The sequence below is a fragment of the Salvia hispanica genome, chromosome 4 (assembly GCF_029641045.1).
Source record: "Salvia hispanica isolate PSC_SH4W2 chromosome 4, Shi_PSC_v1, whole genome shotgun sequence".
NCBI classification, from domain to species: Eukaryota; Viridiplantae; Streptophyta; class Magnoliopsida; order Lamiales; family Lamiaceae; genus Salvia; species Salvia hispanica.
This window is the reverse complement of record NC_142695.1, coordinates 18,308,927-18,380,370: the sequence shown is the minus strand read 5'-3', so window position 1 is coordinate 18,380,370 and position 71,444 is coordinate 18,308,927. Positions and strand designations below refer to the sequence as shown.

Sequence of the window (71,444 nt, the reverse complement as noted above, 5' to 3'; positions counted from 1 at the left end):
TAGCCTCAACAGAGAAGTAGTTGGCTGCGTGTCACCTTCAGGAACGGACTGTCCTACTTCAGAGACTTGCTCAGCGGAGCCGCTTACTGCTGTATCTGTTATGCCCACTTCGAGATTACTTGGCATTGGCATTGGCGATGATATCCAACTTAGCGGGTCCTTAATAATATTCTCCCCCTGACCGCTGAGATGGGTATAGAAGTATTCAGTTTCAAGGAAATTGCAATTCATGGTGACAAACATTCGATGGTTTTAGGATCAAAGCACCTATACCCGTTTTGGTTTACCCCGTACCCCACGAAGACACACTTAATTGCACATGGGGAACGTTTGGTTCATTCATGTTTCGGGGTATGAATAAAAACAGAGCACCCAAAGACTCGTGGTTCAAGAGTTAGGGATAGTGGAATTTTGGTGAAGGAGGATAGGGCTTGGAGAGGCGTTTGGTGTTTGAGGATACTTGTGGGTAATCTGTTCAAGAGGTGGGCTGAGGTGGCAATAGCTTCTGGCCAGAAGTGTTTCGGGGCCTTTGATTCAATGAGCATAGAGCGGGTCATTTCTAGGAAGGAACAGATTTTTCTTTCGGCTACACCATTTTGTTCAGGAGTATAGGCACAACTAGTTTGGTGAATCAAACCATTTTCTTGAAAAATTTTTGTCATGGAAAAGTTAACGAATTCCCTCCCATTATCTGATCTTAGGATTTTTATAGAGTGTTGGTACTGGGTTTTGATAAGGTTAAAAAAATGTGAAAAATGTGTATAAACCTCGAATTTTTGTTTCATGAAATATACCCATGTCATGTGAGTGCAGTCATCTACAAAGACTAAGTAGTATCTAAGACCCTGTCCCTAGTAAAGGGTGCGGGCCCCCAAACCTGAGAGTAAATTAAGGAAAACGGGAAATCAACACGAGTATTATTCAAAGGATAAGAAGTTCGGTGGCTCTTGGCCAAAAAACAGGTTTCACAATACTCATCATGTTTAGAAACAAAATCGGGAAATAATAATTTTAAGTAACCGATAGACGGATGTCCCAAGCGCCGATGCCAAAGCCAAGCTTTCCTATCGGTAGACCCGTGAGTTAGCATGGCAGTCCATTTTTGAGCTATCTCATCTACATAGTACAATCCATCACGTTCAATGACACGTCCAATTATTTCCCCGGTTCAGATATCCTGCAGTAGACAGAAATGTGGTTGCATCAATTAGGTGCAATTTAATTCTTTTGTGACATGGCTAATAGACAACAATTTGTTAGGCATCGAAGGAATGTAAAGGCAGTTAGATAATTGAAGAGTAGGTGACATTTTCACTGTCCCCTCTGCGAATTAAGGACATATTAAAGAAATTCGAGTTAAATTTTTTTTAAACGAACGAGGTGAGCTTTCGAACTAAAGTTTAACTGTGAGCTTTCGGTTTAAATATGAATTTCATGCCAAGTCTATCTTATATTAAAATTTGTGCTACGTGTGTGCTTTCTATTTAAGAGATGTCCTTTTGAGTGTGATTGGAATTATTATTTTTAATCCATGATGATGTGATATATGTGCTTAAAGTGGAAGTGATTGTCATGTGTTGCTATGTATAGTTTTTGAGTGAATTGTAAATCGCTCGGCTTTGCCAATATGAGGAAAGGAGGATACAAATATTTTGTCATGCCATATTTTATTTTGAGAAATGTCTATCTGTTTGTCTAGCAAGGGGAGTGTCCCTACTAGACCAACTATAGTATAATCGAATTCGAGTCTAAGTGTGGAGAGTATGTCCACCTAGGCTAGTGTACACAACATGTGGATCGGGAGCCATCCTTCGAGTTGGCTGGTCTAGTGGACTCGAAATGTGGCCACATTTCCAGTCCATGTACAGTTCAGATGTGGTCTATGGGACCTATCTAAAGTGGTTGTTGCCATGCATGGTTAATCAAATTCGGGTCTCAGCGTGGGTAGCGTCCCTACTTTGACTAGTGTACACCAGAGACCGTAAGTCATCGAGCGGGTTGGCCGATTATTGTGACCGTGGGAGGTGGCCACCTTCACGGCACCAGAAATAACAGATATGACAGTTTTTCAAAGAACTCAAGGATTAGTTGAAGGTTTATGATTTTGATTTAATGAGATGGTACTTTATGGAAAAAACTAAAAGCTCAGTCAATTGATCCTATTTTACTAAATGAAATAATTTTAGTGTACTCGGGCCTTTTTAAGACAAAACCCCGAGCTCACTCACTAATGGCTTGACATGACCGTTTTATGAAAATGTATTTGGCTTGTGTTCATTGAGTACTTCAAGTACTCAGCCCTGCATGTGTTTTAAAAATGTGCAGGTTGATCAGTGATGATGATGGGCGGTGTTGAGCAGAGACGGCGTATGTTCTTTGATAGAATAGTGATTTGGATGCATTGTGTCTCCATACACGATGTCATTCGCTCTTGGATGCTTCCGCTAAAACAGTATTTATTTCGAGTTTATGTAATTGATGAGACGATACTCTGATTTTATTCAAGTCATTTCTATGATTTCGAGCCAAGTCCAATTATACAGTTGTCTTCACGCTTCTTACCCGCTTCTTATATCCCACCCTAGTCGCGATAAACCGTTCTTTCTATCCTTAGAAATGGCGGGCGTGACAGGAAGTGGTTCCATTTTAACTATCTCCCACTTTGTTGATTCGTATTTGCCATCAATGGCAGTCAGGAAGGTGTACAATCTCTGTTCTTGGATCCAATTGTTGTGTATTTCTATATCCTCAGGATACTTCATAGGGTTTGTTCGTTTCTGATCTATTGACATCCATAGATCTTGCAGGGTGCTCCATACCTCTTCCAAAGATTGATTTCCTTGTTTCACTATACTGGCTTTGATGTGCAGGTCGTAGATTTGGAGTTTGTCTCTTCCACTCCCGTAGGTGACCGCCAATGCATCCCATATATGTTTGGCAGTCGGCTGCTTCAACACTCGGCTAACCAGCCGTGGTTCGATATTCCATGTAAGCCATGTAAACATGTAATGATCGGCTTGTTGCCATTGCGGGAAGGCTGGATCTGTTCGTGGCGGGGAAGGCGGCACTCCGGTAACGTGAGATACCATTCCCCTACCACTTGTAGCCATCTTCATCAGCACGGCCCATTAGGAGTAATTGTCTTCATTTAACTTGCTTCCTTTGATGTGGAGAGGTTGTGTATCAATTTTGTACACAATTTTTTTTTTCTGGTGGGGGTTTCTGGTTTGGGTATTATCATGGCAAGACTTCTGTTCATGATTTCGGCAATTTGCCAAGCAATTTCATCCGACTGGGATGAACTAATTTTTTAATCGTTTTCTGACATGTTTGGAAGTTTTTCTGCAGGTTTTGGCTAAAGGTCGGGAAGGGTTTAGGGACGATGATGAAACTTTTCTGAGTCGTGCTCTGGTACCATGTTAAATGGTGTAGAAAACATGATTGAAAGGAGAGAAAGGAAAAGAACGATTGTTTTGAATGGGATGATTACTTCATTGTATAAAGGACCCTTTAAATAGGGTATAGGAAGCAATGCACATGCTAAGATCTTAATTACAAAATATTCTGTCAATCATCTAATTTGAATAATTGATTCCAATCAATCTTTTCCTTTTCTAAAAACCAGAGCTTCACTTTATGGAGAGATTACCTCAAGCTCTGTGTCCATCCCGACTTTCACTGCCCTCACCATCCACAACTATTGAGGTAAAATCATCTAGATCTAATACTCCTATAATTAATTCATCCCGACTTTCACTGCCCTCACCATTCCCCACGATTGAGGGAAGTTGTGATGGATTACGGTGAAAGAATCCGAAATTTGTTTATAAAGCTGATGGAAGCTGCTTCGGAATCTCTGGAATTGGATAAACATTATGTGGATGAAGCTTTGAAGATTGATTCCATGGCACAAATATTTGTTGGGAATTACTATCCTCCATGCCCTCAGCCTGATCAAGCAGTTGGCATCCCACCGCATACCGATTCAGGTCACCTCCAACCAATTAATATTTACTTCAACCTTCTTTTCGGCACAGAGATAGACATAAAATATGTTTATCATGTTAAGTAAAGATAATAAAATAAGAGACAAAATAAATTTTTTTAAAAAAATTGTACAGTAATATTTATTATCGCACATGGAATGACGACTAATCTATGGCAGTAGAACTGATTTGATGACATTTCTGATAAATAATGGAGTTGAGGGTCTACAAATTGAGCATGATGGCAAATGGTTCAACGTCCAATCTCCTCCTAATTCCATTTTGGTTAATGTAGATGACCACCTTGAGGTAAATCACTATCACTATTAACATTTTTATTTAAATTAAATTAAAAAGGGAATATCGATCCATTTGATTATGAATCATGATGCTTCAAATAATTGACTAAATGAATATTTCCTTACTTTTCTAAGAAATAGAAAACTTGTTATGGTAAAAGAGCTAAGTTTAATGATTTACTTGCCTATTTCAAACAATATGCTAAAAAGTTTCAAATCTGAATATATATGTACTTTTTGCATGTAAAATTGGACAGATATTTACGAATGGAAGGTTTAAATCTCTAAAGCATAGAGCTGTGGTGAATAAGGAGAGAGAATTTTAATTCGAAAAGGATGGCTCTGCGATCTACCATTCTATGGACTATAAACACTACCGGGAATCGCAACTCACCAAAACCCGTCTCGGTGGTAAATCCTTTTTGGAGCAACAAATCATTATCCAAGACAACTAGATCTTGGCTAATTCATAATGACATTGAATAACAACTTTCCTAAATCTGGAAAGCTTTATAGACTTTGTTTGAAGGATTTGAAATCGTGTGTAATCCGTCTTGTTGTCTACAAATGTTGTGATTGTCTTTGTCGTTTTACTTCTAAATTATTCTCTCTGTTTGGGTTGCACGTATTAATTTACAAATGGCATGCAACTATATTTGGCGTAGTAGTACTATTTATACATATGAAGACGTTAGAGGGCACACAATGTAATCAAATGCAAACTTTAAATATTGTACAAACTTCAAACTATAATTTGGACCGTTAAAAAACATTAAGAGATTACAAAATAATAACAACAGAAAATATTAACACAGTGTCAACAGTTGACACAGTGTTGATATTGTGTTGATACTGTGTTGAAATCAAAATCTTTAAATTTTACACTGTATTGACATTGTGTTGACGTTGTGTTGAAAAGTTTGGAGTTTGTACAATATATGAGTTTGCATTTTATCACTACCCTCGAGAGCACACCGTAGAAAAGCGTAGGTTTATATTATCATGTATGTGAAATGAACTTGCATATGTGTCTCTTTAATAGGGACAAAAAAGGATCTCCTATGTATTCGGAAGGTAGGGATATGATCAAATGAAAACTCTAAATATTGTACAAACTTAAAACTATGATCTGGACTATTGATAAATGTCAACAGATCATAAAAAAAATATCAATAGGAAAATGTCAACAGAATTTCAACAGTAGTCAATGATGGATGCTATGTTGATATTGTGTTGATACTGTGTTAACATAAAAATCTTGAAATTTTATACTGTGTTGATATTGTATTAAAACTGTGTTGAAGCTGTGTTGAGTAATTTTGAATTTGTACAATATATAAGTTTGCATTTTATCACTACCTCGGAAGATATGTGTATATCAATATCTGATAAATATTAATTATAAATTAATACCTATCAAAGAAATTATTTAAAAAATGATAGAAGAATAGAGAAAAAAATCGTAACTTTTGAAGAAAGATAAGAGAAATTTTTCTAGAGAACCGTGAGAATGATAAATCCAGCTAATTGGGAGGTAAATCCTTTTCTGAGCACCAAGTCATAATCCAAAGACAACTAGATCATGGCTAATTCATGTGACATTGAATAGTAAATTATCTGGGATAATTTATAGACTCGTGTTGTTTGGAATATTTGAAGGAGACAAAAATTGTATGTAATCCATCTCTTTGTCTTGAAATGTTGTGATTGTGTTTGTCTTGATACTTTTAAACTATTTTCTCTTTTCAGGTTTGCACGTATTTATATATAAATGGCAAGTTTATTTGAGTTTAACGTGACCTAATGAATTTCTCAACAATGAAAAAATTAATATCTCCTTAAAGACCAACTGAGTTACCTGTCTAGATAAATGCATTCTTATAGAGAATATGTATGAACCAATTTCATATTATTCTAAATTTATAAATATATTCTTTTTTTGGCGGATCTTATATATCATGGTCATATATAGCTTTTCCAATATCCAAGCTAACAATTCAAGAGATTCGGAATTTGTAGGCTAGCTATTCCATATTTATTAGGTCCATATGTCCTCGTTTATTTTATTACCATTCCATTTTAAAAATCATTTATTAATATTATGAAAGTCTCCATTGCGAGCTATACTGCATGATATCAATTAGAGTGAATTTCAAAAATGGTCCCTGGACTATGGGTTTATCTCGTAAATGGTCCCTGGACTTTAAAAATATCACCAGCAGTCCCTGGACTAAGGCTTAATATCAAAAACGGTCCTTTTGCACTGTTTCGAGACGAAAATGCCCTTTTCAGGCTTTGGGCAATTTGGACAATTCAATTTCGTCTACTGTTCACTCATTTAATTTTGCAGGTTGTGTCATAATTGCATCTCTCTCTCTTCACACCTTCTATTTAATATTGACCATATTCTCTCTCCCATGTCTCATTTCCCTTCTTCTTCTTCTTCTTCTTTTCTGCACCATTTAGTGTTAAAAATCTAGACGCGATTCTTCATATTTATGGTCCTGCTTCCCTCCGCAACGTCGAGCTTGCTTGCCTTCATGTCTTCGCTGTCCGTTGAAAATTGGACCGATGGAGGAGGAGGAGGGAATGGTTGTAAGTGGCTCCGGTATGAGTACGAAAATTGTATGTGCCGCCACAGAGCGACTCTCAAAATCGTTGCCGACGCAAGAAAGGCATCATTTGGAATGTTGTATTTCGTATGCGAGAAAAAGGGCACAGTTGGAGGCTGCAATTATTTTCGGTGGTGTCATCCGAAGCGTGTGGATTTTGAAGGCTGCAATTACTTGGTTGGAAACAATGGTCATGAAGACGAAGTTGGAGGAGAAGATGAAATTGGAGGAGAAGACGAAGTTCATTCTGAAGTATATCCAAAGCGGTATGAAGGTGGAAGTAAAGTGAAAGATTATATTCTTGTCTTAGTTGCTGGGTTTTCGTTGGTGGTTTCATTTGTAGCCATTATGGTCAGTTTGATGAAGTAGGATTGAACAAGTACTCCACTGCAATGTTCTGGGGAAAATATTGGTGAAGAAACATTTTGTGAAGAAGAATTGTAATTTGAAGTGCTGTATTTTGGGGAAAAAGTTACTTAATTTGCATAGTTTGACTTTTAATTTGCAGATTGTGATCTTGGGGATGAACATTTCTACGTTTGAAGTTTTAGTTGTTGTGATTTGAATAGTTTAATTGCCGAAATGGGTTTTGTTCGATGGGTATGAAATGGGTTCTGAATTGAATACAATAAACAGGGTAACTTGCGAGGATTAAAATTTGTAGTGTGTGATCAGAACCAAAAATTTATGTAAATTGATTAACAAGATTTATGTATTGTTAAGTATGAAGTTTCTGGTTTTAAAATTGTGATTTGAAGATTTGGCTAATTAACCACGACGAAATGAAAGTTGTTGAAATAATAACATGACTAGTATTCTATACAGCTAAATCAACTGTAAATAATATCAAAATTGCACTTCAGATGCCGTACAAACTAAAATTAGATGTAGTACAACAAACTAATAGTAGATGCAGTACAACAAATTAGATGTAGTACAACAAACAAATATCAGACTAATACATTAGTGTTTCAGAAACTAATATCAGATGCAGTACAAAACTAATATCATAACGGGTGTTAAAGTAATATCATATCAGGTTTTAAATTAATATCATATGTCGTCCCAGAATTGGGCAGTTCAAAATTTGAACTTTTTCAAACTGTCAGACTCACCCGGATTTGCATGTACTGTCGTATATACACATATGGGGTGTTGACACGTAGAGAGAGAGAGAGAGAGAGAGAGAGGAAAACTAGACTGGCTTTCGAGAAACCCTTCCATCTTCCCACCACTTTTTACCACCGTTCATCTCCCTTTCCTCCCTCACACTTACCCTCCAATTTCCCTCTCATTTTCCTCTCACCACTTGCTAACATATGCATAAACTCAGTCTCACTCCTCTCCGTCGTGACTGGTGACCAAGCGAATCGTCGTTGCCCACTCCACCAAAGTTGTATCAGCGACCAGAATTCCGAAGGGGACGAATCAGCGATCGTGATGCCGCCAAAAAAAAGGGGTCGAAAGAAGAATAACGATGAAGGTGCTAGCTGTAGTCGAAAGGCGACGAACAATGATGGTGCTAGCTCGCGTCGAAATACGAGGAAGAATGGTGGTGCTGGCCCAAGCCGTCCGGTAATAATAGACCTTGATGAAGAGAGATGGAAACTTCGTGGTGAAGATATCTCCATCTTCCACCCGGAGCTTGAATATGGTACGCATTTCATCCTTAAAATTCAAAGTGTTCGGCTATGTAGTTGAAAAATGAAAAATTTGTACTTATGTTATGTTGCGGTCGGTTAGTGTTCTGTGAACATTTATCGAATTTATGCATCCCAAAAATTTGTAATTTGGATTTTGTTGTTTTGCATGACTTTGCACAGAGACTAGGCCCGATTGTTTTACAATTGCCCTTCACCACCATGGTGTGTTTCGCGCTGGAGAGTACATTGTGGGATTGTTAAACTACATTGACTACGTGAGCATATTGCAGTTTAACCTGTTCGAATTGGCAAGTATGATGGTCAGAGTTGGGTATCCAAGACATGCTATATGTGAGTCTTACTATTGTCATCCTCATTTCAATGATGGATGCGTGGGTACTCAAATTGGGCATCCTACTGATCCGCTCATGGACGAAGACGATGTCTCTCGATTTATGAAGGTTGCTAGTACCTCGAAATCGAGGCTCGTTCACGTCTACGTGCTTGAGATTACACCTGCGGATGCTCGGGCACGACAGCAGGAGGACCAAATTGAGTTCTTTAAAAAAATTTTGGAAACAAAATCGTCTAGTCGTGTAGTCATTGAAGAAATAGAGGAGCCCCATTTGGGGGTACCGAAACCAGTTAGGAAGAAGGCAAAGGTTATTTCACAAACACCTCCAAACGCTATTCCACAAACACCTCTGTTAGGCTGGTATGAACCTGATCCCGAGTTTGAAAAATATCTCGTCGATAGCTTGGTGAAAGCACGTGAAGGATGGAAGGCGAAAGAAAGTGAAAATGAAATCGTTCACAAAAATCTGATGGATGAATTTGTTGTGGTTCAGGTATCCTAATTCATGCTATAGTTGGTTGTGTTATAACTATAATAACTACCATATCTAAATGTGAACATTACTTTGTAGGATGATGATGGTGGTGTTACTGTTGGACATCCAATTGATGTTGGAAATGATGTTGTTGATGTACAACAGGTATTAAATGTGGAGTTACTTATTGCTATGCATGTATATAGTTGTTAACTGCATGCTTATTGCACTTATTGCTATGCATGTATATAGTTGTTAACCGCATGCTTATTGCACTTACTGCTATGCATGCATATTGGTTTTGATATTAGTTTGCGTGCATATTGGTTTTGATATTATGTTTTGTATTTGAGGAGGGATATGGTTAACAAATTGTTGACTTTGCAGCATACAAAATCAGTTGAACAAGGTTCTGAAGTTCAAGTTCAAACTGCAACTGGTGTACATGCGTCTCATGTTGATGAGGTAATGTTACTGATGTTACTGCCTCCTCTGTCATTAGAATTGACAACATTATGGTAATGTTGATATTAGTTTTCATGCTTATCATATGGATTTTGATATTATGTTGTGTTGGTATGCATGTTGAAGGTTGACAAAGCGTTTGGTGTGGGAGGACTACAAGAGGTGAGGGTGGAGATGAGGTTGGAGCTCAGGGTCAGGTTGATGCTGGAGAAGAGTTTGAAATTGAAAAAACATGTGATGAATCTCAACTTATGGATAATGACCAAACTGATGAAGTACAAATTGCATCTGCTGTTGCTGTTGATGTGTCTCATGTTGATGAGGTACTATCCTTGAAATTAAATTCCTTGGATTGGGATGACTAGCATTTTAGTAGTAGTTTTCATGAATAGCATACAAAATTTGATAATACAGTGTTGCTTTACATGTTGAAGGTTGAGACAGGATTTGGAGGGAGAGGACTCCAAGATCAAGCTGGACCATCGGTTGGAGATGAAGGTCAAAATGCATCTGAGGCTGCCCAACATAATGAGGTATTATTACTGTCCGTGATTGAATTTGTATTATTTTTTATATTAGTTTTGTATTATTTTTGTGTTGGTTTTGAGGATGAGATTGATTAACAAATGCGTTTTGGTTGACTTTGCAGCCAACTGAAGTATGTCAACAACCGGATGAACCACCTCCAGTTGCAAATGTTTGTAATGCACAGAAAGAGGATGATGTTTACAGACCAATTATGGATCGGTTAGATGATTACGTAACATATAGATCACACTCACAAGGGCATTTTGTGCCAGACTTTGTTGAAGCAGCTGCTGGGTTTGAGGATTATCTTGTGCGGGTAACTCAACTTGAAGATATACACCTTATAGGAGAATACACATCCGGTGCTGAGGTTGGGAACAAGGTAGCAGAAACAAGCTTTTCAAATGTGGTTGAGGAGGTGACCACAGAGGAAAACGATGGAGGAGAAACCTCAAATGTTGGTGATGTGAACGCTGGAGGAGCAAGAATTGCACCGGAGGTGTTCGTGAACGTAAACTTGCAACACGGCCAGGTGGAGGACCACGATGACGATGTGGATTTAGGTGACTGCCCTCTGCATAACGAGGGATTTGATATCAATAGTGATGATGACTGCGAAGATTTGGATCAGTTCATTTCTCTAGCTAGCATGTGTCGGGATGAACAAATGTTTACGGATTATTTCGAAGAAATGACCAGGCAACGTGAGGCTGAGAGAGCCGCAGCCGCGGCCGCATCTTCCGCTGCAGCCGCAGCCAATTCTACCTCGAAGAAAACTAAACGCCGCAAATTCTCTCCTGTGGTTGATGCTCACAATAATGAATCCCGACTCATGGCTGAAGATGCTGACATGTTGCATGACATAGCCCATGCCGAGATGAGAGATGTTGATTCAGACGATGAAGCGTCTACGCGTGGTCCTGTGGTGAAACAGCCGTTCAGACTCACTGATCAGTTGCCACATTTTAGCGTTGGAGATATCTTCAGCACCCGAGACTTCTTTAGGGAGGTCCTCCAACAGTATGGCGTGATGTCGAAGAGGCCCGTTCATATAAAAGTTAATGATGATACAAGATTGAGAGCTGTGTGCCGTGGGGCTGATGGTGAATGCCCTTGGTTTGTCTACATGAATAAGGAAAAAAATGGAGACTACGTGGTGCAATCATTGAACAGGGAGCATATTCACATATGTTCAGAGGTACAAGAAAATAAATGGATCACAGCTAAGTGGTTGGGGAAACTGTTCACTGAGAAGATTAAAGCAAATCCGGGTATTCCATTGGTTGCAATCAGACAATGTGTAGATGAGCAGTTTGGTTCTAGACTTAGTCGGATGAAGGCATACAGGGCTAAGGGGCACGCCCTCGCGGGCATATTTGGGAGCATCGACAAGCAATACAAGAAGCTCTTTTACTACAAGAATGAGCTGCTTCGAACGCATCCCGGCTCGACTGTTGAGATACATTATGAGAATCATAGACGTACACCGAGCTCAAGTCCGAGGTTCCTCCGTATTTATATTTGCCTAGGGCCACTAAAGATCGGATGGAAACGGTTCTGTCGACCTATCATCTTCCTTGACGCATGTTTTTTGCGGGGGACGTATAAGGGACAAATATTGACTGCCATCGGGATCGATCACAACAATGGGTGGTGGCCTATAGCTTGGCCTGTTTGTGAGACTGAAAGCTATCAGCAGTGGCAATGGTTCCTAGAGCATCTAGATGAGGACTTGCAGCTATCAGAAAACGGCCCTCGATATGTTTTCATGTCTGATCAGCAGAAGGTAAGTATTGCAATTAAAAATTTTTCCATTTCATATTACGACTTGCTACATAAAAACTATCATTATGTACATGGACAGGGTTTGTCGAAGGTAATTGCTGAAAAGTATCCGCAGAGTGAGCACAGGTTTTGTGTACAGCATATGTACAACAACTTTAAGAAGCGGTTCTCGGGTAAAGAGTTGAAGAAAATGATGTAGCAAATATCTGAAAGCACGACTGTGGAGGTGTTCGAGCAGAAATTGGATGAACTTCGGGTGTACAACCAGGCTGCCTATGAGCATTTGGTGGGTGCGGCACCAAAAGAAAAATGGGTTAAGGCGTTCTTTTCTGCACATGCAAAATGTGATACACAGGTAAACAAGTTTTAAGTGTATAACACATGTTTTAAATATACAACACTGTTTTGGGTTGTCAATCAAGAATTACCATCATCTAATGTTCAAATTATTGTGCAGCTGAATAATATGTGTGAGACGTTTAATGCTAAGATCGTCGAGGCACGTGAAAAACCTATTCTGTCGTTGTTGGAGGAAATTCGAACAAAACAATTGGAGCGCATCCAGATAAGAGGTCAGTGGGTGAAGAACTACAAGTACCCCGTACCACCTGTCATAAAAGAGATCCTAGATAAGGCAGCATCCAACTCTACTTCTTGGAGAGCCCTGTGGAATGGGGAAAATGAGTACCAGGTCTCTGGGCCGGCTGGTCAATATGTGGTGAACGTAGTCAATAGGACATGCACGTGTAGGCTTTGGCAGATCAGTGGGCTTCCTTGCGTGCATGCAGCAGCATCCATACTCAGGTGCAAGCACAATCTTACTGATTTTGTATCATCATTTTACGCTAGGGAGAGCATGGCGGCACTATATGAGCATGTGTTGTACCCTGTCAATGGTATGGAAAACTGGTAAAGGTCTTCAGAGGTTGGTTTTGAGCTGTACCCTCCAAACACCAAAAGGCAACGTGGTCGTCCAAGGAAACTGAGGAGAGAACAGCCTCAGGTAACACACATTTTTTCAGATTAGATGTTTCAAATAATCTGGTTTTCGTCATTCACTATTCATGCAATTTTAATTTGCTGATAGGTACGTCTACACGAGAATGGAGTTGAATCGCTACAGAGAACTGCAGTGCTCTCATGCGGTCGGTGTGGACAAATTGGGCACAATAGGCGGACTTGTCAGAATGACCCTTCAGGACCTAACAGCCAACGCAGTCAAGCAAGTGCTCATGGGAGTCAACAGCCTGACGCGCACAGGGACCGACCGCCTCGCCCTCCTACGGAGACAACTGCTTGCCCGAGCCGTGCTGCTTCCTCATCAACCCATGTTCGGAAAGCTCAAAGATGTGGTCGTCGGAAGGCGGCTGATTGAATTGAATTGGCCTCCAATATGAAACTGTGTTTTTTGTGAATGGCATTGCAAATCTCTAAACTTAACTTACTTGGTTTTTGTTGTAAATCACATACAGTCTGTGTGTCTACCCTTTAATACTTGGGTTGCCACTCTTTTTTGTTTGTTTTTGTCCTTGGATGTGCAGACTGATGATGATTTACGTATGTATTTAGGTAGGATTGCAGTACCCCCCTATGTACTTAAACCATCTACTTGATCCATTATTCTGTGTATTTTGTGGTATCCAATAACTCTCACATCTCTGATGGCTATTACTACGATTGTGTTTTATTTTTGCCATGTACTGCATCTGATATTACTAGTAGTACACACTTTGTTCAGTAAATTTGATATTAGTTGCCATGTACTACATGTGAAATTAGTTTCGTATGACATGTGATATTAACTATATCCAATTTGATATTAGTTTTGTATATTGCATCTGATATTACTATTATTGGGAGTACTATCTTCTGTTGTATGAAATTACTATCTGCGTTTGAAATTATTTTCATATCTGCATTTGAAATTATTTTCATATATGTATTTTCATATCAGATCAGGCGTTAAGACGCATTCGATTCAATGTATCTTCTAACTTCCAACTTCCAACTAACTCATTTAATGATACACTATCAACCTATATAAAAACCTGCAAAACCAAATACATACACCTAAACACAACAAAATGGAGACTACAACAAATCAAAATCCAGTCGTTGGTGAAAAAATATCCGAGGAAAAGTTGAAGAGTATCTTTGCAAGATTAAGGCGACCCCAAAATGCAAACGACACGAAGGCAATACCAACACCATCCAAAACTGAGGTCCGTTTCTCAGCACTGGTCTCAGAAACTGCCGCCAATGTCACAGTTGTCTCAAGCTCAACTATGACAGCGACGTCTAACAATCAACACCCATTCGAATGGGCAATGGAATGGGAAGAATGGGTGGAAGAAGTCGAACAAGATCCATTCGAGTAGATGTCCATCAACATCAATTTAAGTAGGGTAGGATTTCCAACATGATCCACACGATTGTACAAATATCTATATTTGGTGTATGACCACACGTCGGACTGACGATTGAAAAAAATTTTAATGCCCATTTTCATAGTTCTACTTCCGAAGACGGTGCATCAAATAAAATTTCAATGCAGTGTTTCATTCAATCCAACATCAGAAACTTCAAACTTCATAAAATTTGATTGTTAGACCTTAGAAAAAGGAAATTCAAACTAAATTGATGACAATACAATAAAAAAATTTCCCAATAATCACGTACTGCAATCTACTTATCAAACTACTTGCTCAAATTCACGATAATGGATACAAATGAAACAAACAACTGAAACCGAAACCCAGCAAATAAAAAAAATCAACTTCATCCTCTCCTCTCTCCTCCAACCAACCAAACCTTCGCGCGCGCCGATTCTGCCCAACCAAGTCAAAAACCGCATACTTCGGATAACAACCACCATAAAGAAAGGAAGGGAAGATCAAAACCACCATAAAACAAGGGAAGGGAAGAGACCAGACGAAACCAGAGGAAGAAGAAGGGAAGACATAGATAGAGGAGAGAGAGGAGAGAGGCAGGAGAGAAGGTGTGAAGAGAGAGAGATGCAATTATGACACAACCTGCAAAATTAAATGAGTGAACAGTAGACGAAATTGAATTGTCCAAATTGCCCAAAGCCTGAAAAGGGCATTTTCGTCTCGAAACAATGCAAAAGGACCGTTTTTTATATTAAGCCTTAGTCCAGGGACTGCTGGTGATATTTTTAAAGTTCAGGGACCATTTACGAGATAAACCCATAGTTCAGGGACCATTTTTGAAGTTCACTTATCAATTAAAATACCCTATTAGTGTGCAACTCACTACTCAATAGTATATGAAATTAATATATTCAATTTATCTAGTGTGTATTTCGTTAACGTTGTGAAGTTTTCCAAGAAAATTATCATTATTTTTTATGACTAATCAAAGAAATTAACAACGAAGATAAAGTAATGGTATTATATATTTGTATTTGATGATAAATTGATCAAACGCTTCCATTTTCAATCAACTGTACCTGAAAATTACTCCATTAAAACCATCAGATAATGTATAACTCAATAACATCAAGTTATTTGTTTATATGAAAATGTGTTTGTGTTCTAAAATAAGAGAGAAACAGGAACAAGTACTTATTTCACAAAGTTCTTTAAAAGAAAGTGAATTGATTTATTGTGTCTTGGGCCAATCCCAAACAAATAAAAATACAAGTATTGGGCTCTTGCCCACTCAAAAATAAAAATGCATTGCTCGGACCCAATTTTAATTCCTTCGAGCCCAATGGAATTAATTCTTCTTCCTTTAACCAGCTCCTGGCACGATTCTTTTTCGAGCCCAAAGTGAATTAATTCCCTCGGCGGACGGCAGCAGGTAGGGGTGGCTGGGCGGCGAGGCAACAACAGCAACGGCTGCTCGGGGTAGCGAACTACAGTCGACTTGGGCCTAGTATAATAATTGCGACTAATTATTTAATTAATTCATGAACTAATAACTCTCACACAGTAAATTTATCACCTTTCATTTTTACTAATACTATTTTTCTAATATATCTCATACTCCACTAACTCATTCTCACTCATATTTTATTACTTCAATACTCCCTTCGTCCTACTCTAAATGGAACATTTCCAATTCAGCATGGAATTTTATATAGTGTTGGTTTGTGAGAAGAGCGGGAAAAAATAAAGTAAGAGAGAAAAAAAAACTTTTGGACAATAAAATTCCTGTTTACATTAAAAAAAGTACTCCCTCCACCCCAACTAATTTGAGTCAAAACTTTTAGACACGAAGATTAAGAAATTGGTGTAAAAATGTAGGAAAGATATTTAAAGAATAAAGTAAGTAATATTGAAATTTTATTTTTTGTCAAAAAATATGACTCAACTTAATTGGAATATTCTAAAAATGAATACGACTCAACTAAATTGAGACGGATAGAGTAACAATTATGATCCGCTATCAATTACTCCATCCGTCCTGCTTTAGCAGTCTCAGTTGCTTTTGAGCACTCATTTTGTAAAAATGATAATAAATAGTTAAAGTGAAGAAATGGTAAGATAAGAGAGAGAATAATGTAGAGAAGAGTCTTGTCTACATTATTCTCTCTCTTACTTTACCATTTCTTCATTTTAAATATTTATTATCATTTTTATAAATAAGTGCTCAAAAGCTACTGAAACTGCTAAAATGGAACGGAGGAAGTTATTCGTACCGGAAATTTGACAAGTCTATCAACTGATAGCTCAATAATCTCACCTGCTATTGATGAATCCAAAGTAGTAGTTAGATTTTTATTTATGTTAAAATAGGGTAAAGCAAGTTATGTTTGGATTTAATATAGAATTCATAATTCTCATAATTTAATATAGATTCACAGTTCTTGACGTTACAATTCATAATTCTCATTTTTAGTGCCAGAAAGTCTTAAACATTTATATAACCAGTATTTGTTGGTATTAAATAGTGGGTCCTCTTTTATCACTTGTAACATCATAATTCAAAATTAAGGCTAAATCTATATCTTTAGATTTTAAAATGAATGAATGAGATTAAAGCTCACGAATTTTTATAGATAGTAGACAAAATATCAAAGGAGTAAGATTCTCATTTAATTAATCATATTATAATTTTCGCAATTTTTTTATATCAACATAGTGTATTACAAATATCAATACAGTGACATGAGAATCTCAACACAAGTATTCTAATGAGATTGCTTGTATGCATTTATTGATAAAAATCTATTTATCAACATATACGAAAATTAAAATAAAAACGATCAAATTTCATTATTCGAACGTCGTCGAAATATATGTAATTTGGATCTCATTAGAATCCTTATAAAATTATCTTTAGTAAGATATATTTTTTGCGAAAAAACAATTTGAATCGAGAGAGTTACGTAAATTTAAAGTTTTGAAGTGATTTTGAAGAGAGAGAAAGTAGATAGTTTTATTTAAAGTTTATGAATTGGCATTAATACAATTTGAATTTATTTAATTATTATTTAAATTGATATTATACTTCACTTAACATTATTTCAACCACTAGATCTCCCCATCTAACGGTTAGGAATTGGTCTCAATTTTGGATTACTAATTACTCCCTTCATCCGTGAATAGGAGTCCCATTTTTTCATTTTAATCCGTCCACGAATAAGAGTCCCGGTTCACTTTTACCATAAATGGTAATAAGGTCTCACCTTCCACTAACTCATTTCACTCACATTTCATTTAAAACTAATATATACAAGTGGACTACTATTCTACTAACTTTTTTCCACCAACTTTTCTTAACATTTGTTAGAACTCGTGCCTTCAACAAATGGGACTCCTAATGACAGTGGGAGGTAGTAGTTAGCAATTGATCACCACCCAAGTAGTAGGTATATAAAGATAAATTTATGAGGTGTAATACAACCCGAAATAAACGTATAAAAATCTCAAGGAAACAAAATGTTCAAGCTGAACAGAAATGAATAAACTGACCAAGTTGAGCATAAATGAATAAACTGATCAAGTTGAACTGGAAAAAAAAACTAAAATAGGAACCAGTCAAACTGATCAAGCCAAGTCAAGGAGTTCTCTCTCTTTAAGACGAGATACACCTTGAGAATGCTCTCAATTTGGCGTGTCGTTCCCAAAGATTAAACAGATTCATCTTCTTCGTTGCAGCACTGCAGACGAAACAAACTCTAATGAACTAGATGAAGATCGCGAGTAGAGATTCGCTAAAAGACAATGTAGAGAGAGAGAGAGAGCTTATGATATGTGAATGCTTGGTGTGTAGTCGAATGCATGGAATACCTGCCTATTTATAGGCCAAACCCACTGCCCTAGGGAGCTGATGGAGTCAACTGATTTAAATCCGTTGAGCCGTCACAGATAGGAGCTGGAGGCTGACCTTGGATGGAACATATAAGGACACACTGCACGTCATGGTTCTTTTACGAAGTGTGGGCTTCTATTAGCTACATTTGTTTCACCCTGTCATTCTGACTAGGTGGCTTGCCCACTTGGCTCGCTGACTTGGAGTGTTGATAGGCTAGTTTTCATCACTCGAATTTGATCACTTTTCGCACTTATTAGTTGAATATTTGCACGAGAAGATGTTATTTTGGAAGGGAATGGATCGGAAGCTGCTTATTGAATGCACAAAGAGGAAAACATGCAAGAAAGAGGGCAAAATGACAAGATATGGAAGAAAGTGAAAGAAGGCAAAGAAGACCCAAACTGGAAGCTGTTGGACTGCCAGTTTGAACCCGATGGGAAACTCTCACTTGCTACACACGCCCATATCTGTCGTTGGAGAGTAAAAAAGAAGGGGAATATCTTTTATTGGATATATGTATTAAAAAGACTTGAACTAACCACTTAGTCACTTTATCACTTTAGTTTTAGTTTTAGTTTAGTTTTAGTTTATTCTCTCTCTAGGAAACTTTTCTCTCTTCCTTAAGAAGAGAGATTTCAACTTCAAGGCTGCCAAGATCATTGTTCACCATAGGTTGAAGTAGTAGTAATTTAGTAGTAGTGTTTGCTTTTTCTAGTCTGCTTGTTCTTAACTTTGTAGTACTTTTGCACCTTTCTCACTCTTAGTTGTTATCGTTGGACTTGTTTTAAAAGCTTATTTCAAGTAGTAATTTCTCTAAGTGTTTGTGTATTTAACGTGCTTTAAGTTTAGCTCTTGTTTGTTTTTGGTTTTTAGCTCGTTGATTAGCTCTAATGTTTTTTATGTACTTGTCTAGTTAAAACTTCTTTCAAGCTTTTTGAATCAGTTTCTCTAAGTTATTTACTTGATTGTGTTTCAATTGGTGGAGTAAAATGGAAGGGAAAAACGTGTGTGCAAGATGGCTGGTTTATTTCATGATTTTCGTCGTTTAGTCGGTTCCAATTTGCATGCTTTTGCATGATTTATGTTGGTCTCGTTTTTTTAGCATTTCTTCCACCATGTTTAAGTGTTTTCAAGCTTTCTTTATCTTCCTCAATGAGTCTTTAGGTTTCAGCTTTTAATTTAGTATTTTCAATGCATGATTAGGTAGTTTACTTGTTGATCTTGTGTTTCTCTAGCTTGGTTAGTAGTGTAGCAGCCATGTAGCGTTTTCTCTCACTTAATTTATGTTCTTTTAGTGTAGGACTAGTAGATAAAATCAGCTTTTAGAAGGCAACTAAAGGGACCATTAGTTGTAGGCTTTTATCCATTGGTTTTACGCCTTGGATAATAGGGTTTAGTAAACAACAAGTACATGATTCCTTTTCATTTTTGGTAGCCCATTTAGCTTAGTTAACTTCTGCACTTCACCTCCATTTACATCTTATTTAGCTTAGCTTTTAGGATTAAATTAGTTTAGCTACTTTTTAAGGGTCACTTTCCTAGTTTCTAGATTTCTTTAGTAGCCAACACTTAGTTTATTTTCCTTACTCTCTCAACTTAGTTCCTTTTGCTTTCTGAACTTAGGATGCTCATGCAAGTTGTTGCTCTTTTTATTTCCGAAATATTCATATTTTCGCCAAATGTTAATTTCTCTGCCAAGTTGCCCAATTGCCCAGTTTATTAGATTGTCCAGTCTGCGTTCCAGTTTAATTTCTTATTGTATCTTATTTGCATGGTTAGTTCTCAATCTTAGTTTAAGTGTATTTATATTTCGTAGTGTAGTTATCACCCCTAATTTAGAGCGTGGAAGCATCGTCAAAACCTTTCTTAAATGTGGAAATACATAACGGATGCTACCGTTCCTAACTTACCATATGCTAATTAATACTCCCTTCGTTCCAGAGTATGAAGTCATTTTGCCATTTTAGTATGTTCCATAGTAATAGAGTCATTTCCCCTTTTTAGTAAAAGTCAACACATTTCTCCATACCTACTTTACTCTCTCTCTTACTTTATTTTCTCTTCATCTCTCCACCTTTTTCATTTTCCACTTTATTCTCCTTTTACTTACTGCACCTAAAACAATTTTCTTAATCTACGCCTCCATTAGAGCATCCACAATGGCGGCTAGCGCACTGGCTAGCCGATTCGCGTCGCTAGCCGGTCGGCTAGCCAAACCATTGTAATCGGCTAGCGGCTTTTCGGTGAAAACACCGGCGAGCGCTGGCCGCCATTGCAGGCTGGCGATCGGCCAGCGCTATTTTTTATTTTTTTGAAAATTTTTGAAACACTATACATACGCGATTTTAGTTTCATTTTCTTTTGCACCACTTGTTTTAACGAGTTTTCTCTCTCTCTAAATTTCTGTACAAGAGCAACATCGAGCGATGAGTAACGCGGGTGGGTGGTAGCAGTGGTGGTAGTGGTCGGATGCTGAGGAGTACGAACGGCGGATGAACGAGGCTATGGAGGCCTACATGGACCGCGAGATAGAGCGGTACATGCACAGGGTCGAACAGCAGGCAGTACCTCGCCCTCGACCCGTTGTCCACCGCCGATCAGTGATTGATCGGGATCACGTAGCTGCACATCAGCGGCTACCTCACGATGAAGCCGGACGTCTCCAGGCACATGCCGACATGCGCCAAGTTGATGCTCATATTCAACTCCAAAAGGATATAATTGAAGAGTTGTGGGCACGGAAGACTGCACGGCGATAGTTTTTTTCTTTATTATGTAATTTTTTTTTAAATGAATGTATTTATTTTAAAATGAAATTAATGAATTTTCCCGTATATGTCTCGTAAATTTAATTCCGTAATTTATCGTAAATTTAATTCTGTAAATGTAGTTGTTTTTTAATTATTTTTATTGCGGCTAGCCTGTGGCTAGCCTATTTGATTAAAATGATGATGTGGCAGGTGGATTTTTAGTGATGATGACGTGTCAGGGAGAGAGAGTGGCTAGGCTGTGGCTAGCCTATGGCTGGCCTAAAACCATTGTGGATGCTCTTACTATGGAACGGAGGGAGTAGTATTTTGGAAAGCGGAAACTTATAAATCTTGTTGAATAGGAAGGGACACGCGTGCAAAACCCCGACCTTTCAAGTGTATAGGCCACTTGGCCTGCTTGACTGGGTAGTGCTTAAGTGGTCTAAAAATATTAGACTCGGCTTGGTACAAGCTCAAGTGCTAAGCCTAATTACGAGGCCTAAAGAACAGCCCGAAGTCCACCCAGAGACCAAATTGCAAAGATCCAATACACTCGACACAAGGTAATGTGCCGGCCCACGGTACACGAGACATAGGTTACGGAGCACGGAAAACATGGCAGGGGCCAATTGACACCAACTTTCTTTTTCTTTTGTCCCAATTAATTAACACTTTTACTTTTTACTACTTTTGGTAATGAACCTCATATTCCACTAACTCATTCCACTCACATTTTATTATAAAATTAATATGTAAAAGTAGGAATCACGTTCCAATAATGTTTTGCACTTATTTCTTATTACATTTCTTAAAACATGTCAAGTCAAACAATGTCAATTAATATGGGACGTATGGAGTATTAATTAATCCCTTATTTATTTCTCATAGCTCATTTATACTCCTTCCGTCCCATAAAAATATCCCTTTCCATTTATGAAAAGTTTTCTCAAACTCATTACCCAATATATCAATGTATTTACAACTTATACCACTAGAGCCTAACATTAAACACGAATAGTAATGTGAGTCTCATTATCCATTAACATTATTTTAACTATTTTTCTCCTCATTTCTCTTATTTTACCAATTATGCATTAATTCTTGTGTCGTCCCAAATATCGTTAATTTTTTTTGGGATGGAAGGAGTAGCTTGCAATTGAGACCAACTTTAATCTATTATTTCTCGTTCACCGAGAATTAATTTAAAGAATATGAATATATATCTCAATCATCTAAGGACAAGTAATGGATAGAGGGAATAATATATAGCTTTGCAAAATACAATTTTAGTACTTCCTCCGTCCGCCATTAAATGTCCTGTAACGCCCCACTTTTTCAAACCCTAATTTTCGGGTTATAAAATTTTTTGCATTAAATGCCTTAAATGCTATGATATGTGAATTATTTGATGATTGATTAATTACATAGTGTCTATGTGACCTAATTGCATATGTGGATATTTATTGAGTTGAATAGTCAACTTGTTGAAATGTTGACGTGGCTATTGAATAGTCAAAGATGTGGAAAAAATGACGTGGCCGTTGAAAGGTCAATACGATGAGAAAATGATGTGGAAGTGGAGAATTGCTTGAATTGAATATGTGGATATTTGAGGTGGAGAAATATAATTGTGGGAGAATAATTATTTATTTTCCTAAGGGATGAGTGAGAAAAATAATAGGAAAATTATTTTAAAAGCATGTGGAATTTTCGGCCCTTTCATTATTGGAGAAGAAATAATATTATTCTTGGATTTAATTATTGTTTGGGATAATTATCCAAATTAAATCCAAAGTCCAAATACTCTAATTCCTACATGGAATTTTCGAAATATTCACCTTTGATATTCATGAGATTTTCGAAAATCTCATCTAGAAGGGAGAGGGATTATTTTTATTATTTTATTGATCCCTTATTTATTCTATTCCATGAATAAATTTAAATATGCTAAAATATCCTAGCATATCTTACCATATCTTGCCATATCCTAATTAAATTAGGATTTGATTCAATTCTTGTGGAGAGAAGGCAAATACACGCCTACTTCCTATTTTAATTGGGGAGTATTTTATTTTATTCTTGCTCCGTGATATATTATTCTACTCCGTGAAATATTCAAATTTAATCATAGGCTATTAAAATAGCCTACAAAATTCGAATTCCCCTTTCTTCTCAACAAAAATAACGCCACTTCTCCTCAAATCTCTACCATATCTTCTAAATAATTATTTATTTAATTATTCGGATATTATTTTTGGCACTCTATAAATAGGAGAGAAATCCTAAACCTAAATCATCACAAAATCGGCGCCTCCCACTACTAAAAACCGTCTCCTACTTCTCTCCCACTCTCTCCATAATTTCTTCAAGTTTCTTCAAGATTTCTTCATCAATTGAGAAGAATTCAAGTCAAATTCAAGAGATTATTGAAGAATCAAGACTAGTTCATTGTTTCTACCGTTCGTTCTTTTGGAAAAGGTACTTTAATTATTGATCTCTTCTTCTTCTACCGATTAATCGGTGATTCTTGAATCCACATGCATCTAGAACGAGTGAAAGGGGTTTTAATCGGTGAATTTTGGGAAAACAAGGATGTGTGTGCATGTGTTGTGTGTGTAGGTGCGATCGTGTGTGTGTGTGTGCACGCCTCGATCGGCGTGCACATGTGTTGTGTTCGTGTGCATGTGTTGTGTGTGTGGAACACTCATGTGTGATACGAATTATTGGTGATTTTGGAATGATTATGTGAATAAAAATGGTATGTTAATCATACTTCGATTTTGATATTGATGATTTTGAAAATAATCAAAGGGAAAAAGGGAAAACGTGAGGTCATGCATAATATTGATCCATGATTGAAACTGATTTGTGATACGCCTAATTTAAAGGTGATACTTCGCGCTCTCAGCGTGATAAACGAGGAGAAGAGAAATCTATCGAGCTAAACCTACGAGGTGGGCTTTCTTTTAAAATAAGGACATTGTCCTAAAATGATATTGATGAGAATGAAAGATGTGTTATCATGCCTTGATTTGTTTTGTCGTGCCTATCCCTCGTGGCTATGCCACTATTGTTATAATCGAATTCGGATCCTTGTAGAGCCGCAAACTCTACTTGGGTTAGTGTACACCAATGTTAGACCGAGAGTCAGCGTACGGGTTGGCCGGTCTAGTGACCTGGATTGCGGCCGCAGTCCTTGTCATGTAGAATGAGGATATGGTAAACGTCTATGAGAAAAATGGTTGCGCGACCGTGATATTTGAGAAAGAAGATATTTTGGTGCCTCGGGTCTTTCTAAAGTTAAAACCCCGATGGACACTCGAAAATGGCATGATAACGACTATATTTGTGATAAAACTGTTTTCGGCAATGAGCCCATTGAGTATGATTATCGTACTCAGCCCTGCATGTGTTTTCCTTATGTGCAGGTTGAGTGGTGACGAGCGGGCGGCGGTGTTGAGTAGAGAATAATAAGATGATCTGTTGGTACTTAAGGTGTCGTTGTGTCCTCATACATAGCCTCACTTCTTTCTTGGTCGCTTCCGCTATGCTATGCTATTTTTATGAAAACTTATGATCTTTTGTTGGGATAAATACTGTTATTTCGTGGGTATATTTTGGGTATAGAACACTTGGAAATATTTTGGAACCTTTGCTACTTTGGAGCATTTATGGTGATAGCCCTTTATTGGATTTCTTTGCTAAAGCATTAATTCTTTTCCTATTAAATTGTTCATTAAATGCTTTGGTGAAAATCTCTTTTCAAATGGAACCCTAGCCTATGATCTTTGATGCATTTAAGTCTGTTTAGATAACGATCGCCGCATTTATTATACCCTAGATGGGCGGGTCGTTACAGTTGGTATCAGAGCCAGGTTTCTTTCCGCTCTGGACCCAAGAGTCTTATTGAAATAAAATTTGGAAGTTGTATAAATTGATTAATGGATAATCGTCGAAGACTCAACACCGCAACTCGTCTCCGCTCAACCACGATGAATGAGGTAACAAGTATTTCTTGAATATTTGATATGAATTATGAATTATATGAGAAGTTGAGGCGAATGGGAGATTGTTGATATATTTGGAAAATCATGATGATTATGCTTGCATGAGAAATTGCAAAATATGTCTATGCAAAATAAATGTTGCTATGAAATTGAGTATATGATGAGATTGTTATGAGTTGAACAATAAAACTCTATGAAAAAAAAAATTCTATGTGATTGTGATTTTTGCGTGATATGTGATGAACGACATCTATGAGAATGAACTTGAGCACGCTACTATACTTAGTTGTAAGACGTGTCGCGAATGAAAATTTTGTGTGTTAATATCGAACTTGGAGATACCAAACGCCGAATACGAGGCGAGCGACTTATGAAACGAATTGCGAAGCGTTGAAACGCGAAAATATATATATACACACCTTTTGTCACGGAAAGAAGATTCCGTTATTTCTTGATATAATATTATCTCCACACTTTCGTCGTTCGACGCATACACACATATATATATATATATATATATATATATATCCATCGTACTCTCGGCATCAGTTTGAAATCCTATACACTATTGATATTTCTTCGATCCTTGTTCTGATGCTGAGATTTCTTTTGTAGATGCCCAATCATTATTACGCACCGATGCGCGACCGTTATGCGAAGAACAACGTTTTCCCTGTCGAAACCTATCAAGAGTTTGAGTGGGATGGCAAGTCCTTTCTCCTAACCTACGCCACCGAATTCTACGATCGTTGGATGGATGCATACGCGTATGGAGGGGTTACTCATCACGCGGGGATCTCTAGACTGATCCACACTCTGCCGAGTCCTTGGAGCGAATGGACTGCCCAAGCTGCATTGCCATATACATGGTTTAGTCCGCCGGAATACAAGCCGCGAGGCGATATAATCGGGTTGATTGGGGTGCTACTCCCTGCCATGGCACTTGCTAGGGATGGACCGCCGCTTAGTCCCCCGGCGCACAAGTATTCGCCAGGCCAAGCTCGCCGATGGAGGTATCGTCGCGATAAGGAGCCACATGTTGATCGTGTCCCTAATAGGCCAAGGCTTAAGGCTAACGCGGCTAACCCTTTGATTATCCATGGAAACGTGGAGGACATGCGTGCGATCACTCCGCCGCCGCCAGATGTTGGTGAATATGGCGAGAATGAGGGACCGGACGAGGAAGGACCCGCTTTGGAAATGGATGAGGATGATGACCCCGAGGAGGATATGAACGACATCGATTAGGATTGATAGTCGTGTGATATTTGTTTTGGCTTCCCCCATGTTTTTGGATTGATTTGCTACCTTATGATTTTTGCTACTCTTTCGTTTTTCTGCTGCTTTTGATACTAAGACCTCTTTGAGGCGACGTTTTTGATTTATATGCCATGGGGAGATATTTTTTTTTTGATTCAATGGATTGCCTTTCGTACATGGTACAAATTATCTATCACTATGTTATCATGTCATCACATCATGCCTCTTATCGCACCACCATTTTTGAATACCTTATGGCGCCTTGTAATCGCCACTTGAAATTGTACAACTGCTTCTTAAGTGCAATTGCCTTGATGATATGGAAACATTGACCTTTGATAACCTTGACGCAGCCAATTTTTGGTAACCATGTTGATTGATACTACTCTTTGCAATCCGTCTACGTGACGAACTTTGATTTCTTGTGCTTGGCCATATACTCTAAAACAAATTGACCCATGAACCTTGTTATTTCAACTATACCACGTGACTATTTTTAGAATCATGGAAATATTTCGTATGTTGATAAATCAGAATGCCGCCAAGACGCCGAAACCGTCAACCGACGCCTCCACCTTCGAGTGAGGAAAGTGTGACGCAGTCGATTCCGGCACCACCGCCTCCCCCACCCCCGGTTAATAGGGAAGTAGTGAAGCTGTTCTTGGAACAGAAACCACCCGTGTTCGATGGACTTGGAGAACCGGCCAAAGCCGAATCTTGGATCCGCGCGATAGAGCGTATCTTCGCAATCTTAGGATGCAATGATAGGGAACGGATGAGTTGCGTTACTCATCAACTAACCGAGGCAGCCGACTTTTGGTGGGATACAAGAATAAAGACCTTGACACAAGGTCAAGTGGAAGCAATGACGTGGGACGATTTCAAGACCGAGCTATACAACAAGTATGTGCCAAAAAGCTACCGGAAAGCGAAGGCCTCCGAGTTCAACAATCTGACGCAAGGACGCATGACGGTGACTGAGTATGATCGAGCGCTCAACAGCATGACCCGATACGCCCCCGAACAAGTTGACACAGACGAAAAGCTGTCGGACAAGTTCCGTGAGGGACTAAGGTCCGAAATAAAGATGTCGTTGGCTAGTCGAGGAAGACTCACCTACGCCAAAGCTTTGGCACTCGCGTTGGATATTGAGGCAGCAATGCCTAAGGAGAAAGCTAAGGAGACCGCTACCTCATCGTTACCCCCACCACACTACTCGAGGGAGAAACGGAAGTGGGATGAACATCGAAGTTCACACGATGGAAAGCGACACCAGTCGAGTCAGCATCGATCCCAGCACGGAGGAGGACAGTATGCGTCTACCCAGAGAGGAGACTACCGACCTAGAACACCGCAGTGCAATGTGTGCTCTAAGTACCATTTCGGAGAATGCCGATATCAGAATGTGATCAAGTGTTACACTTGCGGAGGAAACGGTCACTTCTCTAGAGAGTGTCCCAATAACAAGAGAGGATCGGGTTCAAGGCAGAACGATCAGGGATCCCGTCAGCCAGCTAGGGCACCGCAAAATGAATCTGGAGGAAATCGCGATTCATCATCGCGACAACCACAACCTCAACGCCCCAGACTTCCTCCCCAAGCTAGAGCATTCGCGCTGGAACAAAAGAAGCCGAAGAAAGAGCAAGAGGATCGTGAAAAAGGGAACTTGACAGGTATGGGCGAAATTCTCAACACCCCTGTTGTCGTGTTGTTTGACACGGGTGCGTCGCACTCGTTTATATCTGAACTATGTGTGCATACTTTGAGCTTGCCTACTAGCGAATCTGAACGTAGAATGATGGTGTCCTCACCAGTAGGAGGAATGATAGAAATATATAGAACGTGCTCAAACGTAGAAATTGCTATGGGAGAACTTAAGATAGCTGCTCATGACTTGCGAGTCATAAAGTTGGAAGATATCGATATAATCTTGGGAATGGACTGGTTGGCAACGAACTTTGCGACGATTCGTTGTAAAGAGAGACAGATATCTCTACAAGCTCCGGGAAGAGAACCCACCATATACCACGGAATCGCGATGAACCGGCGAACCGCTATCATATCCGCGCTGCAGGCGGCTGCAATGATGAAAAAAGGGCGAACTGCCTATCTTGTCTACCTCCATGGAGAAGAGAAGAACGAGGAGAGGATGGAAGATGTTGCTGTTGTGAACGAATTTCCCGACGTTTTTCCGGAAGTGTTACCTGGACCGCCGCCAGATAGGCAATTGGAGTTCACAATTGACCTTGAACCGGGAACTGCACCCATATCCAAAGCACCATATAGAATGGCGCCAAAAGAGTTGGAGGAGTTAAAGATACAACTCCAGGAGCTTATGGATTTAGGTTTCATTAGACCTAGTGTTTCGCCATGGGGCGCACCAGTACTTTTTGTGAAGAAGAAGGACGGATCGATGAGGATGTGCATCGATTATAGGGAGCTAAACAAGTTGACTCTTAAGAACAAGTATCCGTTGCCAAGGATAGATGACTTATTTGATCAACTTCGAGGAGCAGGAATCTTTTCAAAGATGGACTTGAGGTCCGGATATCATCAGCTACGAGTTCGAAGAGAGGATATACCGAAGACTGCTTTTCGTACGAGATATGGACACTACGAGTTTGTGGTGATGCCATTTGGCCTAACGAATGCCCCAGCAGTATTCAGGGACTTGATGAATCGGATATTTCATCCGTATTTGGATAAATTCGTTTTAGTCTTCATCGACGACGTGCTAGTCTATTCAAAGAAGGAGAAGGAGCACGAGGAACATCTACGGATCGCTTTGGAGACGTTGCGAAACGAGAAGCTATACGCCAAATTCAGCAAGTGTGAATTTTGGCTAAAAGAAGTGAACTTTCTAGGACACATTGTGTCAGCAGAAGGAATTCGAGTGGACCCCGCCAAGGTTGAGGCGGTACAACAGTGGAAGACGCCTTCTACACCAAATGAAATTCGGAGTTTCCTAGGTTTGGCAGGATACTACCGAAGATTCATTGTGGGATTCTCCAAGATAGCGAGACCAATGACGCAACAACTCAAGAAAGGAGTCAAAGTGAATTGGACCCCAGAGTGTGAAGCAAGCTTTCAACTCTTGAAGGAGAAATTGACAACCGCGCCAGTGTTAGCTGTGCCCGAATCTGGAGTGAATTACGTAGTCTACACCGACGCTTCGAAGGTTGGACTAGGATGCGTGTTGATGCAAAATAACAAAGTGATCGCCTACGCGTCACGACAATTAAGACCACACGAGTTGAACTACCCAACGCACGATTTGGAGTTAGCAGCAGTGGTACATGCCCTAAAGATTTGGAGACATCATCTCTACGGAGTGAGATGTGAAATCTTTACGGACCACAAGAGCTTAAAGTATTTCTTCGAGCAGAGAGACTTGAATATGCGACAACGAAGATGGCTCGAACTAGTGAAGGATTATGATTGTGATATCAACTACCACCCCGGCAAAGCAAATGTAGTGGCAGATGCTTTGAGCCGAAGAGATCATTCGCAAATAGCTACCTTCCTAACGGAAGATGAGAGCTTGATAAGAGAGTTTAGTAAAATGCGATTAGAAGTGATAAGAGCACCTGAAACAGTGGAAGGAAGAGTTGCCACTTTGGTGGTTAAACCAGATCTGAAGACGAGAATTGTTGCAGCGCAACGAATGGATGCGGAACTCGAGGAAATCCGAGTTGAAGTGAGAACCGGCGAATCCGGAAAATTTAGTGAGGAGTCCGACAACGCCCTCACCTTTGAAGGAAGGTTGTGCGTGCCAAACAACGAGGAACTCAAGAACGAGATTATGAGTGAAGCTCATGAAACTCCATATACTGCTCACCCTGGAAGTACGAAGATGTACCAAGACTTGAAAAAGTCCTTTTGGTGGAATGGCATGAAGAGAGATATCGCGGCATTTGTGGAACGTTGCTTAGCATGCCAACAGGTGAAAGCACTACATCAACGACCGCATGGAAAATTACAACCACTGGAGATACCCGAGTGGAAATGGGAGCATATCGCCATGGATTTTGTGACGGCCTTGCCAAAGACCCTAAGTGGGAATACCGCAATTTGGGTGATTATAGATCGACTCACGAAGAGTGCGCATTTCATACCGATTCCGGTAACTCATGGATCGAGCAAGTTGGCTCGTATCTACATAAAGGAGATTGTGCGATTGCACGGGATTCCAAAGACAATTACATCCGATCGTGACCCGAAGTTCACATCGAAATTTTGGATTAGTCTACAGCACGAGTTGGGAACGCAATTGAATTTTAGTACGGCTTTTCACCCGCAATCTGACGGGCAATCCGAGAGGACGATTCAAACTCTCGAGGACATGTTGAGAGCCGTAATACTCGACCGCGGTGGAAGTTGGGAGACCGTACTACCGCTAATCGAATTTGCATACAATAACAGCTTCCAAGCAACAATCAACATGGCGCCTTATGAAGCCTTATATGGAAGAAAATGTAGATCGCCGCTCTACTGGGATGAAGTTGGCGAGCGACGGGTGCTAGGACCCGATGCAGTCGAGGAAATGATAGAAGTCGTACGACAAATTCGTGCGAGGATAAAGGAAGCCCAGGACAGACAAAAGTCATACGCTGACGTCAGACGGACCGACTTACAATTCCAAATCGGTGATAAAGTTTTTCTTAAAGTGTCCCCATCGAAAGGGATAACACGTTTTGGTGTTAAAGGAAAGTTGAAACCACGTTTTATCGGGCCTTACGAGATTCTAGAAGGAATAGGACCCGTAGCCTATCGATTGGCTTTACCGCCAAGTCTTGCAAATGTGCACAACGTCTTTCATGTATCGCAGTTGCGAAAATATGTGTTTGATCCAAAGCATGTGATCCACTACGAAGAAGTCGCGTTGAATTCCGACTTAAGCTATGAAGAGAAACCCCAAATGATCTTGGACCGGAAGGTTCAGAATTTGAGAAATAAATCCATTGCTAGCGTGAAAGTGCTCTGGAGGAACCACGAGTATGAAGAAGCCACATGGGAGCTTGAGGACAAGATGAAGGAACTGTACCCGGAACTTTTTCCATGAGGTACCAAATTTCGGGACGAAATTTCTTTTAAGGGTGGTGGAATGTAACGCCCCACTTTTTCAAACCCTAATTTTCGGGTTATAAAATTTTTTGCATTAAATGCCTTAAATGCTATGATATGTGAATTATTTGATGATTGATTAATTACATAGTGTCTATGTGACCTAATTGCATATGTGGATATTTATTGAGTTGAATAGTCAACTTGTTGAAATGTTGACGTGGCTATTGAATAGTCAAAGATGTGGAAAAAATGACGTGGCCGTTGAAAGGTCAATACGATGAGAAAATGATGTGGAAGTGGAGAATTGCTTGAATTGAATATGTGGATATTTGAGGTGGAGAAATATAATTGTGGGAGAATAATTATTTATTTTCCTAAGGGATGAGTGAGAAAAATAATAGGAATATTATTTTAAAAGCATGTGGAATTTTCGGCCCTTTCATTATTGGAGAAGAAATAATATTATTCTTGGATTTAATTATTGTTTGGGATAATTATCCAAATTAAATCCAAAGTCCAAATACTCTAATTCCTACATGGAATTTTCGAAATATTCACCTTTGATATTCATGAGATTTTCGAAAATCTCATCTAGAAGGGAGAGGGATTATTTTTATTATTTTATTGATCCCTTATTTATTCTATTCCATGAATAAATTTAAATATGCTAAAATATCCTAGCATATCTTACCATATCTTGCCATATCCTAATTAAATTAGGATTTGATTCAATTCTTGTGGAGAGAAGCCAAATACACGCCTACTTCCTATTTTAATTGGGGAGTATTTTATTTTATTCTTGCTCCGTGATATATTATTCTACTCCGTGAAATATTCAAATTTAATCATAGGCTATTAAAATAGCCTACAAAATTCGAATTCCCCTTTCTTCTCAACAAAAATAACGCCACTTCTCCTCAAATCTCTACCATATCTTCCAAATAATTATTTATTTAATTATTCGGATATTATTTTTGGCACTCTATAAATAGGAGAGAAATCCTAAACCTAAATCATCACAAAATCGGCGCCTCCCACTACTAAAAACCGTCTCCTACTTCTCTCCCACTCTCTCCATAATTTCTTCAAGTTTCTTCAAGATTTCTTCATCAATTGAGAAGAATTCAAGTCAAATTCAAGAGATTATTGAAGAATCAAGACTAGTTCATTGTTTCTACCGTTCGTTCTTTTGGAAAAGGTACTTTAATTATTGATCTCTTCTTCTTCTACCGATTAATCGGTGATTCTTGAATCCACATGCATCTAGAACGAGTGAAAGGGGTTTTAATCGGTGAATTTTGGGAAAACAAGGATGTGTGTGCATGTGTTGTGTGTGTAGGTGCGATCGTGTGTGTGTGTGTGCACGCCTCGATCGGCGTGCACATGTGTTGTGTTCGTGTGCATGTGTTGTGTGTGTGGAACACTCATGTGTGATACGAATTATTGGTGATTTTGGAATGATTATGTGAATAAAAATGGTATGTTAATCATACTTCGATTTTGATATTGATGATTTTGAAAATAATCAAAGGGAAAAAGGGAAAACGTGAGGTCATGCATAATATTGATCCATGATTGAAACTGATTTGTGATACGCCTAATTTAAAGGTGATACTTCGCGCTCTCAGCGTGATAAACGAGGAGAAGAGAAATCTATCGAGCTAAACCTACGAGGTGGGCTTTCTTTTAAAATAAGGACATTGTCCTAAAATGATATTGATGAGAATGAAAGATGTGTTATCATGCCTTGATTTGTTTTGTCGTGCCTATCCCTCGTGGCTATGCCACTATTGTTATAATCGAATTCGGATCCTTGTAGAGCCGCAAACTCTACTTGGGTTAGTGTACACCAATGTTAGACCGAGAGTCAGCGTACGGGTTGGCCGGTCTAGTGACCTGGATTGCGGCCGCAGTCCTTGTCATGTAGAATGAGGATATGGTAAACGTCTATGAGAAAAATGGTTGCGCGACCGTGATATTTGAGAAAGAAGATATTTTGGTGCCTCGGGTCTTTCTAAAGTTAAAACCCCGATGGACACTCGAAAATGGCATGATAACGACTATATTTGTGATAAAACTGTTTTCGGCAATGAGCCCATTGAGTATGATTATCGTACTCAGCCCTGCATGTGTTTTCCTTATGTGCAGGTTGAGTGGTGACGAGCGGGCGGCGGTGTTGAGTAGAGAATAATAAGATGATCTGTTGGTACTTAAGGTGTCGTTGTGTCCTCATACATAGCCTCACTTCTTTCTTGGTCGCTTCCGCTATGCTATGCTATTTTTATGAAAACTTATGATCTTTTGTTGGGATAAATACTGTTATTTCGTGGGTATATTTTGGGTATAGAACACTTGGAAATATTTTGGAACCTTTGCTACTTTGGAGCATTTATGGTGATAGCCCTTTATTGGATTTCTTTGCTAAAGCATTAATTCTTTTCCTATTAAATTGTTCATTAAATGCTTTGGTGAAAATCTCTTTTCAAATGGAACCCTAGCCTATGATCTTTGATGCATTTAAGTTTGTTTAGATAACGATCGCCGCATTTATTATACCCTAGATGGGCGGGTCGTTACATGTCCCATTTTTTCTTTTTTGTCCGTCCGCCAATAAATGTCTCATTTTACTTTTAATATATTTGGTAAGTGGACTCTACATTCCACTAACTCATTCAACTCACATTTTATTATAATATCAATATATAAAAGTAGCTAGGTCTCACATTCCACTCACTTTTCTACCCACTTTACTACATATAAAGTTAAACAATTTCTTAAAACCGTGCCGATCAAATATGAGACATTTAATTATGAACGGGGGAGTAATAATTTATGTACTATCCCAATTATATCTTGACATGTGTTGAGTAACTAGCTCACTTGATCTCTATGTGCTAATTCACGTGCAACACTCCTTTATCCACAAGAGAAGAGAGCAATGCTTGGAGAGTCTGATTCATTTAATCCCTTTGAATTTTATTCCACTCTGAAAGTGTTATCCACTTCAGTTTGAAAGCAGTCCTTTCTAAATTCAACGTCACCAATGACCGCACGGCATTCACCATCATCGATTTCTCAGCCCTTGCATCTAGTTTTTTACAAGCCTGTGTTGTGCAGCTTGTGATATTCATGGGGTGCCAGAGAGAACATTATGGAGGGAATACCTTAAGCTCTTCGTCCATCCCAACTTCCATTCTCTTCGCCAACCCCAACTCTTGAGGTATAGTTATATTTTACCCTAAAGCTCGCTATTTAATACTCTCTTCATCCCTGAAAAGTACTCCCCCCGTCCCACAAAAGATATCATACTTTACTTTTTACTTTATTCCACAAAAGATGTCACATTTCCCTTTTTGGAAAAAGTTCTCCCTCACATGAATGTTATATTTTCTCTTTCTATTTAACACACAGAACAAAACCTCCTAAAATATTGTATCATCCCACAAATGTGACATTTTTTGTGGGACGGAGGGAGTACTATTTTTGTCATTTTAAAATTTCTTATTACTTTCTCAGTTATTAAAATTAAGAAACTAAAATTTCCTAGAAAACAAACATAGTCCAAGGGTATTTCAGATTTTATAATTGCTTTTCATCCGAATTTTGTTTTATACTAACATCTAAAGATACTTTAAGTTTAAGGACTAGTGGTGCTAATTATTGTTTCTAGGAACCGCCTGTATACAAACTCAGTTTAAACGCTACATATATAATCACTCTTTATTTTCATATAATAAAAGTGAATCGTTTAATTTTTTTCAAGGAAACATCTTAAAAAGATTAGCAGTTATTTTCTCTATCAATGAATAGGAGTCCCGTTTTTTTACATTTCAATTTATCTGCAAATAGGAGTCTTGGTTTATTTTTACTATAAATAATATATAGGCGCCACATTGCACTAATTCATTTCACTTACATTTTATTTAAAACTAATAATATATGTAAGTGACTCTCATATTCCACTAACTTTTTCTCACTCACTTTCTTAATATTTCTTAAAATTCATACAAAAAGGAAAATGTGAATCCTATTGGTGGATGGAGGGTGTATTTAAAATAGGAAAGTTAGTAAATATAGCCTTTAAAATCATTACTCCAGTCCCTAAATAAGTATTTTTATTTTTCCAATTTGATATATTCCATAAAATTAGTTTATACTCCCTCCGTCCACGAATAGGTGTCCCGTAATTACCATAAAATTAGTTTATACTCCCTACATTCCACCAACCCATTCCACTCACATATCATTTAAAACTAATATATACAAGTGGGACCCCTATTCCATTAACTTTCTTCCACTCACTTTTCTTAACATTTCTTAAAACCCGCACCGATAAGAAATGGGACTCATATTCGTGGACGGAGGGAGTATTTATTTTTGTCAAAGTTTTTTTGCTCATTTATGTAGTTAACCCCATTCTTCACCATTAATATTCAAATAACTTTTTTCTATTTTAATGCTTTATTAATTTTGCATTTCACGTTATCTCAAAAATCCTTATTTCAATGAAACGAAGAGAATATCTAATTAAGTTTTTATCATTTACATTTAATCAGTTTCATGTCCTAGCTAGTTGCACTTCACTATAGTATTATACTCCATCCGTTTCATAGAAATGGGCTATATTTTCTTTTTTGTCTGTCTCATGCAAATAGCCCATATCCATTTATGCTAACCTTTTTCTTCTTATTTTTTACTTTTTTTTATTTATGGATCCACTATCCACTTCACATTTTCAACTATTTTTTCGTCTTCTCTCTTACTTTACAAATTATGCATTAAAACTCGTGCCGAAATTAAATAGTCTATTTCTATGGGACGGAGGGAGTATTGGTTTCTAAGACAAGCCGAGGAAAAGGGTTATATTCATGCGTTAACTAAAATAGTCTTATAGTATCTTCATTGTCGTTGGTAAAGCAAAATTAGTCTTATAGTATTAAAAACAAAAAGTTGTTTTCCAATTTATTATTCATTTTTCATCTTTTCTACTACGTACTCCCTCTATCCCATAATAGATGGATTGTCAAACTTTCATTTTTAGTTTGGCCCAAACAAAATATCACATTTCTATTTCTAAAAAAAATTCTCTTTCATATTAATATAAAAATTATATTTTCAACGCAAACTTATTCAACATGGGCCGCTAGAGGAAATACATTATCTAGTTTAGGTACTACTCCCTCCATCCCGCTCAAGATGACACATTTTCCTTTTTAGTTTGTCCCAACTAAGATGACACATTTCCTTTTTTGGCAACTTTCTCTCTCCAATTAATACACTCAACCATTTTTTCTCACACCTATTAAAATATCCATCTTTCTTTATCTCTCCACTTTAATACTTACACCCACCTTCTCTCCCTCTAATTAAATACTTTAACCAATAACTTCTAAAATCCTGTGCTGGCTAAGTAACGTGTCATCTTAGCCGGGACGGAGAGAGCAGTAAATATGTGGATAGCTCTCTAGATTATCTTATCTAATTGTTGTCCTATCCAGCCAATATGTGGATAGCTCTCTGGATGATCTTATCTAATTTATGTCCTATCCAATGACATCTTGACATGTGTCCACTAGCTTAGTAGCTTTCTATGTGAAAATAAAATTCTTTTTCAATTTAAGATACTTATTTTTCTTTTTAATTTGTCCCAATTAAGATGATACATTTCTTGTTTTGGAAACTTTATCTCTCTAATTAATACATTCAATCAATTTTTCTCACTCATATTAAAATATTCATCTTTTTTCTTACTTTATTTTAATACTTACACCTACATTTTCTCTTTCCAATTAAACATTTTAACCAATAATTCCTAAAATTCCGCACCGACCAAAAAATGTGTCATTTTAGCCGCGGGACGAGAGGAGTACGTTATCAAATCTAATCTATTAGCTTGCTCTCTATTTGTCCGTGAAATTATTATCTTATCTAGTTTATGTGTTATCCAATCATATCTTGACATGTGTTTGACTTGCTCATTTGTTATATTTTAGTGAAAATATTACATTATCGAATTGATGTACTCCATTGTTCTAAATTAGTAAACGTACTTTTTTTTGGCACTTAATGTTAAAGCTCAAATTAGTTACTCATTTCGTTCCCTCATAGTTAAGGTGGAACTTTTCAGCACAGAGTTTAATAAATAGATATTGAGTGTGTTAAATAAATAGTAGATACAAAAATAAGAGAAAGAAAAAAGTAGAAAGTGAATAAAGTAGAGAGAATATGTAAAAGTGAGTAAAGTAAGAGTAAGAAAAATTTTACTATATATAGAAATGACTCAACTATAATAGAATTTTCTGAAATAGAAAAATGACTCAACTATGAGGAAACGGAGGGAGTATATTTTAATGAAAATATTACATTATCTAATTTATGTACTCCATCGTTCTAAATTAGTTAATGCATTTTTTTGGGCACTTAATGTTAAAAATTAAGTGAAAAAATAATAAAGTACTTAAAAAAGATGAAAAGTATGAGAGAGAAAGAGAGTAAAAGAAACGGGAAAATAAATTTTTTGCTAAAAGTATTCTCCAAAAAATGCTTATTATAGAACAAGTAGCATGGAACGGAGGGAGTGACCAATGAGTGGATACCACTCTAGCTCTCTATATATTCGTGAAAATATTATCTTATCTAATTTACTCCATCGATCCCTTGTTAATAGATTCATATTCGAATCATTTTGGAGGTCCTAAGCCAAGTGAGTCATTTTCTTTTTTGGTGTTCCCTCTCTTGCTTTTTCATTTCTATTTTGCATAAATCTTACTTTATTATCTCCAATTAACTGAACAAAACCCCATTTTCTTATATTTCATGCCCAAATGAAATGTCACATTTAGTGAGGCACGGAGGGAGGTAGTATATACTTAGATATATACTAGCAAATGATATCTTGGCATGTGTTATATGGCTGATTGTCTTTATATACTTCCCTTCCTTTACCAAAAATAGTAAAGCCTGTGAGCTAGTTCACACATGAATTCAATGGGATCAGTTGTTGGAGAGTCTGAGTCATTTAAGCACTTTGAATTCGATGACACTCTGAAATTATTATCAGATTCATCCACCTTGAAAGCCATCCCTTCCAAATTCAACTTCCCCAATGACCGCACGGCTTTCACTACTGATTCAATCCCAATCATCGATTTCTCAGCCCTTGTTGGCGGCGATCCTCATCAACGATCCAAAGCTGTCCACGACCTCGCCACAGCATGTCGGGATTGGAGTTTCTTCATTGTAAGATTGATACTATATAATAATACTTTCTTCAGTCTCACCATAAATGACTCGTATTCCTTTTTTGAAATAAGTGATTTATTTTGTTGGCAAAATATAAAATTATTCCTCTCTCTTATTTTATTATATCTCCACTTTATTAACCTAATCATCACTCTCTTAAATTTTGTATCCAATAAAATGTCTCACTTATAGTAAGACGGAAGGAGTAATATTGTTGTTTCTTGTTTAATGTTTACTAAAATAATTACCACTAATTTTTTAAACGAATGTGCAGCTTGTGAATCATGGGGTGCCAGAGAGATTGATGAGTGAAATGTTCAGGGAAATGGTAGAATTTTTCAATTTGGCTGATTCGGAGAGGAAGCAATATGAAGCCAAGAGTGCCTCAGATCCTATCAAATGTGGAAATTTCAGCGTCGCCAACACTTCAAACCAAAGCTTTACATTATGGAGGGAATATCTTAAGCTCTATGTCCATCCCAACTTCCATTGTCCTCACCAACCTCAATTCTTGAGGTAAACTATAAAGTGGTTAAAATATAGTTAAGGAAAATGAGACTCGCTTTATCAGAGAGAAAAGGTTATCGAAAATAAATAGTGACTAATTTTGGTGGATCTCGAAAAATAGAAAAATGAAAGTTTGGAATTTATAGTTATGTTATATATGTTGGTAGGGATGTGGTGCAGGAATACACCCATATGATAAGAGTATTAGCTAAGAAGCTAATCGAAGCAGTATGTGAAGCCCTAGAATTGAATCAACGTGAAGTGGATGAAATGTTGAAGATGGAATCGAGTTTTCAATTACTTGCAACAAATTACTATCCACGTTGCCCTCAGCCGGATCAAGCCATCGGCATTCCGCCCCACACTGATGCAGGTCTCTTCACTCTCCTCATACATAACGGCGTCGCCGGTCTTCAAATTGAGCACGACGGAAAGTGGTTCAATGTCGATTCTCCTAAGAATTCTATTTTGGTCAACGTAGCTGACCAACTTGAGGTATAAATTCTTCAATTGAAAAGAGTCATTAGGTGACTATGTTGGGTATTAATGGTACTCCAAGATTGACTCACAAATAGAATTTTATTAAACACTCGACAACAGTGTACGAAACACCAATACGCAACATTGTGATGTACAAAACACCAACACAACACTACGACTCTTGAAAGACACAACTCACAAGAACTCGAGGACACACCCCTATCTCTACGAGGACACACCTCGCACTCACAAACACACACGTACACGTACACTCTCACTTAACTCTCTAATTGTGTACAATACACATAAAGGCCTAGTGTCTATTTATAGGAGTTCTAAGTCGGTAACAACCGACATTCACAAAACTAGATAATTCTAGTGGCACATCTTCAACCTAAGCCTAATAATTTCATAATTCCTAAGACTAATTCGGTGACATGGAGCTAGATAATTCTAGCTCATTTCATACTTCTCGATTGTTCTATAAGTCGGTAGAGACTTCTCAATAGACTAATTATGTTTTTGTTTTGTTTGTATAGATATTCACCAACGGGAGGTGTAAGAGTTTGAAACACAGAGCGGTGTTGAATGAAGAGAGAGATAGAATTTCGATTGTGTTGGCGAATGGTCCCTCAGGGGAGGCGGTCATCGGACCGGCGGCGGCGCTGGTGGAGAAAGATGGGGGGCCAAAGTATTATGCAATGAAGTATGAAGACTACGTGGAGTCGCAGCTCACTAAATCACGTATCGATGGAAAATCCATGTTGGAAAAACTGATGATATAAGTGAAACGAGCATGTCGCATTATATATTTGGGCCAACTTAATAATCACACTAAGATCAAGCACGCTTCTAGTAATTATTAATTAATAATTAATCACTCCTTCTGTTTCCACTAAAAATGTTTCATTTTTCTTTTTAATTTATCTTAATCAAAATATCAAATTACTAAAAATAGAAACTTCATTATCTCTATTTTAGGAAACGTTTAATTTTTAATAGGACAAACTAAAAAAGAAAACGTTTCATTTCTAATAGAACAGAGAGAGTACAATCCCACATATTACGGAATGATCATGTTCTAAAAGCTTGCTACGTGTGCACTGGCGGAGCCACGGTTGGGCAAGGGGGCCCTTGAACCCCAGCCATTCAAATATGTCTATATATATATTATGATTTTGAGTTGTTTTCTATGCCTCGTTTGGACTTTAATTTCTCTAGCAATTATGCCTCTTTTGGACTTTAATTTCTCAAGCAATTTTATATAATCTAATAATTTTATTTTATGCTGTAAACAATTTTTCATCTTAATTTTCTCTAGTATAAACTTATAGCTATTAATTTTGTATAAATATTTTATTTATAATTATAAAAATCTAGAACAGAATAAAGTAATTCTTTAATTTCATAAATATATAAATACTACTCCTTCCGTCCCAGTTTTATAGTCACATTTTTCCATAAAAGTCCGTCCCACATTTATAGTCACATTTAGAATTTTCTATATTTGGATATAAAATTTTACCCCATTATTCACTAAAATTACACCCAAATGTCATTATCAACACAAAAATAAACCAAAACAAAAATAAAAAACCAAGAAGTCAAAAAGGGACTCACCTTCAACCAACTCACTTCATTTATTACACACTCTATCATCTCACTTCATTTATTACACACTCCACCATCTCACTCCTCCATCTCACTTCATTTATTACACACTCCACCATCTCACTTCATTAATTACACACTCCACCAATTCCTTAAAACTCGTGTCATAACTAAATGTGACTATAAATCTGGGACGGAGGGAGTACTATATATTATTGGTAAAATCAGTTTCAATAGTACTATGATCTTTATTATAAAAATATTATTCTTTAACTTTTTCGATGTCAACATTGTTATCGTATCTCCAAATTTTCTATTACTCATCCTCTAATTATTTACTCATTTTCTATCTCTAGCGTGCAACACGCTACTTATGTCAAAGCTATTTCCGTGTCGTTGACATGGAAACACTCAACAAATTTTAATATAGTAATTTGGCCTCCCCAGGATTCGGGTCCCGGGGAGCAGATCACCTCCCCCATATCATACACCATTTGCTACCCCACCAATAAAATAGTGACATGTATTTACTTTTTAAAATAATTAAAAAGAGCAAAATCCTATGTGGCGTCTTCTTCACAAAATCAAATCTTGTATACTATCGTCAGACATTTCATCTTCATTTTCACTGAATTGTTATCTCACCTCTGAACATCAAATTGACGCCCTAAAAAATGCAAAGGACCAATCTAGCTGCCATCTTCTAAATCTCCAACCGACCCGGTGGTGCACCAGCGGCGGGGGCAGCAAGCTGTAGTACGAGCGTCCAACTTCCCGAGAGCAGACCGAAACTTAGGGATTGCGATAGGACGGGGAGGAAGTCGTAGTTGGTTGCGGCGAGGAGGGCGAGCTTCCTGATGTTGACGACGGATTGGATGGGGATATCTGTGAGATGAGGTGCCGGAAGAAGAATCCGAGCAACCAGTCAAGCGGCAGGTGGGAAAGTGGCTGCCATTAGGTGGAGATCGAATCGCCGGTGGCGATTTGCAGTATAACCATATGTACCCGTGATTCGAGTTGATACATGAGTCCTGTCACGGGAAGCCTGACAACTTGGCGTTAAAGTCCTGTAATCCTCAGTTGGAACCAAAAATTAGTTCGGAATGTCTACTAGAACAATTTAGAAAAAACATACTCCCTCCGTTCCATAGTAATAGGGGCGTTTTTCTATTTCCGTCCGTTCCATAATAATAGAGTCATTTCCTTTTTTAGTAAAAGTCAACACATTTTTCCACATCTACTTTACTCTCTCTTACTTTTTTCTATCTTCATCTCTCTACCTTTTTCATTTTCCACTTTATTCTCTATTTACTTAACTCACCTAACACAATTTTTCTTAATCTCTGTGCCAAAAAGTTTTGCCTCCATTACAATGGAACGGAGGGAGTAGTACTTAAGAAAAACTCTACCAAGCTGTATAAATCGGATTTCATTGTGAGCCGACCCGCTCCTGAACAAGATTTTAAATGAAAACTAGCAAAGTATTATTTGAGGCACCAAGCGCTACAACTTCAGAAAAAGGAGTAAATTTGCATTTGAATATTGTGATTTTGTTTCATGATTTGGATATCTATGCAGGTTTGATTTTATTTGGAAATAAGTTTAATTTCACTATGTTTCGTAGCTTGCTTTTAATTAATTGTTCCAAGATTTTAATTTCACTCTCGTCATTTTGATGTTTAAGAGGTGAGATTATCAGTACAAGGAAGATGAATGCGTTGACTATAGTTTGTGACGAAGGAATTTGCTTGTTTTTTACTCCCTCCGTCCCGGCTAAGATGACACATTCCTTAGTCGGCACACGAATTTAGGAGTTATTGGTTAATGTGTTTAATTGAAGAGAGAATAAGTGGGTGGAAGTATTAAAATAGAGAGAAAAAGAGAAATGAATATTTTAATAGGGGTGGAAAAAAGTGGTTGAGTGTATTAATTGGAGAGATAAAATTGCCAAAAAAGGAAATGTGTCATCTTATTTGAGACAAACTAAAAAGGAAAAAGTGTCTCTTTAAGCGGAATGGAGGGAGTAATATTTTAAAGAGTACATGTCAGTATTTTATTGGTGGAATAGCAAATGGTGTATGATCGCTCCAGTTAAAATCCTAGCTCCGTCACTGTACGTGTGCCTCTCCAAATTTGCCAGATCAATGCTACTAATCACTATTTGATGAGATCAAATTTAGTGGTCCATCAATAAAACTGGAAAGGAAGTCAATTATGAGCGGCCAAGATATTAATAAATAGCATAATTTTTCGTCATTTTTTGGTTCTGTTTTTTTAGCTATAAAATAAATAGAGACAGTTTAACATATTGATCGAGTAATAAATTCTTTTTTTAAGAAAATATTGCCCAAAAAATTCAATCAGATACAATTATGACACCCTTGATGCGTAACACTATTATAAGTCAAAAAAATAACTTTCTTATACTCTCTCCGTCCGCCATTAGGAGTCTTATTCATGGGCGGCACGGGTTTAAGGAAGTGTTAAGAAAAGTAGGTGGAAAAAAATTAGTGGAATAAGGGTCCCACTTGTATATATTAGTTTTAAATAAAATGGGAGTGTAATGAGTTAGTGGAAGATGAGACCCTATTAACATTTATAGTAAAAATAAATCAGGACTCTTATTCGCTGATGGACTAAAATGAAAAAACGAGACTCTTATTCGCGGACGGAGAAAGTATTTCTTATCATGTGTCCGAATTTTTTACTTACAAGTTTTTTTATTGATTGTCTCACTTCATTTTCACTATTTTTGTTAACGAACCTTACATTCAGTGCTAACTTACTCACTAATATTTCACTATTTTTTTGAACCATTTCCTCTATATTTTAACAAAATCCATATTAGATCAAAACGTGACACATAATTAATAGGGAACAGAGGGAAGTAACGTATCACAAACTTTGATAATATTGGGAGTGTATTAATTTCATAAGTAATGAAATGAACTTTCAATTTTAAAAGTATAAATGCATACATTGATTGTAACCAGAATTTTTTTTACACAAGATTCAGTGAATATATTTCGTTGTCATTAAAACTATACCACCTTCGTCTAAAAAAATTAGTATGGTATTTTTCCCATCTTGATTCATCTATCAAAATTAGTTATATCAATTTATTAGAAAATTTCTCTCATTTATAGTGACTCTCAAATTTTAAATTAGAGAGTATGAAATTACACTAATTGTTTTCTAGGTATTTATTTATTTATTTATTTGTTTTAATTGTTTTCTAGGTACAACTTGTTGAAGCATTGTCCTTAGAGCATCTCCAATACCGGCTAGCCAACCGGCTAGCCGATTCACGTGGCTAGCCGGTCGGCTAGCCGAACCATTGGAGCAGGCTAGCGCCAAATCGGCGAAAAAATTGGCCAGGGCTAGCCGATCGCGTGTGGCTAGCCGATGCGCTGGCCGCCATTGTGGCGGCCCGATCGGCCAGCGATCGGCCAACGCCGAATTTTAATTTTTAATTTTTTTTAAAACATATATAAACGCTTTTCTCTCTCTCTAACTTTCTGTACAAGAGCATCATCGAGCGATGAGTAACGCGGGTGGTAGCAGTGGTGGTAGTGGTGGGGATGAACGGAGGATGAACGAGGCTATGGAGGCCTACATGAACCGCGAGATGGAGCGGTACATGCGTAGGGTGGAACAGCAGGCGATACCTCGCCCTCCGCGGGTTGTCCACCGCCGAGCAGTAATTGATCGGGATCACGTAGCTGCACATCAGCGGCTGTATGACGACTACTTTTCAGAGAACCCGCGGTTTCTCGCAAACATGTTCCGGCGGCGTTTTAGAATGCGCAGGGAGTTGTTTATGCGTATCGTTGACGCTTTGGAGCGTCGATATCTGTGTTTCCGCTTTAGGCATGATGCGGTTGGTAAACCCGGCCACACCCCTATTCAAAAGTGCACGGCGGCAATCAGGCAATTGGCCTACGGAGGTGCGGCAGACATGTGGGATGAGTACCTCCACATCGGTGAGTCGACAGCCCTGGAATGTCTGAAGTATTTCTTTGAGGGCGTGATAAACATTTTCGGTGAGAAGTACCTTCGAAGCCCTACACCCCAAGATTGTCAGAATTTGATGCAGATGCACGGGGAGAAGCATGGGTTCCCCGGGATGTTAGGCAGCATAGATTGTATGCATTGGGAGTGGAAGAACTGTCCGACTGCCTAGAAGGAGGCCTACACGACCGGCTACAAGTCAAAGAATCCCACGATGATCCTCGAGGCCATAGCTGATTACCGGCTGTGGATCTGACATGCGTATTTTGGGGTAGTCGGGTCGAACAACGACCTCAATGTCCTGAACTCGTCTTCCCTCTTCAACGAGAAGTGCCAGGGCGTCGGTCCAGCCGTCTCATTTGTGGCCAACGACAATCGGCATGATATGGGCTACTACTTGGCGGATGGGATATACCCTAGGTGGCCTGTCTTTGTGAAGACGATCAGGCACGCAAGTGATGAAAGGAAGACCTACTTTGCGGAACGACAGGAGTCGGTGCGAAAGGACGTGGAGCGCGCATTTGGTGTGCTCCAGTCTCGATGGGCGGCAATTAAGGGTCCAACGCGTTTGTGGGATGCCAGATGCATTTCTCAAATAATGTACGCCTGCATTATCCTACACAACATGATCATCGAAGACTAAGGCGTACAACTGACTAGTTGGTCCAATGACGATGAAGCCGGTCCAAGCCACGGAACGGCCACCCCTAGCGTACGACGTGGGGTACCTCTCGATGAAGCCGGCCGCCTCAAGGAATTTGCCGACATGCGCCAAGTGGAAGCTCATATTCAACTCCAAAAGGATATAATTGAAGAGTTGTGGGCACGGAGGACTGCACGCCGTTAGTTTTTTTTTCTGTATTATATAATTTTTTTTTTATCTATGTACCTTTTTTTAATGGAATTAATGAATTTCCCCGTATATGTGTCGTAAATTTAATTCCGTAATTTAATCGTAATTTTAATTCCGTAATGTAGTATATTTTGAATTATTTTTATTGCGGTTGGCCTATGGCTGGCCTAAATCTGATGTGGCAGGTTGATTTCCTAAATCTGATGTGGCAGGTTGATTTTTAATGCTGCTGACGTAGCAGGGAGAGAGAGTGACTGGCCTATGGCTGACCTATTTGCATTGGAGATGATTCAGTCGTCAAATGTCAAATACATCACTTTTATCTTTGTTAATTACTTAATTAATTGCTTTGTTATTTGATTGCTAGATTTATAAGCAAACAATTAATGTATGCGGTTTTGTCATGCATGGAATTTAACGTTTTTTTTTCCAATGCAACTTTAAGATGCAAACTTTTAATAAACTAGACAATATTTTGTCATGGAATTTAATGCTTTATATGTGTGTGTGAATTGTATAAGTTCGAAATGTATTAGAATATTTAAAATAACAAAAGAAGGAAAAATATAAAAATGCAAAAGATTTAATAAAACAGAAGAAAAAAGATTTGTTTATTTGATGGGTTTCTATTGGATTGGGAATCCATATTAAACTATGGATATAAAAATATAGAAAATAAATAAGAACAAAGATACAAGCTGGTGGGTTTCGAACTCTGGCATCTAACTTCAAAAGACGCAGTTGAATACCGCTAGATCAATCATGCGAATTGATAATAGATATATAAATTCATTATGATGTCAAGATTTGGAGGTGTACTCCCTTGATCCCACGTGGCTCCACCATTGTCTAATAGACTAGATAAATCAAAGATATTAAAATCCTTTGAACAATTATTACGAAAAGAAAGGTTGGTTTAGAGTCTAACATATACATTGTCCATTTTATATATCGGTAACTAGAGATGCCCAAGGTTTTCGGTTTCGGCGGTTAACCGTAGAATCGTAATTGCCGGTTTCGGTTCCGAACCAGAACTGTGACTTTTTTCTTGAACCGGAACCGCCATATTTTGAACGGTGGGCCGGTTCCGGTTTAAAATTTTACGAACCGAAATCGTGTCGGAACCGTCGGTTCCGGACGGTTCCAAACCGGAACCGTGAAAAATCATCGGAAAACCGTGAAACCGAGCCGGAACCGCGAAAAATGCCGGAAATCGGCGGTACGGAACCGTTAAAAACCGCCGAAAAACCGGCGGTTCTAAACCGAAACCGAAACCGGAACCGCCGATTTTCGAACCGAAACCAAAACCGTGAAATAGCCACACGGTTCGGTTCCGATTCCACATTTTCCGAAACCGGAACTGCCGGTTTACGAACCGTGGGCATGTCTAGTAGCACGCCATAGGGTGTACTTATTATAATACAAACAGATTTTATAAGTTGGTAGATTTCATGTCCCATTAAATATAATATTCCGTCGGTTGATTTCTAAATTAGAAGGGTTACAAACAAACGAACACGTGGCGGAGTAGTGAAACCCTAATACCCGAAATGCCCTCTCTTGCATAATTGCATGCTTTGCAAGTGGTACATATTTCAACCAATCAACATTATTCTTCTATCCACTCCTAGCTTCTCTTCTATATATACTTCACTTAAAAATCCATTTTTAAACGCACTTTTTGTTTCCCATAACCTAACAAAAGAAAAAAAAGAGAAGAAAGGTAAGTAGCAATGGCATCAAGAGTTGCAGCTTCAGATTCGAATTTTAATTCGATGCCTGCCACTCTTAAGCTCTTATCTGATTATTCTTCTCTGAAAATGTTTATTTTTAATAAGATAGAAAGAGGATTAGAGTATTGTAACAATATTGCATTCCACGGGATCCCTCCCAAACAATCGTTTATTCTTATAGTAGTAAGTAGTTGATACTTGATACATCGACTCTCATCTTAACTTTACATGTGAAGCTGATGCGTGCTATATATATTAAGAAAACAAGATATAATTAATGAGTCCCATTATTCACAAATCTAGTCTTAAATACTGAACTAGAGACCAAATTAGACCCTCCATTTTCTTAATCCCGTGGTTATAATGAATTTATAATTAATTTAATATTTTATTCAATAAAACTTTTTTATTTTATTTTAATTTTTTATAATTTATTTTTACAAAAAATTAATTTTTTTAATTAAATAAAACTTGCCGGAGTAAATAATGAACTATATTCACTAAATAATAAACTAAATAAAGTATGTTATGAAGTAATTTTGACATGTTATTGAAATACATTAATGATACAACAAGTTTTAGTGTTAAACGTTAAGCAGTAGTAATGAACTATATTCAATAAGCAGTAGTAATGAACTATATTCAATAAACGTCAAACAGCAGTAATGAACTTATTACATAATTCAGTCATGCTATTACTTCATTCCATTAGTTTATTACTTCATTCAATCATGTTATTACTTCATTCCATTAGTTTATTACTTCATTCCATTATTTTGTTACTTCATAATGTGTTATGGCATAATTATCTTTTAGTTGAAGTAAATTCGGGATGTAATGAATGCGAAAAACTACTTCACAACATACTTTTATTTAGTTAATATAGTTCATTATTTACTCCAGCAAGTTTTTATTGAATAAAAAAAAAATTAAAAATTAATTTTTTTGTAAAATTTTAAAAAAAATTAAAAAAAAATAAAATTTGAAAAAAAAGTTATTTATTTAAAAAATATTAAATAAATTATAAATTAATCCTAACTACAAGATTAAGAAAATGAAGGGCCCTAATTTGATCTCTAGTTTGATCATTAAGAAGAGTTTGACATTGATCACATCTCTATAATTATACTACCTCCGTCCCCCAAAATTTGCTACACTTTGACCTGGCACGGTTTTTAAGAAATGTAATGGAAAGTGAGTTGAAAAAGTTGGTGGGATGTGGGTCCTACTTTTAAAGTATTAGTTTTATAATAAAATGTGAGTAGAAATGAGTTAGTGGAATACGGGGTCCACTATCAAAAATGGTAAAAGTGAAGTGTATCAAATTTTCAGGGACGGACCGAAATAGTAAACTGTATCAAATTTTCAGGGACAGAGGTAGTATATTCTAAATTATTAATTTGGCCCACTTCCAGGTAATATGCATGCATAGAGATCGTAACATTTGATACGTAAGTTGATGCGTGTTATATATTAAGAAAAAAGGAAATAATTATATAATCAAAATCAGGGCCGGTATTCGTCAGGGTCTGAACACGGCACCGTGCACTACCGCCGAACATTGGCAATCTGTCGGAAATATTAGGATTTGGGAAATCACCCCGGATTCATTATAATTGATGAAAATAGAGGAAGAGAAAATAGAAGAGTGAAATAGAAGTGGTGAAGTGTGGTATATATATACATTTTTGAAGAAATTAAAAAAAAAAAAAAGCAAAACGCGTTGCATCGTCCGCGTCGCCCGCAATGGGGCGGACGATGCATGTTCCGAGGCACATCGTCCGTGGACGATGGATGTTCCATCGTCCGCCCCACAGTGGATGCTCTTATTGTTAGAGTTTGTATACTAGAATTCACGTTTCGAGTGATTGAATACTGTAAAACTCTTATTTTACTTTCCAATGAATAAAACATATGATTTTTGTCATAATGTTGTTATGTTTTACATTTAATGGATGTTAATTGCATGTTTAAATGTAGGGAAATTGGTCTCTAAAATCATGAACTTTGTCTAAAATTTGGTATTTCCCATGAACTTTGAAATTGGTATATAATATCACGAACTTTGCATTTTGTTTGGTATTTCCCACGGCATGTCTATTACTATATTTGACTAACTTACGAGGCTTTTTCATCATACTTCACACAATTAAATCAACGTGATTTTCAACGTAACTTTTTATCCTACATGTTATGAACTTAAAAAGTGGTTCAAAATATTATAAAACATATCACGGTTGCCTACGTTAAATAAGATTTTGATGAAAATATCTTATTTGAGTGAGTTTGGGAAATACCAAACAAAATGCAAAGTTCGTGATATTATATACCAATTTCAAAGTTTATGGGAAATACCAAATTTTAGGTAAAGTTCATGATTTTAGAGACCAATTTCCCTAGATTTAATACTCAATCTTAATTTTATATTTACAAAACATTATTGAATCTGGAATTTATATTTACTAATAAAACAATTTGATGCCAATGACTATTATCCTTTCATTAGATGATAATAAGTACATTATATAACATAGGTATACTACTAATATTTTACAATTTAGAATTTTAAATATTATTTAATAAATAAAAAAATTGATGTGAATGACTACACTATTTCGTTTGACGATAACAAGAAAATAAGTATATGAACGCATGTATTCATTTTTATGACTAAGAATTTTAATAATTATTTAATACTAATAAAATAATTTGATGCGAATGACTATAACTATTCCTTTAGATGTTAACACTAAGAGATTAAGTAAGTATGTGCATTTAGTCATTTTTATGACTTAGATTTTAATAATTATTTAATAATACAAATAAAATAATTTGATGCGAATAATTATTACTATTTCGTTAGATGATAACAACTAGAAATTAAGTATATATACACATGTACTCTTTTGTATGACTTGGAATTTTAATAATTATTTAATACTAATAAAATAATTAGATGCGAATGATTATTAGTATTACGTTGGGCAATAACACTAAGCAATTAAGTATGTATATGCATGTAGTCATTTTTATGACTTAGAATTTTAATAATTATTTAGTACTAATAAAATAATTAGATGTGAATGACTATTACTATTTCGTTGGACGATAACACTAAGAAATTAAGTATGTATATGCATGTAGTCATTTTTATGACTAAGAGTTTTAATAGTTATTTTATAGTACAACTAATAATATAATTTGATGCGAATGACTATTATTATTTCGTTAGATGATAACAATTAAAAATGAAGTATATGCACATAGTAGTCGTTTTTATAACTTAGAATTTTAATAATTATTTAATACTTTCTTCAAAAAATAATTATTTAATAGAGTACTAATAAAATAATTTGATGCGAATGACTATAACTATTCCGTTGGACGATAACACGAAGAATTTAAGTATGTATGTGCATGTCGTCATTTTTAAGACTTAGAATATTAATAATTATTTAATAATAATAATATAATTTGATGCGAATGACTATTGCTATACCGTTGGATAATAAGACTAAGAATTAAGTATGTATGTTTATGTAGTCATTTTTACGACTTAGAATTTTAATAATTATTTAATACCACTAAGAAAATAATTTGATGCGAATAATTATTACCATTTCGTTGGATGATAACAATTAAAAATTAAGTGTATATACATGTAGTCATTTTTATGATTTAGAATTTTAGTAATTATTTAATACTAATAAAATAATTTAATTCGAATGATTATAATATTACTATTTCGTCGGATGATAATACTAATAAATTAAGTATGTATATGCATGTAGTCATTTTTATGATTTATGGAGTGACAAATTAATATATTAGAGATTTATGCAATTTAGTCTCGTTAATTTTGATTGAGTATATTTAGATTATTGAGTATATTTTGATAAAAGAGTGTAATTTGGTGAGTTGACTTTTGATATGAATTTGATTGTTTACTTAGATAAATGATATAATAAATGAATTGCCTTTCCTTTTATAATTTAAAATAAGGGTATATTAGTCCATATAATAATTTGGTTTATGACAAAGTGACATAGGGATATTATGTCGTGCAGACATTATGTCTCTAAATCATCACTCCAAAAAGAAATAGTAAACCACTTAGTTTCATCTCCAGCGGTATCAGGTGTAGTTGAAACTATACAATATGTATAATCAATTTTTTAATTATTATTTTACATTAAAATTTGATTTATAATTAATTAATTTAAGATTTGACAATATTTTCAAAACTTTTATTACTCCATCTTTTGGCATATATTCACTAAAACCTTTATACTCAGTCCCACGTATATTTTTAAATACGCAGGTTGAACAATAAAATGGTAAAGTTAAGTGTTGATGAGATGGAAATTTTAAAAATCAAAAGACTCACGGATGTGCATGGGCGCATGGCTTCATTTGTTTCACTGTGCATTTCAAAGAGCCTTTGTCTTTTTCAATATATGACTCTGGTATCTTGAAATTTGTACAAACTAATGCCCGCCTATTTCGTACTTTTGAATTTTGAGATGCCATGAAGTAAGTGAAACAATCGTTTGATGTTCTTACTTTTTTTATTTCTTTGTTAAAATATTTAAGTGCGTTGTTTTTGCGTGAAAGGCTTTGTGTATAATCATACTGATATCTATTGAGATATCACTTTATCCCATTAAAAATGAAAATTTTTCCTTTTTAGATTGTCCCATTAAATATAAAATATTTTTTAAAATAGTAATAACACTATCTCTTCCGCCGGTCCGATCACCACCTCCCCTGCGGGACCATTCGCCAACACAATCGAGATTCTATCTCTCTCTTCATTCAACACCGCTCTGTGTTTCACACTCTTAAACCTCCCGTTGGTGAATATCTATACAAACAAAACAAACACATAATTAGAATCATATTAATTGAGTAGTCCTACTATTCAATTTAATTATACCTCAAGTTGGTCAATAGAATTCTTAGAGCACTCCCAATGGAGTTCCCTTATTTCTCCCTTATTTCTCCCTAACTCCTGCCACATCAGCGCCACATCAGCATCACATTTTATCCCCAGTTTTTAGCCAACCCCTACAATGGTTTCTCCCTTATTTCTCCCTTATTTCTCCCTAACTCAACATTTCATTTTTACATCATCACTAATTTAATTGTTTTATTTTTATATATAATAAAGCTAGCTTATTTAATTTATAAAGATAAATCAAATAAATAGTAATAAAGTTCGTTGTATTAAACACGGGTACACATTACAACGAAGAAAATTAAAAAAAAAAAAAGTACACGAATGGAAATAAAAAATCAAAAAAAAAATTCAAAGAAAAAAAAATTCAAGGGCGGTGGGCGCGGTTTCTATTTGCCCACAATTCTTCGATGATATCGTGTTGTAGTGCTTGATGGGCCTCCTTCTGGTGTATGTCCATGAACGCCTGGAACCGTTCATGTTCGTTGTGCGGTACACCCTGGCGGGCGGACTCGGTTGAGACACCGTGACTCGATGATGCAACACTTGGGTCGTTGGTGACGTCGAGGACGCCTTCGTGTTCATCTTCGATGATCATGTTATGCATGATGATGTACGCATACATGATATCGGCAATATCCCCCTGGTAGAAAAAGCGCGTCGGACCCTTTACCAGTGCAAATCGCGATTGGAGCACCCCAAATGCCCTCTCCACATCCTTGCGCGCAGACTCTTGCGCTCGGGCAAAATACCTTCTTCTATCTCCGAGTGGGCATCTGATCGTCTTCAGAAACACGGGCCATTGCGGATAGATGCCGTCAGCCAGGTAGTACCCCATGTTATGCACATTGCCATTGGCCGTGAATTCGATGGAGGGGCCTAATCCGTTGATCCGCTCGTTGAAAAGGGGCGAGGAATTGAGAACATTTAGGTCGTTGTTCGACCCGGCTATACCAAAATAAGCATGCCAAATCCAAAGCCGTTGGTCGGCAACGGCTTCAAGAATGATGGTGGGATGCGTACCTTTGTAGCCGGTAGTAAACTGGCCTCGCCACGCGGTTGGGCAGTTCTTCCACTGCCAGTGCATACAGTCGATGCTGCCGAGCATCCCCGGAAAGCCGTGGGTCCTCCAGTGCCAATCCAGTAGGAACTGGCAGTCAGCTGCGTCCGGCGAGCGAAGGTAGTGCTCCCCAAATATCTCTCGCACGCCCTGACAGAAATTCTTCAGGCACTCGTTGCCAGTCGTCTCGCCGCATTGCAGATACTCATCGAACATGTCGGCGGACCCTCCATATGCCAACTGCCGGATGGCAACAGTGCATTTCTGTAGGGGCGATAGTCCGGGCTTCCCTGCTGCGTCTCGCTGGAGCCGGAACTCGGGGTAACGCGCGGACAACGCATTAACAATGCGCAGGAAGAGGGAGCGGCGCATTCTGAACCGGCGACGAAATACATCTGCCGGATAACGTGGTTCCTCCGCGAAATAATCGGCGAACAGCCGATCGTGCGCACCAGTGTGGTTGCGAGGGATGTATCGGCGCCGCCGGCGGATTGGCCGTTGGGGGGGTGGCTGCTGCATTCGAGCGATCTCGCTTTGTATGCAGCGGGAGATATAGTTGTTGATTGGGTTGTTGGCGAAACCCGCTACATCCCATCCGGTGGGAGCGGGAGGTACCTCTTCTTCGGAAGAAGAATGTGATATTTCCTCGTCGGACTGAGCACGAGACGATGAATCAGAACTCATTTAATAAAGATGGAGAGAAAAAAGATTGAAAATTTGTGTGAATGAAGTTTGTGGGTGATGAATGGAGGAAGAGGATGAAATATTTATAGGGGTGGGATAAAATAGCCGTTCGGCCAAAAAAAAAAAAAAAAATTTTAAAAATCGCCGATTATCGCCGAGCGTCGCCCACAGTGGCCGGCGATCGCTCGGCGATAATCCGGCGATAAATCGCCACTCGGCGAAGCAACGGTAACATTATCGCCGAATTATCGCCGACTTCGCCACAATGGCCGGCGATAATTCGGCGATAATCGGCGATTTATCGCCGAGAATTCGCCACCTCCATTGGGAGTGCTCTTAGGAGAATCAACATTGAACCACGCCGTTATGTATGAGAAGGGTGAAGAGACCTCCATCTGTGTGAGAGCAACGTGGATAGTAATTTGTCGCAAGTAATTGAAAACTCGACTACATCTTCAATATTTTATCCACCTAAAAACGTTGCATACTGCTTCAATTAGCTTCCTAGCTAATACTCTTATCATTTCGGTGTATGTCTGCACCAAATCTCTATCAAGTATCAACATATATAACACCCTTAATATGATTTCCAAAATTTCGCAATATTTAACCAATTTTGTTTCTGGACAGAACTGCCCTTTCGAATACAAATACGCCATTTGTCTCTATTTTGACTAGACACGATTTTACGAAATTGTTTGACTTTGTAAAAAAAAATGGAAAATTAAGATAGTGGAATGTGAATTACACTTTTATATACTCCCTCCATTTATAAAAAAAAGTCTCATTTGGGATGGCAGTACGGGTTTTAATGATAAATTGGTAAAGTAGGAGAGATGAAGAGAAAAAGTAGGTAAAGTATAAGAAATAAGAGTAAAAGTAAGATAATGAAAAAAAAGTAGGTAAAATGGAAGAAAAAGTTTTCATTTTTGAAATAGGACTATTTTTCTTGGACATCCAAAATGGCAAAATGAGACTATTTAGTTGAATTATTGGTCCACTTACCTGAAATGAAATAAAGTAAATGAGCTTTTAAATCACGGACAATCCAAAATAGCAAAATGGAACTATAAATCACGGCCGGAGCACTATCATACCACCTTTTCCATTTCTAGTCGTCTACCTAAATTAGTTAACGGATTGTGGGACCTACCTTATTAAATTAATATAACTTTCCAAAAATGAAATGCACATTTTTTTTGGAACGGACAAAAATGGAAAGTGCACATATTTTTATGTGACGGATGGAGTATTTTTCAGGAATACCCCTCCGTGCCCAAAGAATATGAATTGTGCCCAAAGAATATGAATTTTGGGTTCGGCACAAATTTTAATACAAAAATAGTAAAATAAGAGAGATAGAGACTGAAAGAGTCTCTGAAGAAAACTTCGCACCACATTTCGCAACCTCAAGTCATCATTCTGATGATGTTATGCAGGATGCTCAGTCACCTTGATTAGAATATCAAGAACTTCTTCCTCTCAATAAAAGCAATAATTATGAGAACGAAATTCTGTCTCCTAAAATTAAACATTAAAAGATGTGAATCTGAGCTAATTTACCTAGAAGAAGCTCGTTTTGAATATAGAAAACACTGCTTATATTTAGCAGAACTCTATGATAATATGAGGACCCTACAACTGGTAATTTCCAGGTCTGATTGCTATTATGATAGCATAATTCAACATTTTTCATGATTGATGAAAGATTAATTTCCTCAAAAAATTGTAATTTTAGTTGCGAAATTCGCACACAATAAATTTATATTTCCCAATGGAAATGTGAATTGAATTGCCTTCGAAAAGATATAAAATATTGTGGATCATTTCGAAATAAAATTGAAATCTTATATGTGATACAAGAGGTAATTAGGAAAATTAAAATTGCAGAGAGAAAGATTATGATTCTTACCTTGATAATGACAACATAAATTATTGCCGACAATTTACTGTTCACCTTTTGAAATATCAGAAGAATCTTTTGACTCTCAGGAAAAGTGGAAGAATGACTCACTATAAATGACGTTGGCAATGACGTATCTTCCATTCAGCTCAATTGAAGAAGCATTTCAAGTCCGGAATTTGCCTTATTTAAGGCCAACTACCCTAGTGAAGTACACACGCTTTATCTTATACTTCCACACACTATCTCATGTGCTAAGAATTTCATTGTGACACCCCGAGTTTTCGTGCACTAGTTTTAGAGTATAAAAAAAATTTGGACGAAAAGACGATTGGAATTAAAGAACGAGGAAATTTAAGTTTGTAAACTACAATTATTGGAAGAAGAAAAAGAGAATAAATTAGCACAATACTTTATGAAGAGGATTTACATATGTTGAAGAGATTAATGGTAAAGGGCTACATAATGGAAAAGGACTACACAATCTTATTGAGAGGTGTGAGATTTTGCTACATAATAGTTACATGTGGAAAATACAAAAGTGGAAGCTACAACTTAGCATTTCAAAGATGCCAAACAACAATATTCGGATACTAGCCAAATAGAGCAACTAAATCTAAGTGTTTCCCTCATTCCCATCCTTCTCGATTTTCGGCCTCCACAAGCTCCAAGGATGACAACCCATATACCTACAAATTAGCACCGAAAAGGATATTAGAAATATGCTTCACAAAGACTCAAGATTGGAGACTTCTTCAATTAGTAAGTATGACAATCTATACAATGCATCATCAATCTTCCAAGAAAGGAAAAAGACAAGAATAAGCAAGGAGTGAGCTCATCCCTAAGGCCTTTTAGAGGCAACATCAGATTCTCTTTCCTCATCAACCGAGGCTGAGATAGCAGCCGAGAGAGGCAGCCCCAACTTACACCAAAATAGCATAGCAAGCATAAACATCATGTTCGAAAGGCAGCAAGCTGGCAGCCAAAAATGAGAGTCTTTGTCCCCAAGTTTCAGCACAAACAGCCAAAATAGAGAACTATATAAGCAGCCCCATCTCCCTTCCCCTCCCCACTTCTTTAGACACCACAAATTCACTCAAAATCAAGGAGTGCAGCAAGGAAACGGGAGGAGCAAGAAGGCGAGGAGAGACAGCGGCGAAGCAGGGAGGGGGGAGGACAACCGCGAACCGAGAGGATCCACCGAGTGAGGTAATTACCTCAACACCCAACAACCATTTCACATCATTTAGAGCGGCCTCAATGAGTAGTCAAGAACTTAGAATCATAGGAGAAACATAGAAATAGCACCAAGATCCAAATAATGCTCGACAATCAAGTTTCACATAGAAATCATGGCCGCCTGAACTAAGAACTCAAACTTTTCACAAGAAATGTAGACACTGCAGTAGCTCTTACTATGAAATCCCAACATCAAGATTCCCAAATCACATAGCTACTGCCGATTAAAGAACCACGAACAAAACAAGTAATAGGATAAAGAACTTAGCTTTAGGCCGAGAGGGAGTCGACGCAGAGAGCTAAACAGGGCGCTGACAGCAGCAACGGAGAGCCGGCGACGGCGGACCTCGGAGCTTCTGCGCTCGACGGAGAAGGAGACGTGGGAGAAAGGCGACGCCTTTTCCCTTGATTGGTGACTTCGCCGCTAGAGCAACAGCGCGAGGCGGCCGCCGGGGACGACCGCTCACCAAGGGCAACGCCGTGGGAGAGAGGCGACGCCTCCTCTCCACCATTGAATTCGCGGAGGAGAAAGGGTCACGGCGGGCGTTGATTTGCCGGAGATGGCGGAGGGGAAAGGCGACGCCTTCTCCCTAACCGGGACTTCACCGAATAGAGAAATCGACGAAGAGAGAGCTTGAAGGAGAAAACTCGATGGAGGCATAGGAGAGTGACTTGTTTAATCAGTCTAGTGGTGACCGGCGGTGACTCGAGGGAGAAGGAGAAAAAGCTGCTGCTTCTAAATCCTTAAATCCCTAATTGAGAAAAGTGGAAGAATGAATTGGGGAGGAAAAGTCACGTATGGAGAAGGAGTATAATTTAGGCCTTCAATTAAATTAATTAGATTTGGGCCTAGAGGTTTTAATGTTGGGCCCTAGTAATTAATGAAAGGAGTGTCTGTTTTTAATTAAGAGTTGGACCCAAGTATTATTTTATTTAAGGAGTGGGCTATGGTTCTGGGCCACTTAAATAACAAGGAATGGGCTGCCTAATTTAATTAGTTGGGCTCAGAGATTTATTAATTAAGAGGGCCGATTATTTGTGGAGAGAAATACACCAATTACATGTCTAAATAGTTGAGCCGAGAATTATTTACGAGAAGTTGGAACTAATTTAAGGATTTAGTTGGAGCTCAACTAATTCCCGAATAATTGCTAAGTTTTCGAAGATGGAAAATTTTGAGTTGAAGCCCGAAAAGTCGATGCATAAATTCCGAATAATTTATGTAGATTCCGAGAAAATAAAGTAGTAGAGTGGGAGACGCGAAAGCCGACCGGCGTCGCCCCGCGACGCCATGGGCGGCCTTAAGAAAATTCAAAGAAAAGATTTAAGAAAGGATTTTCCAAGAATCCATATTAAATGCTTAAGTAATTATTTTAAAGATAATGGAACTTCTCCGAATTTAGTTAAAGTGGATAAATAAATCCTACAACTTAATGAAGCCCGAGAAAGGACCAGAGAATCTATGAGACAAGACTAAGGATATAGGTGCTAGGTCAAAGGGTGCATGCATTCTTTCTAAAGAGAAATAGTTCAAGTACTAATTAGCGTGTCACACTATTTATATTCAAAGGATAAAATGCTCAAAGGGCAAGTGAGGTCAAAGCGGATAATTGAATTGAAGAATAAGCATACCAGGTGGGCTTTCTTTTAATATCCAGCACGCTAGTGCGGATATAAATCAAATACTTGCGAAATTATGAAAAATCATCTTTTCTCAAAATTGAGCTATGATTCTTTTCAAAATTGTTGTCATGCCATAAATTTTTTGTTTTGATGAATGAGATTGAATGTCATGGAATGGAATGGATTTATGAACGGAATGGATTTATGGATGGAATGGATTTACGAATGGAATGGATTCACGAATGGAATGGATATATGGACGGAATGGATTTACGAACGGAATGGATTTATGGATGGAATGGATTTACGAATGGAATGGATTCACGAATGGAATGGATATATGGACGGGATGGATTCACGAACGGAATGGATTCACGAATGGAATGGATTGATGAATGCATGGAATGGATTTATGAACGGAAATGGATTTATGAATGAATGATGAACGATGAAAGAACCTAGTCTGTAGTCGAACTTTTAGCTCACAAAAGAACTTAGTAAGCTCGGGTCTTTTAAGAAAAACCCCGTGTGTTACTGTGATGGCTTGACAACTGTATAATGTATGTTTTGTTTTCGGCACGTGTCCACCGAGTACTCCTGTACTCAGCCCTGCATGTATTTATAAATGTGCAGGTTGAACGTCAAGAGGATGGAGTGATGATCGGAGTCGATGTTGTTAAACAATCAAGTTGATCTCCCAACGGTTCGTGTCTTCATACACGAAGTCGTTTAGTAAGGACTTATTCCGCTGTGTTTTTGTGATGTGAGAATTGGAGAATCTCACCATCAACTCTGATTTATTTGAGGAGACGTTCATTCTGTTTTCAAGACCATGTAATGAAATACTCGGCTTCTTTGATATAAATTTACTTGGCCTTTGTGCAAATTCTCAAGTTCTAGCCCCTTTTCTTTCCCCGCTTCTTTAATCCCTCTTATTAGTCGTGGTTTACCCGTTTTCGCTATCCTTAGCAAAATGCAGTCGTGACATTCATTCATTAGTAAATATTTCTCTGTAAAATAAATCTGTAATAATTAGTAGCTTTCGCATCTCCTCAGTTGTATCTCCATTTCTTTCTACCTTGCTTGATCTACTCATTAGAGTGGTATCAGAGCCACGTTTAGTAGAGGTGCCCATGGTTCAGGAACCGGCGGTTACGGTTTGGAACCGCCGGTTCCGGTTTTGGAAATTGTCGAACCGGAATCGAACCGCTAGGGTGTTTCGCGGTTACGGTTACGGTTCCAAAACCGCCGATTTCGATTTCGGTTCCGAACCGGCGGTTTTTCGGCAATTTTTTACGGTTCTAAAACGCCGTTATTTTGCAGTTCCGGCTTGATTTCACTGTTTTTCGCGGTTCCAGTTTGGAACCGCCCGGAACCAGAGGTTCCAGCACGGTTTCGGTTCGAAATTTTTTGAACCTGAACCGAACCACGGTTCAAAAATCGACGGTTTCGATTCGGGTAAATTCTCACGGTTTCGGTTTAACCACCGGTTCGGTAAACCTTGGGCAAGTGTAACGTTTAGTGGCAAGGTACGTAATAAACAATGTAATATAATTTTAATTTATTGCTTTTTACTACTCCCTCCGTCCCAAGGTATTAGACCAACTTTCCTTTTTGGGATGTCCCAACATATTAGACTCATTTCCTTTTTTAGCAAAAAGCATCTATCTTATTTTATTCTCCACCTACTTTTTTCTCTCTTCTCTCCCCTACTTTTTCCCTCTCTCATACTTTATTCTCTCCACTTTAACTAATTAAATATCACTTCCTTAAATCATGTGCCCAAAAGAAGTGAGTCTATACTCCGGGACGGAGGGAGTATCTTTTTCGTTTTATATCTTTGGTTCTACTTCGTTATTTGTATAGCAGTACTCTTTTATCCTTTCTTTTTCTTTTTACTCTTTTAGAGCTATCTTGATTAACCAATTTGTTTTCCAGAAATCACCAATAATCTTTTTTCCAAGTACCTTTTTTTGATGTATCTACACCATGCACCATTGATATATAAGGTGCTTGGTTTCTGTATCGATTTCATTCGATCAATAAGAGAAATCATACTTTCTTTCTTCTCCAAAATATCTTCTTCGGTGTTCATCATATCCATCTCCATGGATTCACATTTATGATCTTGTTACCATGATTCACAAGCTGCACATAGAAACACAGTCGTTTGAAAAATTAGTGGTAATTATTTAGTAAACAAGAAACAACAATATTACTCTTTCTGTCCTACTACTCATTTAGCACAAAATTTTTAAAAAAATGATGTTTACGTTAATTAAGTGGAGATATAATAAAAAAAAAGATATAAATTGTTTTACATTTTGCCAACAAAATAAAACACTCATTTTGTCTAAGTTTCAAAATGAAATATGAGTCGTTTATGGTGAGACGGAGGAAGTATTATATAGTACTAATCCTGACATGCTGTGGCGATTGATGAGGATCGCCGCCAACAAGAGCTGAGAAATCGATGATGGGGATTGAATCAGAAGTGAAAGCCGTGTGGTCATTGGGGAAGTTGAATTTGGAAGGGATGGCTTTCAAGGTGGATGAATCTGATTACAATTTTAGTTTGTGAATTGAGTAATGAGTTTGGCGGCTGAGGAGGATTTTGGGCAGGGGATTAGGGTGTAACCATGTTTTTGGAGTAATTGATTGCCAATTTGACCAAAATTTGAATGCAGATTGGCGTGAAGAGGAGTAGAACAAAATTGAAGCCTGCTGAAATTTTCTTCTTGTTTTCAGTTTAGAGACTGCATGCACAGAGAGGAATAACAAGTCTCTTAGGTCCAGTGAATCCACTAGATCACAGGGTCTACGAACTCACGGAACGTTGGAAGATCTCGGTCGTCGGACACACAGAATATCGCTTCAAAACCCTCAACTACGTATACTAAAATTAGCACAGGGAAGTAGGGATCGATCCCACAGAGATGAATGCGCAATTAAACATGCTCAAGGATTCAGGACTATTTTTGGGCTGGTTGCTGCCACGCATTTTTTGGGTTGAGGAAATTAAACTAAACTTGGAGTTGAAATCTGCTACGCTAACAGCTAGATCTAGGCAGAACAGAAATCATGCATATAACTGGAAAAACGCGACAATCACTAGATCTAAGAAACTAATTCCTAAATTACCTAGACCTGAGAAATGAACTGACGGTGGGGACCATTGCTGAAAAGGTAAAGTACGGATGTAAAGCTGAAAAACAACTAACTAAAGTACCAACTAACAGTGACATCATCTTCTCCAATCAATTTGCATAAAATTTCAGTAAAAACAGAGACGGAACGTGAATCGGAAACGAAACAGACTGAAATTTAAGCAAATAATCGAAGAACAATTTAAAACTAAGTAGATCTGCGACTACTAGACGAAGTAAAGTGAAAGGAGAGCAAACGAGTTCGAAATCCATGCACAACTTGATTCCCCTGTTCAAATCCAACCTCGGATGCTAAATCCACTCTGGATCCAAGCATCCGACACAAAAGTATATCCATAGCTACAAATTTGCCAAAAAACCACCGATCAACAACAACAACACAGATCCACAACCTCTTTCCCAGATCAAGCACAGAATTATCCAAAACAGAGAATGACATTCAACTTCCGAAATTAAACCTAAAAAAAACACAGAATCAACTTAAATCAACACAAGATAAACACCAACATGACATAAACTAAATGCATTGATAACCGATAAGTAGCCAGCAACCAAATCGACTTCCAAAACGATGAAGTTCGACGGAATAAAAGTACGAAAAGCTGAATGTAAACAGATTGTTTCTTCGCCCTCCGTGAGGACGGTGTTACCACTGACTTTTGCCGAAGATGAACCCCTAGAAATCCTAAACTATCCCAGAATTCCCATTTTCCAAGTGTGTGTGTGAGTGTGTGAGCTAAGAGCAAAATCATGTATATGGCGTGTGCTGCATGCTCCTTTATTTATAGGCGTTGAAGTGGGTCCAGCGAGGTATGAATAGTCTTTGTTGCCCTCAGCTATTGACCTCCTTCGTTTAGCCATTTTTTTCTCTTCAATTCTGCTCACTTTCCTTCATTTTCCTTTGCTAGTCCATTACCTCCAGCTCTTCTTGGATCTAGCGTATCCTTCACACACCTGGCTTAAAAACTGCGTTAGACCCAGCAAAATAAAGTGTTTTTCACCACATAACCGATGCATGAAATTAGCCTTATCAAACTGTCCACACTTAAACCATACTTGTCCTCAAGTATAAAGACAAGAAAAAGAATAAGGCGAATTTCGAGGCACGGTTATCCCCTGACCGACTCCTTAGACTCAAAACAGACTCCTAGACCTAGACAGAACTAATACACAGATAACAAACACTTAAAGATAAAACACATAGACACATATGCATGAACTAGCTTCAACTTTTAGGCAACCGTCCCCACAAGGTCAAGGTCAATCCAACAGGCTGCACTTCTCCAAATTGGCCCCTTCCCTTCTTCTACCTAATCAATCTGTCAGTTCGTCAAGATAGCCCTTTACTTTTCCAATTGTTGGATTCACTCGATCACTCATTCCTCACCAGGGATGTTAGGACCGATTCTCTCATAAGTTATTGCCATACCACTGAAGCGTCGGGTTATGAGAGTTTTCTCCTTTTTATACTTCGTTCTCCCTTTTTTTACTGGGTCAGGTTATTGACTTGGCTTATTAAAGGAAAAGGCTTCTAAGTTGAAATACATCCTATCTTCAATTACTTTCACTAAGGAGATCATGCCATATTATATTCACCGGCTCATGCAACGCAAACAAAACCTAGACTTAACGACTCATAACATGCTGACAACTACACGCATTGACTCCCCTTCCCCTCCCACTTCACTCAAGCTTGTCCCCAAGCCATCGTCGTGAAGGGGGGAAACAAGGTAGTCAATTCAACACACAATAAACAAATAATAAACCTATAAAAACTTCTCACACTTAGACCGTGCATCGGGCTAAGTGGGAGAAGACACAATAAATAGAAAACATAAACTTCTCACACTTAGTCCAAGCATTGGGCTAAGTGGGAGAAGGTAAACACATATAGAAAATATTCACAGAGAACCAATAATAACAACAAGCATAAAAAAAAAACAGATATAACGGAAAGCAGAAAATAAATGTTACTTGGTCATGGGGGTGATTCACTTCTGGGTCTGGCTCCCTCGAGAGCCAGATTGGGTTGGGATCCCGGGTCGGGTCATCTTCACTTTCTTTTTCGTCGGCATCTCCGGCTCCTCTTCTTCCTTCTCTTGCTCTGGTTGATCGGACTCTGGTTTCTTTAACATCATGGACTTTGATCTGGATGAGATTAACACTGGCTAGGATGCGGACGGGGTAACCATTTGCTTGAGCGGGTGCGGTGGTCGCTGGACGGAGGGACTGCTCTGGCCTGGTTGCTTGACCTCGCTGATGGACCCAGGAGATGCCTTCGACTGGGTCAAGGGGAGTGTCTTCTCCAACCATTTCAACATCTTCTTCACAAGCTCCACAGCCTCCGTCATCCGCTCGTTCTGCTTGGCGGACTTCACTGCCAGGTCCGCAATGTTTCCCTGCAGGGTCTTCACCTCTTCACGGCTCCCGCTCAGCTCTTTCCTTATCCCTCCAAGCTCTCTCACCATTTCTTTTCTCATCACTTTCATTTCTTTCCTCACCTCCTGGACATCCTTCCTCTGCTCCTCGACCTCTTCACTCGGCATAGCCTCCACAGTCTCCTCAACCTCCGCTTTCACCTTGTCTCCTACCGTGTAGAAGAAAGTTTGTTTGCCGTGAGCTTGGAGTAACCCCTTGTTGAAAAAGTACTTAACACTGAAAGTCTCCGGGGGTTCGCATATCACGACCAAGGGAGCGGTTTTGGCTATCTTCATTTCAATATTCAGCTGGAGGTAGGCGCCTAGGAGATGGCAGGTATACATATGCCGAGCAGGGTTGCTTGTCATCTGATGACATGCTTGAGCCAGCCAGTAACCCAGATGCACCTTAACGCCTTTTGCCATGCACCAAGTGAAATAGAGGTCGGTCGTAGTCAGAGCTGAATTTACAGTTCCCATTAGGTTGTAGCTGATAAACGTCTGAGCAAAACGGAGGATTTGGTCCTCGATGTGAGATGCCTTAGAGTAGCTAGACTTAAACGCCCCTGCCTTGGAGTGAGTTGACTAGTTCCCATGCTACTTGTACTTTAAATCCTGGCGTGTTCTTCGGTACACCAATCATCCTCTCATTCCATATGCCTTCATCGTCCTCAGCCTTGGTAAACAACTCCATTCTCAAGGACCACTCTCGGATGCTCATTTCATGTTCCTCATTAAAAAGCCTGAGTGTGATGGAGTCCGCGTCGAGGTCAGAAGTGTTCTTTAATCGGAATGTCGAGAAAAACTCCCGTACTAAGTCCACCGGCACCTTCTCCTGGCTGTGCCTCAATAACCACTCAAAACTGATTGAATAGATACATGCGCGGAAATCTTCATCACATGCAATTGTCATGAGTTCCTCGGAGCTGTACTGCTTGCCAGACTTAGCCATCTTCCCAGCACTGCATCCCTCTTTGTACACTGTGGCCCGTTTCTGATCGTCGAAATGCCTCATCGACTCCAGCAGTTCCTTAGTCAGCCACACCTCCGGACGTCCTTGGACAAACTCCTCGTCAGATTCTCCAGGTTCAGTATTGGACCCAGGAGTAGGCTTTTCTTGTTCATCGGTCGAGGGAACTTCGGTCACTGGGGAAAGGGTCTCCTCAACCTCCTCGACGGAGGGAGCTTTCCTTGACCGTTTTGGCTGGGCCGCAACTGCCTTTTCTTTCCTTGCCCTTTCCTTGGCCAGGCGACGATACTCTGCCACTTCCGCTTCTATCCCTCGGGCAGGGAACTCCTCCTTCTCGGAATAGACCAAGTCATCCACTTCGTCAAGCAGACTCCTCCTGGCCCTTCTCCTCTCTGCTCTCTCGTCCACCCGGGGTTCGTCTGCCTCCTGGTCATCCACCAGGTCAACAATCAGATCTAGCCTTTCCTCGACAGGCTCCTGTACTCCAGTAGTATCTAGGTTCGTTTCTTCCACAAGCTTTTCTGGGGTTTCCCCCACATCATCCACCATCGGGGTCGCCCCCTCAATATAAACAGGGGTTTCCCCCCTGACATCACTCGGGGTCGCACCCCTGAAATCCTTTGAGGTTTCATCCCCAGTCTTCACAGGGGTTTCCCCCTCAGCCATCAACTTTAAAACAGGGGTTTCCCCCTCAGCAACTTCTTCATGAACATGGGTTTCCCCCTCAGCAATCCTTTCTACAATGGGGGTTTCCCCCTCCACAATTTCCTCCATAATAGGGGTTTCCCTCTCAACAATCTCCTCTCGAACAGGGGTTTCCCCCTTCTTCTCACCCTCAGAGTTAGGGTTTCCATCACCTTGTCGTTCGGCCTCCATCTCCGTTTCACCGTTATTCCGCTCACCATCCGTCGGCAGTTCGTTCGTCGCCTCTTCTTTATCTTCCTCCAGTGAAGCGCTTTCTGCTTGTTGAAAACCAGAGTCCGGTACCCTGGTTGAATCTTGAGGTTTTTCTTCGTGGGGAACTGTGGGTTGTGCCGTCGAATCCGCTGGGATCGTCGGTGTTGGTAAGGCCGCCGCTGATGTCATCAGGCTGGTGGAGAACAGAGCGTAGACTTCCTTCGCTTTCTCGACGCTACCTAATTTTTGCGTCAATTCTGCCAAGAGAACTGCGTCATGCACCGCCGGCTGCGAACTTCTGGTGGCCTGAGTTGGATCCATTACTGTAAATCTGAAATCAAGAAGAAAACTCGGTCGAAATTGGTTAGGGTTTGTGTTCTTGAGAGAGAAACAAAGTAGAGAGAAGGAAGAGAAAATGCAGTTTTCGTCGATTGGGATTATTGGAGAGAGAAATGCCGGTTAGCCTTTTCTGGTGAAAAGATGGTGCGGTTGCAGGCGTGATGTAAGCAACCGTACACCTCCCACAAATATCGGCCAATTTGAAATTCAAATTATCTCCATCCCTCCTTGACTCCCTTCTCCAGGCTCTCCTTCCCTAGCTAATTTCCCTGACCATGACCCTATACTTAAAAAAAATATGAAGATGCCAGACTCGTAGGTCAAGGTTAGAATATAAGGCATCGATTTTCCTACGGAGTCTGGTGCTTCGAATATATTTTTGAAAGATTTTAAATTTTATATGCATTTTTTTGGATTTTCCTATGTTTAAAACGTAATTAAACTATTTATACACTTCTTTTGAGTATTCCCGAGATTCCCTGGTTCAGTGTATATGCTTAAAATGTCAACCAATTTACCTGACCCAGGAATTCATCGAGAATACCTCCTTGTCTGACTAGGTGATAATAGAGAGTGCGCGTAGTGGCACTTCCTCCACTACACACAACTCAGAATTATCCCTATAGACTTTCACTCTGTGACCATTAACAAGAAAAGGGACAGAGTTAGAGGCACTTCCCTGGATCTCTACTGCTCCATTTGCACGGAGACCAACAATGGTATATGGACCGATCCACTTAGACTTCAACTTCCCTGGCATCAGCTTAAGCCGGGATTGGAAAAGGAGCACCTTCTGTCCCACATGGAGTTCCTTGACCCGGAGATTCTTGTCATGCCATAATTTTGTCCTTTCCTTATACCACATGGCGGACTCATAAGACTCCAGCCTCAGTTCCTCCAGTTCTTGTAACTGTAACTTTCTCTCTTCCTCACAAGCCGAAGGCTTCATACTCATCTCCTTAACTGCCCAGTACGCCTTGTGCTCGATACCCACGGGCAAGTGGCACATTTTGCCAAACACCAGCCTATAAGGCGACATTCCGATAGGAGTCTTGAAAGCAGTTCTGTAGGCCCATAATGCATCACCAAGCCTCTTACTCCAGTCTTTCCTTGACGGATTAACTGTCTTCTCCAATATTGCCTTAATCTCGCGATTAGAAATTTCTGCTTGGCCGTTAGACTGAGGGTGGTACGGGGTAGATACCCTATGGTGAACACCATATTTCTTCATCAGAGCCTCGATGGTGCGATTACGGAAATGTGTTCCTTGATCTGAGACAATGGCTCGAGGAACTCCGTATCTGTTGAAGATATTGGCCTTCAGAAATTTTGCCACCTCCTTCGATTCACATGTCGTGGTAGCCTTAGCTTCTATCCATTTAGACACATAGTCTACTGCAACCAATATATATGTGTTCCCACAGGATGATGGAAATGGTCCCATGAAGTCCATCCCCCATACGTCGAAGATTTCACAAACAATCACCGGGACCTGGGGCATCTCGTCCCTTCTTGAAATTCCTCCTGTCTGTTGGCACCTCTCGCAACACTGACAAAACTCGAAAGCATCTTTGTTAAGCGTTGGCCAGTAGAAACCGCTGTCCAATACCTTCCTTGTTGTCTTCCTTGGTCCAAAGTGACCTCCACACGCCAAGGTGTGGCAATGAATTAGCACATCTCTTTGTTCCCATTCGGGAATGCAGCGTCTAATCACTTGATCCGAACACATCTTCCATAAGTAAGGGTCGTCCCAAAAGTAATATTTGGCTTCGCTTTTAATTTTTATCCTCTGGGCCCGGGAAACTTCGTCTAAACTTGGCACCTCTCTCGTGACCAAGTAATTCGCTAAGTCAGCAAACCATGGTTCTGCATTAAGTGTTCGCTTCCCCTTGTCGGATTCTCCTAGACCAGTTAATGCCAAAACTGCTTCCCAACTGATCCGTCTAGGAAAATCCCCTAGATAATACAAATGCTCATCAGGAAAAGCATCAGGTATGGCCTCTTCCGTTTCCCCTTGATGAATTCTGCTCAAGTGATCGGCTACTCGATTCTCCGTTCCTCTTTTGTCTCTCACTTCCCAATCAAACTCCTGCAAAAGCAACACCCAACGGATTAACCTCGGCTTAGACTCTTTCTTAGCTAGTAAGTACTTTATTGCTGCGTGATCTGTGAAGACAATAACCCTCGACCCAAGAAGATAAGGTCGAAATTTTTTCGAACGAGTAAACGACAGCCAACATTTCCTTCTTCGTGGTATCATAGTTCTTCTAAGCTTGATTTAGAGTCTTGAATGCATAGAAGATCACATAACTTTTTCCGTCTATCTTCTGCCTTAGGACAGCTCCCACAATGAAATCACTCGCATCGCACATTATCTCAAAGGGGTGATTCCAATCTGGCGCCCTGATTATTGGTGCGGACACGAGTCTGTCCTTAAGCAACTGAAAGGCTTTCTTGCATCCTTCGTCAAAGACGAATTCCACATCGTTGTGCAACAAATGAGTGAGCGGTTGCGCGATTTTCGTGAAATCCTTTATAAACCTCCTATAAAATCCTGCGTGACCCAAGAAGCCTCTGACTTCCTTTTGGTTCGTGGGGTAAGGTAACTTTGATATCACTTCTACCTTTGCCTTGTCCACCTGTAATCCTCTTTCAGAAACCACATGACCCAGGACAATACCTTCAGTCACCATGAAGTGGCATTTTTCGAAATTCAAAACTAGATGCTTCTCCTGGCATCTTTTTAACATAGGTCAAGGCTGGCCAAACAAGTGTCGAACGAATATCCATATACGGTAAAATCATCCACGAATATTTTAATGCATACTTCAAGCAAATCCGAAAAAATACTCATCATACACTGCTGGAACGTTCCTGGTGCGTTACACAATCCAAACGACATTCTTCGGTATGCATACGTACCAAAAGGGCACGTGAACGTGGTTTTCCCTTGGTCCTCTGGGTTAACGTAGATCTGGAAATAGCCACTGTATCCATCAAGGAAGCAAAAATACTGTTTGCCAGCCAATCTTTCTAACTTCTGATCAATGAAGGGTAGGGGGAAGTGATCCTTCTTTGTGGCCTCATTCAGCTTCCTGTAGTCGATGCACATCCTCCACCCCGTCACCAGCCTAGTGGGCACCAATTCGTTCTTATCATTCTTGACAACCTGTATTCCAGACTTTTTTGGCACCACATGGACAGGACTGACCCACTCACTGTCCGGAATAGAGTAGATGATCCCTAGAGAGAGCAATTTCAACACCTCCTTCAGAACTTCCTCTCGCATATTCGGATTTAGTTTCCGTTGTGCGTCTCGGTGAGCCTTCACACCTTCTTCTAAACGGATGTGGTGCATACAGAGATCAGGACTGATTCCTGCTAAATCAAAGAGGGTCCACCCTATTGCTTTCTTGTTCCGCCTGATCACTTCCAACAGTTCCTTCTCCTGCTCCTCAGTCAAGTTACTGTTGACTATTACTGGGAATGCCTCATCCTCCTCCAAATAAGCATACTTGAGGCTTGGTGGGAGTGTCTTCAGTTCCTTCCTTGTGTTAGCAAGGGATTTTTTTCAGCAATATCAGGTAATGTTTCCTTCCCAGACTCAGGAGAATTCTCCAGACTAGCCACATGAGCTGATCCCCTTGATCTAGCTGACTCGGGATTTCTGCAAAACTCCATGATGGCCTCTGTTAGTTCCTCATCTGTCAATTCCACTGTGTTCATTGCTGCACACCACCCTACAACTTCTCGATCGATTAAATGGCTCAACTCCGAGTTGTCAATTTGTTCCTCTGTTAATAACATCTATAGCATACAAATTCTCAACATCCAATGGTCTTTTCATTCCCTCATCTATGCTAAATGTATATTTTTCCCCATTATAATCCAAGCAAATTGTTCCATCGAAGACATCGATAATGGTCTTAGCACTGCGCAAGAATGGTCTCCCTAAAATCATGCCACTAGACTCAGCTGACTCATTATCATTCATTTTGATAACATAGAAATCAGCAGGGTATAGAAAATCATGCACCTTGACTATGACATTTTCTAACGCACCTTCAGGACAGATGCAAGTTCTATCTGCTAACTGTACCACCTTGGTGGCGACCATCCTAACCCCTGTCAGTTTCTTATAGATTGAAAGCAGTAAAACATTTATAGACGCCCCTAGATCACACATAGCATGCTCGACCTTGATATCTCCTAGAGAAATGGGTAATGTGAACAT

General features: G+C 38.6%; 1 protein-coding gene, 1 long non-coding RNA gene and 1 pseudogene across 2 annotated transcripts; all 3 read left to right on the top strand.

Annotated features, from left to right (window-relative positions):
- The window catches only part of LOC125192703 (2-oxoglutarate-dependent dioxygenase 19-like), a 7,184-nt pseudogene extending 2,444 nt beyond the window's left edge, over positions 1-4,740 (top strand).
- A 33,485-nt stretch (positions 4,741-38,225) lies between these two features.
- On the top strand, positions 38,226-40,645 carry LOC125196938 (2-oxoglutarate-dependent dioxygenase 19-like). The gene is made up of 4 exons (XM_048095604.2): positions 38,226-38,753; positions 39,031-39,272; positions 39,431-39,758; positions 40,283-40,645. Exons 1-4 carry the CDS (start codon positions 38,493-38,495, stop codon positions 40,526-40,528), a joined length of 1,077 nt encoding a protein of 358 aa, XP_047951561.1. The 5' UTR covers positions 38,226-38,492; the 3' UTR covers positions 40,529-40,645.
- Positions 40,646-56,975: 16,330 nt separating this feature from the next.
- On the top strand, positions 56,976-60,306 carry LOC125196690 (uncharacterized). The gene is made up of 2 exons (XR_007171925.2): positions 56,976-57,767; positions 60,054-60,306. It is a non-coding gene; the product is annotated as an uncharacterized LOC125196690 (long non-coding RNA).
- Positions 60,307-71,444: the final 11,138 nt, after the last annotated feature.

What these genes read in the sequence shown, in the direction of transcription:
- LOC125196938 (XM_048095604.2), top strand. Translation starts at nt 38,493, where the DNA reads ATGAATTCAATGGGATCAGTTGTTGGAGAGTCTGAGTCATTTAAGCAC. An exon ending in CACCAACCTCAATTCTTGAG is followed by an intron (nt 39,273 to 39,430) that starts GTAAACTATAAA and finishes ATATGTTGGTAG; the next exon opens with GGATGTGGTGCAGGAATACA. An exon ending in ACGTAGCTGACCAACTTGAG is followed by an intron (nt 39,759 to 40,282) that starts GTATAAATTCTT and finishes TTGTTTGTATAG; the next exon opens with ATATTCACCAACGGGAGGTG.